This window comes from Papaver somniferum, chromosome 7 (genome assembly GCF_003573695.1).
Source record: "Papaver somniferum cultivar HN1 chromosome 7, ASM357369v1, whole genome shotgun sequence".
NCBI lineage: Eukaryota > Viridiplantae > Streptophyta > Magnoliopsida > Ranunculales > Papaveraceae > Papaver > Papaver somniferum.
The window spans coordinates 134,267,437-134,339,525 of record NC_039364.1 but is presented as its reverse complement, the minus strand read 5'-3'; the positions used below and the strand labels follow the sequence as shown (position 1 = coordinate 134,339,525).

The 72,089-nt window shown below is 35.9% G+C and overlaps 3 protein-coding genes and 1 pseudogene across 5 annotated transcripts; 3 read left to right on the top strand and 1 right to left on the bottom strand.

Annotated features, from left to right (window-relative positions):
• Window positions 1-8,199: 8,199 nt before the first annotated feature.
• LOC113292985 lies at window positions 8,200-10,858 on the top strand. Of its 2 annotated transcripts, none has more exons than XM_026541776.1 (2): window positions 8,200-8,861; window positions 9,291-10,858. In XM_026541776.1, exon 2 carries the CDS (start codon window positions 9,424-9,426, stop codon window positions 10,723-10,725), a length of 1,302 nt encoding a protein of 433 aa, XP_026397561.1. In that variant the 5' UTR covers window positions 8,200-8,861; window positions 9,291-9,423; the 3' UTR covers window positions 10,726-10,858. The 2 variants fall into 2 exon arrangements, with proteins under 2 accessions (XP_026397561.1, XP_026397562.1); XM_026541777.1 differs by having other exon boundaries at window positions 8,850-9,703; window positions 9,842-10,858.
• Window positions 10,859-42,525: 31,667 nt separating this feature from the next.
• Window positions 42,526-46,846, top strand: LOC113298489 (plant cysteine oxidase 3-like). 2 transcript variants are annotated; one of them, XM_026547253.1, is made up of 5 exons: window positions 42,526-42,724; window positions 44,121-44,272; window positions 45,050-45,203; window positions 46,061-46,261; window positions 46,387-46,846. In XM_026547253.1, exons 1-5 carry the CDS (start codon window positions 42,604-42,606, stop codon window positions 46,506-46,508), a joined length of 750 nt encoding a protein of 249 aa, XP_026403038.1. In that variant the 5' UTR covers window positions 42,526-42,603; the 3' UTR covers window positions 46,509-46,846. The 2 variants fall into 2 exon arrangements, with proteins under 2 accessions (XP_026403038.1, XP_026403037.1); XM_026547252.1 differs by having other exon boundaries at window positions 42,527-42,724; window positions 46,381-46,846.
• Window positions 46,847-50,234: 3,388 nt separating this feature from the next.
• Window positions 50,235-53,967, top strand: LOC113298487 (annotated as a pseudogene).
• Window positions 53,968-54,391: 424 nt separating this feature from the next.
• Window positions 54,392-57,062, bottom strand: LOC113298488. The gene is made up of 8 exons (XM_026547251.1): window positions 56,451-57,062; window positions 56,191-56,271; window positions 55,935-55,994; window positions 55,495-55,538; window positions 55,336-55,378; window positions 55,156-55,227; window positions 54,971-55,072; window positions 54,392-54,869 (listed from the first exon to the last, which is right to left on the bottom strand). The coding sequence occupies exons 1-8, from the start codon at window positions 56,874-56,876 to the stop codon at window positions 54,753-54,755; spliced, it is 945 nt and encodes a 314-aa protein (XP_026403036.1). The 5' UTR covers window positions 56,877-57,062; the 3' UTR covers window positions 54,392-54,752.
• Window positions 57,063-72,089: the final 15,027 nt, after the last annotated feature.

Sequence of the window (72,089 nt, the reverse complement as noted above, 5' to 3'; positions counted from 1 at the left end):
TTTTTAATCTAATATACATTCAGAACATAACAAACTAAAATAAATCATGATCTCACCCTTAGGAAGTACCCAAATAATTTTTCTACTTTTCAACTAATTACCTAGGTTGGTTGGGGTGGCCCGAACGACTGGAGCATAGGTGTAATGCAAAAAGAGGAAAAAACCAAAGGTTGTATAGTTAAACAATGACCCAAACTAAATTGTACATTTCAACATAGAAAATAATCCAAACACCAAAAAAAAAACTATAAGAAAAAAAGAAAAGCTACACAGATAACCCAAGGAATAAATTGTACATTTCAACATAGAAAAAAAATCCAAATACAAAAAAAAATAACTACAAGAAAAAAAGCTACATCGATAACCCAAGGAATGTGTTAGTGGCATGGACATCATGAGTACACGTTTCCGATTGTCCACCAAAATTCTTCAACGAGACAGCTTCTCATGTGAGGAATAATTGCCCATGTTTCCCACGGTAGTGTCCTCTGAATTTCCGTCCAAGTTCTGGTGAATGTATTGTAACGCAATAAACGCCTATTCTGCCACAATAGGAGGTCCTTGTTATTTCCAAAGGCTATCGGGTCATAAGTCGGCCATTCATCCCCATCCTTTTCCAAGAAAATTCTCATATCATGATTCCAATTCCATTCCCCACCAGGTGCTTATGTATGAATATTTTTTTCAGAAATGGGAGCCCAGAAATCTATGCAGGGCTGACCAACCCCATCATGGATGTAATAATATAAAAGGCGGGCTCCAAACATAACCATCCCAAGTGATGGAAATTCACTCCCAGGAATATGATGCGGGGGTGGAGAATGTATATGAAACGTATCAGTGTCCAAATTGAAAAATACCATGCCAATATCCCGCTGATAACAATCCTTCCAAAAAATACAACCATGTGCGTACACACCTGAACTCCGAAAAGTATAAGGAATCTCCCCCATGTACCTTCATCCCCTCTTGTCTCCTATAGTGTGTATTTGAACTTTACCATCCATGTGAATTCTAACTACCTTGTACTCATTGGTACGTTGACAGTAGCCGAAACCCCCAATTATGTTCTATCGTGGATACCACGAAAGTACTTGATCTGGTGTAATTGGGATGAATATTTGTGGCAGATGGAGGTGCTCACCAGTTTCTGGATTCATAATATATGCAGGATATTGTATGCCGTGGTGTGAAACATAAACACATACCAGACCATTGCAAGACCCAACTATTGGGTGCAACTTAGTCCAATCATCATAGGTTCAATCATTAGGGGCGTCATGATTGTTGGTTGTTGCGATCGGGCTGAAATCTTCCTCTCTATAAAAGAGTTGAGTAACTTTACCTTTCCCCATTCTTGGTGTGTCACCAAAAAGGAGTCAAATTCTTTTACCCTCAAGGACAGTATTCCACTCTTTGCAAACACATTTGCTTGCTAAAACGCTTTCTGCGGTATGGAGGCGTTGTAGTATCTCGGTAGTTAATTCCGGCAACATATCCATCACTATTATACTTATGAAAGATTATCAAAAAAAAAAATTTATAACCATTTAGGATTTCTCATTGTAGAATGCTACAACCATATACGAGTAAAGCTTATATAGACATCCAATACACCTGTTGGCGAATGGTGGCGTCCTTGATGAGCAGGCATTATTTGAATGGTCACATCCTTAATGAGCAGGCAAATAACGTGTATTTGCACGTTTTATCTTATAAGCGGTTATAGCTTAAACCTAGAACTGGATTTTTATTTAAAAGGAAACAAAATCTAAAGGATAACCATTACATCATGAAGTATGTCTGAAAGGACATGACATTTTAGTAGGGTGTTATTATTTCTTTGAATTCAACCCCTGCATGTGTCTCTTGGGAATAGGTCTCAGAAGAAAAAAAATAAAAGATAAAAAAAAAGATAATAAATGTAAAAGAGGAATTAGGGATTATATTCATTTTCCAGAGAGAAAATTAATCCAAGAGAAGAGAATAAGAAAAAAAGTTTTAGAGATAACAATGGCTTCAAATAACCCAGAAAAAGGGAGTGGTTCTAAACCATCAAAAATCAAGACCCCAATGACAGAGGAAGAAGTTGATAAGGAGGATTGCTTGAAGAGAAAAGAAGTGATGATGAGGATGAAATTAGCAGTACCTGAAATGGATTTGGAGCAACTAGATACAACTAAGTACTATATATCGAAACATATAGCAAGATTGAATAAAAAGAAAAAGAAAGAAGATGAAAGGAAGATGAGAGAAGAGGAAGAAGTAGGTGTGCAGAACAATAACCAATATGATGATACGGATATGTTGTGGAATGAGTTTCATCATGCAAATTCAGTATATGATGCAGAAAATGAAGAGACAAAGAAGAGAAGCATGGAGAAAGTAAAAGATGAAGAATACCCAGAAGAGTTTTTGTTGTTGTTGGAGAAAAGGGAAAGGAGAGAAGCAGGCAACATGTAAGACTCGACCAATTCCAATTTTCTTATAGCTGGTGGATTTTTTGGGTTAAGTTTCTTTAATGGAAATGATGATACAGAGTTTGCAAATGGTTACACAAGTTACTATTTTGAAGAAATAGGTATCATCAAAGTACAGAGAAAATTTGGAATTAAGAGGGGTCTAACAGGAACTTGTGAACGACTAAATCTTGTTTTGTTTTTTGGAATCTATATTTCGCATTTAGGATTAATTTTCATCTTTTTTCTAATACTAATGACTGAATGGTGTTGGACTTGCTTAATGACTGTCGAATGGATTAATTTTCTTGTTTAATGACATTTTTCTTGTGTATGATTGAATAGTGTTGGAGTTGTTGGTTGCATTGTCAAACTCAATATATGATTAAAGAACTGGATATATAGAAAGCACAAGTGTTGAAAACAAATGGCTACTTTGAAAAATCACGCATAATAGCATCTCATTACTGAATAGGTAATACATTGCATATACACACCTAATTTTATTACACAAATTTGACATTGTATCGAAATCACAAAGGATTGCTGAAATTACATGGATTCTATAATACTAGAGTCCATCAAGGGGAAGGGGTCTTCATGGATTTCATTTGAATTGCAAAAACTAGTTGCGATTCTCATTACAACTACTTATGCACCAATTCGGTAATGCTTACCTCCTGGAATTAAAATACCCATCACAACAACATCTTAATATTTACAACGACATTGGTTGATAAAAGAAAACAGGAACTATCCCTAAAATACAAAAGTGTATTTACAATGGTACCTTAATTTATGTATCTCTTTTAGCCCCTACATTTTTAGGTTAAGCGAGTTAGGTGTTTGGTATTCCTTACCTCCTTACAAGTACATCAAATATTTCAGTTTCTGTATCACTATAAATATGGCAGAAAATAGATAATGAGATATATATGGAATGAATATTTGATCTTTATCTAATTTTCTTTTAATCGTATGTAGTTCTGAACACACAAAACTTAATAAATAAATAAAAAATCGGCCACCATATCTAATTGTCAACACAAGGAATTTTTCTTCTCCTGCGAATCGCTCTTCCTTTTCGATCAGAATGAACTGCACATCCTATTGCTACCAATTTGTTGATATGGTTCCTAAAACTGTTAGATACAATTTATTAAGAAGAACCCTAGAAGACGATTTTAAGATCTCAGATTACGATGTACGATTTTTTCAGCCTAGACTCGGCGTGTTCATAATCTGCATGAGGAAGCATGCAAATTATTGGTGTTTGAGATTAATGCATTTGCTGTCGATGAGCATTGTGTGGAATTGGTGCATGGGGAAAGTAGATGTTGTTGTCCCTTTGATCGTGATTTTTTTTGTCTCCAACAACAGGTGAATATACTTCAAGAACGAGTTGATCGGCTTCAAGAATAATTTCTTCGTGATATTAACGACTAGGACGTGGCATTTATAGTTCATGATTCGAAAAGAGACTAGATTGACAAAATAGGTTTCTTATTGATCAATATTTTTTTAGTTATTTATTAATAAAAAAGACGTAATAACACAATTCTGGAAATTAAATGATATGTTACACGTCTCTAATTTGTTTTGCCCATTTATGTTCTGGTTTTGTGTTTTGGTGTCAAACACCAGTTTCAAATCTATAATTCGGCTACAAAAAAAATCCCGATTAGTCACGTAATCAATTTTTTTTCGACTTCTCAAATCCCCATTAGTTACAAATTTTTTTCATTCGTGTGCATTCTCAAGAATATCATCATTGATTTATATATCAATCACTTGTACCTTTTGCATCTCAAATTCTCACTTCTTTCTACATTTTTCTTTTTCTCTCTCGGATTTACTTTTATGAACACATAAAAGTCTCCCTATAGCAAAATTTATAACCATAAATACAACTGGGATACATAAATGCCTCCCTCTATACCAAATTGACCACCATACATAAAAGAATGCCCCCCTCTAAATTCGTCGGGAATATGTTTAAAAGCATTAACTCCATTGAATAAAAGACCAACCATTATTAGCCAAAATAAGACCAAGTCCGATTCTTCAAATTTCAAAAACAACTTTTAGTCCAGACAAGATACGAAAAAAATCAAAGATGAGAAATAGTACTATAAATATATATATATATATATAGAACACCAAACTACATTACTATGATAAAAAAAAAACACTACACACGAAATATGTTAGTGGCATGGACATCGTCAGTACATGTTTCTGATTGTCCAGCAAAATTTCTCAACGAGACGGCGCTCCTCATGTGAGGAATAAATCTAACCTTTACCCACCTTGTCTCCACAAAATCTGTCAAAGTTCTGGTGAGTTCATTATAACGCGCTAAAAAACGGTTGTTTTGCAATAGGATGTCGTTGTTATTTCCCAAGGCTATCAGCTTATAAGGCGACCATAATATATTCGAAGACCCATCCAAGACAATGATCCTCTTAGGTTCCCAATTCAATTCTACATCGGGTGCCCGTGCATGAATATCATTATCGGAAATGGGTGCCCAAAAATCAATCCGGAGATCATAAATATCGTGAATGTTGTCAAATAAAAGGAAAACTCCAGACACCATTTCAATTCTTGGAGTACTGAAACCATCATTCTCATAAATATGATGCATGGGTGGCGAATGTGACTGGAATGTATCATTTTCCAAATTGAAAGATATTATTTGGATATTTTGATAAAAATAATGATTTATCCAAAAAATACAACCATGTGCGTACACACCTGAATCACGAAAAGTAAAAGGAAATTCCCCGATGTTCCTTCATCCCCTGTTGTCTCCTAGTGTGTGTACTTCCACTTTACCGTCCACTTGAATTCAAACTACGTTGTATTCACCGGTATGTTCACAGTAACCGAAACCCCCTACGACATATCGTGGATCCCAACTAATTTGTGGCGTTGGTGTTGGATCGCATATTTGTGGCAGATGGAGGTGCTCACCCGTTGTTGGATTCATAATATAAATAAGATCTTGTATGTCGTGGTGTGAAACATAAAAACATACCAGACCATTGAAAGATCCAACGATTGGGTGTGACATGTTTTCATTATAGGATTCGATAATATTCCAGGTACCATTGTTTCCAAATAACATCTGATAGAAATCTTCCATCATCATGTAGTAATCTTCCTCCTCAACTTTTTCTCCATAGAAGAGTTGCGTAACTTTTTCTTCTCTCACTTTTTGAGTGAAGCCGAAAAGGAGTCCAATTCTTTTGTCTGCAAGGACAAAATTCCACTTTTTGCATACACATTTGCTTGCCAAAATACTTTCTGTACTTGGGAGGCGGTGTAGTATCTCGGGAGTTAAATCCGACAACATTTCAATTACTATTACTAGTGAAATATTATTTTTTTTAAATGTAGAAGCATTTAGGATTTCGTTTTTGTAGAATGCTATTAGCAGATACGACTAAAGCTTATATAGACATCAAATGGATGCAATATGTGTCCCACACAACACACCTGTTGGAATTTTCACGTCTTTTAGTGTTTCAAAATATGTTCGGTTAATGTACCCTGTAATACGAAGGGTGCGAACCATTACACCGTTAGGTGTTCCATAAAGTTTTGTTGGACCCTCTTTGTATTTTTTTTCTAAGAATCAACAAAACTCTTCCTCTTTCCTTTCTAAAAAAAAAACAAAACTTAGAGCCGTCTTGCTCAGATTTGGTCCAAAAGGACCAGTTATGAGCAAGGATTTGTTTTCTTTTAAATTTTTTAGTAGTACGTAATTGAATAAGATGTTTTTACATCGTTTTTGTGTCTTTTGACATATTTATTCGTCATTTTGGGACGATTTTTCTTCGTCGTTGTGGGGCGAGTTCTTCAAATTTTAATGGATGGTTCGTAGCTTGCTATTCTTGATTCAAAAACATCAACGATTCATCACGACATCGCTTTGAATCGGCATCTGTGTTCGTGTAGATCAACAAATTTATGGGAAAAGTACTCATTTGTGTTAGGAGCATCTGTTATCGAAGAAGAAGAATACAATCAGATTAAATGGTCGGATTTTATTTCCGGATATACCATCATCTCTCCCTTATACATAAAATTCTTTTGGATATCTTTGTTGTTTATCGCCCTTTCTCTTTGCGATCTACTTGTAATTGATGTCCTTATTTGTATTAGGGTTTTGATTATTTTGTATTTTGATGTTTTTGTTATTCTTGTAAGCGAATATGTAATCACGATTTAGATTTGAATGAATTGGAATATGTTGATTGTCCAATATTAATTAATTAAATAATATTGTACTATTATCAGAGAGCGACATGGAGAGAGTTAGGGATTGACGAATTAGGGATTGAAGAATAGTATTTCGTCTCAGAGAGCGACAGTGAGAGAGTTAGGGATTGCCAAATTAGGTATTGAAGAATTGTTTTTCGTCTCAGAGAGTGAAAGGGATAGAATTAGGGATTGAAGAATCGTATTTCGTCTCAGAGAGCGACAGGGAGAGAGTTAGGGATTGACGAATTGTGTTTTTGTAGATGTTCGGGATTGATATTAGCATATCTTCTCAGTGAAGAAGAAGTTGTGTCCAAATTTTCAATTGGGGTTTCGTTTATAGGTGGTGGTGTTTATTTGTGATTGGAAAGGGTTTTGTTGATTGAAGAGGATTTTAGGGGTTGGGGTCTTTGGTTTCACAGTTTCAAGTTGGGGGTTTTGGTTCCTGTGGAGGAGTTGTTTGAAGATCGATTTCGATTTTGTAAGTGGATTTCTCTGTTTTTATAGGTTTTTGTTTGTCTTCTTTGTGTCTACAGCATTCTCTGAGAAGTATTTTAAATTTACAAGGTCTTCTGCTCATCTTTGTTATTTTAATTAGTGGTTTGATGAATGGTACTTTGAGGTTTCATTCTTTGAAATCTTAATTTCCCATCTTTCAAATTCTAATTGTTGTCCCTGTTCGATTATTGTGTGTAATTGAAGCTGCTTTAGTGAAGGGTTTTGTCAATTGTGGTTTATTTGCAAGTGTGTAGTTTAGACAACTAGCTCTTACTTCTCAGTGGTGCAAGAATTTGTTCAGGGGTTTGTGCTGCTGAGGATTTGTTCTTCTTTTGCTCTGTGAAGATTCCATCAGGGTACCCCAAGCTATCGTCCATGCCTTACACCAGGTCTAGACCTTCACCTTCTTCATCGTGACATAAAGCATCATCATCTAGGCCTTCTTCATCCAGATCTCAGTGTCATATATCACCCTCATCTTCTTCTCAAATTTCCTTTGTGTCATCGCAGGGAGATAAGTTTCAATGCCCCTTCAAGGGTTTTGATGAATGTGGTGGTGGTGTTAGGGGGAAGAGGCCGGTATGCCAAGAGTTCAATTTACAGGCACTTAACAGACATGCACTTCCCCACTATTGAAGCCAAGGATATTTGTAGAGCACAAATACAGAATGATGCAAATTATTTTGATGCGTGGGAGAGTATTTTAGCAGGTATGCAGATGTGGCTTTGCATCAAATGTCTGCAGGTCCATGCTTGGAAAAAGCCATGCACATCCAAATCACATGTTTTTTTATATCATTGCAGGGCCGCTTAATGATAGCAATGGTGCTGATTTTCTTATATATGGCACACAGAAACCACAATCTTCTGAAGCATGTAACCCTGCACCTCAGAATTTCTACTGAGCCTGTTGATGCAAGCCTCACAGTAGAGATGCTCCACCTGATTTTTCAGAAACAAGTTACCACAACTGCGAGCATCCCCCATCACTGCAGATTGCATTTTTCTCGTGCCTTAAAAACTGCTTTGGATAAGGTACTTGCAAAACCTTCAGATCTGTATGTTTGGTTGTATCTCCTGTTTCTTCCAATTTGTACCTTAAATCATTATGTGCCAAAATGTTCCACCGAGGAACGATCTGGTAATAGGAAAAAACTCCAAGTTGCTGCTATCAATCAGGCTTTACAAAGATGGAGTTAACCAAATGGGTGTGTGCACATGATTCAAAAGATGCTTTCTCAACCACAACAAACATACAGGCAGTCAAGCACGAAGAAGATAAAGAAGGATACTAGCCTGCAGGAAGAAACTTAGTTATGGTCACTTTTTTGCCGCCATACGCATCCTCTCCTCAGATGGTATTGCACCACCTACCCCCTGATACCCTATATGACTTTCAGCAGAAACACCCATCAACTCCACCCCCATCTATCCCCACAGAGAATGTATCCGCACCGGCATTAACTGTAGATGCAAGTAATGTTCTTGCTGCCTTGAAAAGCTTTCCTAAAGGGACTGGTTGTGGAAGAGATGGAATCCGCGCACAACACTTACTAGATGCTATGAGTGATGCCGCTGCAGCCGTGGCTGAGGACCTACTGCAATCTATAACATGAGTGGTTAATTTATGGTTGTCAGGTAAGTGCCCCCCTGCCCTTGGTGAATTTGTTTCTAGTGCCCCTTTAACTCCTTTGCTTAATCCAGTAGGAGAGATACGACCAATAGCCGTAGGAACTGTTTGGAGGCGTCTGTGTTTTAAGCTTGCAGCCACTGCTGTCTCCAAAGATATGACGGCTTATTTAGGGAATTTACAATTTGGTGTAGGGATATGTTGTGGAGGGGAAGGGATAATCCACTCAGCTAATAGGCTGTTGGAGATGAAGGGACATGATAACTCCATGACAATGTTGCTCGTAGATTTTTCTAATGCACTTAATTTAGTTGATAGATCAACACTTATTAGAGAAGCTAGAGCTCATTGTCCGAGTATTGCCAGTTGGATTGAGTTTTGTTATTCTAGTCCGGCTAGACTCTATTATAACGATGTTGTTCTTTCATCTGCCCAAGGAGTTCAACAGGGTGACCCACTGGGTCCGCTGTTATTTTCCCTAGGCACCCAATTGCAGAAAAGATTGTCACTCAGTGCTCATTAGATCTTCATGCTTGGTACTTAGACGATGGTACTATCGTAGGCGACACTATGGAGGTATCTAAGGCTCTTAAAATCATTCAGACAGATGGTCCTGCTCGAGGTTTACATGTGAACGTTACCAAGACTGAAGTTTTTTGGCCCTCATTGGATCCCAGAAGAGACCTTGAAGGTGTATTCCCTGTCAATATAGGTAAACCCTCACGTGGTGTGAAGCTATTATGGGGACCTGTCAGTCTTGATATGCAGTATTGTAGTGAGATTGTTCAGGGAAGAGTTGATAAAACTTTGCACCTTTGGGAGAAAGTTCAGAAGCTGCATGACCCTCAAAGTGAGTTGTTACTCTTGCGCAGTTGTAGTGGTGTTTCCAAGCTTTACTTTATGCTTCGAACCACCGCCCCCTTGGATATACAGTCTGCTGCTATTCACTATGATTCACAACTCATGTTATACTTGCGTCATCTTGTAGTGGGGTATGGTGATGGTTTTGGCTTGATTCAACAACGTCTAGCAACGCTGCCAATAAAAGATGGAGGTTTTGGAATATATACTTTTAATGACACAGGTCAGTACTGTTTCCTAGCCTCTTGTGCCCAGACCCAGCATCTACAACAATCTATCTTGAAACAACCATCAGTCCTAGACCCTAGTTTCAGATTTCAACATGCTCTGCAGCCTTTTACCCAAGTTTGTGGTCTATCTGTCTCCGATTTCAGCATCAATGACGCTGCCCCTCAATGCATGAAGACCCTGGCAGTCATCTACTTTGGTGCCGTTAAAGAGAGGATACCAACCAACTTTTCTCTTACAGAATGGGATCTGACCTTATGGCATTGCAACCGCACTCCTCATGCAATGGACTTTCTAAAAGCCATTCCTATACATGGGATAAATCAAGCTATTGCTCCTAGACAGTTTCGATCAGTTCTAATATATCGACTTGGGATACCTCTCTTCAGTAAAGATAGTATGTGTTCTAGCTGCAACAAACTTATGGATGTGTTTGGTGACCATGCAGTTCATTGTGCTGGGGAGGTGGGGCAAAAATTTAGACATGATCTGCTGAAGGATGTCTTGGCAGACATGTGTTACAAAGCTGGAGTTGTTGCAAGGAAGGAAGTTTCTTTAGATCTCTCCTCCAATAATGCAAATTCTCTACGGCCCGCTGATATTCTCGTCTACAATTGGGAAGATGGGAAGGATGTTTGTATGGACGTTACCGGGGTTTCCCCCTTTACAAGTGCTAGAACTCCCAATTTCACACTTGGTCATGCTATTTCTGCGGCAATCACTCGGAAACGTGATAAATATCTTGAGACTGTACAGCTCAAGCTTATGGCTTTGCTGTTTTAGCCTTACTTTGGGTGAGCTAGGTAGTGAGATGATTTCTTTCTTGCAAAGGCTGATAAATTGCCTTGTGAGCCATGATGCAAATCATAAGATAGGCGATTCTCTCTTCTTTAGACTAGGTGTTGTGATTCAGAAAGGCATATGAGCCAAGCTTGTTGCTCGGCTACCTGCACCTAATGTATGATTTTTCTTTTGATTTTAAATAAATAAAATTTATCGATAAAAAAAAATTAATTAATTAATTAAATAAATTAGTAATATTTATCTAGAAAAATAAAAAAAGAAAATGAATTAAAATTAATGTACAAAGTGGCCAATGGTCGCATCCTTAATCAGCATGCCTTCTTTAAAAATTCATGATCCAAACAAGAAACATATATTTTCACGTGTTTGTGTGAGATTTATAGTGCCAATAATAGAACCAAAAATGGTTTTATTCCAGTTTATCAACATTCTATTTATGTGTCCATTGCAAATTTAAAAATTAAGGTAATGACCATAGTATATTAATATTTTGAAGAAAAAAAATGATCCCAATATATATTGCTATTGCTAATCATAGCTGTAATTTATGGTGTTGACCAATATACGAAAGCCAAAAGAGAATTTGGGCATGGTTATAGCGCTTGGCTGGAGGGAATTGTTGTGCATGGCTTTGAGTAGGTGTGAATTACCGAGGGAATTACACCAAAAATAGAAATTTTTCAGAGAAGATTATGCATGGCGAATCATGGAGAGAGAGATACTTCAGATACCTACAGATTTGGCAAGAGTGTATCCAAGGCATGCACATTAACGAAGCGTACATGATTATGATCTACTGTAAGATAAAGCATATACTCCATGTACTCAATCAACATAGTTGTGTTTACGCAATTTTTTCATGCTATTTTTCCGTATATATATATATATACTAAAATCAATGTGGTGTTGTACGCGTAACCCATATATGAGCATATATTTATCGATATGGAAATTGTTATATTTTGTTTACTTGAGAGTGATATGCGGAATACAACTAAATTAGGTAATTGGAGATAATGCTCCTAACCTAAATTTTTTTTAGGGTTTTTCTAATATATATATATATATATATATATATAAAAGAGGTCATACAAACCACACCAGCATAAAAGATAGATTGATATATTAGATGAAGAAAATGAGTTCCAATAAGAACAATACCGAGAGGATTAAAACAATTCCAAAGATAGTATTAGCTGTACCAAGAAAGCTAAGGATCACCATAACTATTGATGGCGTGTGTAAGGTTCCTGGCATGCCCCTGTTAGCTGAAGTTCAGTCTCATGTTGACAATCTTACTCTTCCTTCTTCTGCTTCTGTTGAAATGGATGGTGTCCATGCTCTCATTCCTTCGAATGAGCCTGTTGGTGAAACTGTGTCTGGCACAGCCTGCAAATGCTGCAACACGAGTACCAGATGTGATGGTTTTAATTGAGCAGATTATCAAAATACTTTCGAATAATGTGGATTTTGTTTTTAGAAATTATTTATTTTGATTAATTTTTTAAAAAAAATATTGAGGATTTTGGTATTATTTTGCTTCGTTTAGTTTTAGAATGAATAATATAAAATATTGGATCTTTAATATATGCTCATTGTGTTCAAATTCTTTGCTTGATATTTTTTTGTTAATCAATCAATTTTAATTAACTCGTCGAGTCAACACAATTCAGTTTTCCGTAATATACCTTATATAACATAACATAAGCCCTTATGATAGTTATCAGATTTTAATTTTAATTTAGACACAACTAAAATGGAAGAAATATAGCAATAATTTATGGAAATACTGGACCATAAGGGATCTTGGCACCAATGCCAAATTTGGATCAAGCCAACCCAATGTGACAGACATTTTAGAAACAAAAAATAATCTTCTCTATATTATTTGGCAAATCAGAAGAAGAAGAGTACTGAAGAGATCTATCTTTTCTTTTGCATGTACCCAAGAAAGCAACAAGATACTCATTATGGATACCTAGATATTCTTCTTTTGCATGCGCACAAAAAATAAGATATTCATTGTGATTGTGTAGATCAGTGAAAGTGAAATATGAGAAACTGAAGCGTAATGATGATCGACAAAAGCAGTAGCATGGTGATTGACAAAATACTGCTTTTGAATGAGAGAATATACTCCACAAGGTCTGATAACACCCATAACCTTATTAGTAACCCTGTTAAGAGCAATTACTCCATACAATCAACCACTTTTATCTAAGGTAATATATATATTTCCAAATAATATGGTCCCAAATTTTACCAAAAATAAAATGTTAATAAATTCAAAAAAAAAACGAAAAATGTTTTACTAAACAATTATAAATTCAAAAAAACATTGCTCTGATCAAAGATACTGCTACATTTAAGAATAGTACTTGTTTAGGTAGTCAAAAGTGTGAGAAGCATATAGTTAGGTTGCTTTCCTTGTCTGCTTTATATATTGTTACCAAAAAAAGTAAATTAAAAAAAAGTGTGAGAAGGCTATACCCAAGGGGGAAAATGTTTTTAAATTTTTTATTGTTTTTGATAAGACCAAAAGTTATCAGATCTTGTGGGGTATACAATGCTGTCTCTTGTTATAATACTTCTCTTTCAGTCACACATAACAAGAAGTCCCAAAGTAGAACTACCACAGGAATGTACCCCCAAAACCCAAGAATCAATTATAGAAATGTTTAAAGTAGAAATGATCAAAGATCAAAAAATACCACTGCAAACTGGAGTATTTATTATTGTACTAGCTAATTCTTTTATTACTAGTGCCTTGGATATAGTAGTATCTTTTCTTTACTATAACTGAGTCAACTACATTGCACTATTTTACTCCCAATTCACATATTCAAAGAAGCAAAATAATAAATGATTAATATAGTACTAGCTGGTGCCTTGGAAGATCATAAATGATTTTTGGTACAATTTTTTTGATTAAAATCCCAATTCATATTCTTAGCAATTCTAGCTAGCTTTTACAATTAAATTTGTATTAAAAGAACCGAGATCGGTATTTATTTTTTTAAACTAGTGGCCGATAATGTAAGATTTTATCATGTTTGTGCCTTTAATCTGGAAGAAACATGAAATATCAGCGATACATATGAATATCCGATAATATCGCATTATTGGTCGTATCAGACCTGTTAGAGCACTGCTCTGTCGAACTCACAAGCGTTGCTATCTCAAGCTTATTTGTCAAGTTTAGTTTCCAAAACTATAAGTCTTGATTTCTAATCTACTTATAGCTAAGTCTCGGACTAGGATAGTAAGTGTAGTCGAGCTCTAGACTCCACGACGTTCATCATGCGAAGATGAAGAACTACTCAAGGAACTTGTGGAACTTCATCGACAAAAAGGTATGAGGAGACTTGAACTTATCTATCACTCAAAAGTCTATCTATTTTATCTCCTATCTTGAGACAAAAGTCGTATTGCTATATAGACTTCGATTATACACGTTTGCTATTTCGAGCCGAGTTTATCTCGCTTATCTATTTCTCGAAATATGTGTTGATAAGCTTTCGATTTGGCCAAGTTCATCTTTACTCGCGACGAAAGTCATGTTGATTATTTCAATAACTTGAAAATCTCTTTGATGAAAAATAGTTTGTGAATAACAACTATATAACATCCTCTAAGAAACTTTCAATGATTGAAATGAGAGTTTAGAATATGTAACCATCTTTGGATATAAACATAGTGTGTTCTCACATTTATGTAAAAGTCCAGAACTGGAAACCCAAAGTATGCGTACCCGTACGCGTACTGGCGGTTGTTGGAAATTCGGGTAAGTATGCTTACCCGTACGCATACTAGCGGAAAGTTCGCGTCCGTGAATTTCTGCTGGAGTTTGAAAGTAAAAACAAACTCAATCTGGTTACTTAAGTACGCGTACCCGTTTGCATACTTAGGTAGGTTAGTTTCTAAAATCGGTTTGTTCATGAATTAAAACATTTATATAATAAGGAATGCAATCTTTGCAAACCGTGGCTATAATGTTCATGAATCGATTCGATTGAATCAAAACCGATTTTGCTTCAATTGTGTATTGTATACTTCTATGAGATCTAAGCAATTGAACAACTCTCTAACTAGTTCATTTGAGTCATTTGAACTAGTTATGGCGAAGATGAATAAGGTTGATATGAAAGTGCTCATATGGCTAACCATTGGTTAACTATTGTTGAACCAACTAAGTGTACATGTTTAGGTACGGTTACTCAAACCTAAATGAAGTTACATTTCATTTGTGTATAACAAGCTAAGTTCGATCTAACGGTTGAAATACATTAGCTTGAATCTAATCAGGTTTTCATCTAACAGTGAATATTGAATGCTTTGTTACCAAGGTAATTTAGATTGCAAACCCTGATTTGCCTAACCTACATAAGGAAGCATGCAAATAAAGGTAACCTTTCTACCCATAAGCTAATGCTATATACTAAACATATAGAGAGTGATTCTTTCATATAAAAAACCACCAACTAAAACTATTGTTAGAGCATTGCTCGGTCGAACTCGCATGCGTTGCTATCTCAAGCATGTTTGTCAATGTTAGTGATCAAAACTATAAGTCTTGATTTCCAGTCTACTATAGCTAAGTCTCGGACTAGGATAGAAAGTGTAGTTGAGCTCAAGGACTTCATGGAGATTCATCATACAAGAAGAAGAACTACTCAAGGAACCGGTGGAACTTCTCGACAAAAAGGTATGTGAAGACTTGAACTTATCTATCACTCAAAAGTCTATCTATTCTATCTCCTACTTCTTGATACAAAAATCGTATGCTATATATAGACTTTGATTATACACAGTTGGTATTTCGATCCGAGTATACCTCGCCTATCTATATCTCGAAATATGTGTTGGTAAGCTTTTCGCTTCGACCAAGTTTATCTTTAACTAGTGACGAAAGTCATGATATGTTTCAATCACTTTGAAAATTGCTTTGACGAAGAATGTCTCAATGATTGGAATGAGAGTTTAGAATACATAACCAATGGTGGACATAAGCATTGTTGTGGAAACACATTTATGTATAAGTCATATTCCTTGAACCAAAGTTTGCGAACTTTGTTGATCAAGAGAACCGGAAGAATGGCGTGAGCCAAGTCCGCGAACTTCCGAAGTTCTCAAACCCGAGAATTTCTGCTGGAGTTGACAAACTAGTGCGTGAAGCTAAGTCCGCGAACCTGCGAAGTTCTCATCCCGAGAATTTCTGCTGGAGTTTGTAAACTCTGTCCGGTAAGTTAAGTCCGCGAACAAGTCTGCGAACTTAAGAAGGTTATATATCTGAAGATAATTTTTGAACTTAAACTTAAAAATACTAAGGAATGCAGTTTACAAACCGTGGCTATAAAAGTTCATGAACCGATTCGAGTGAATCAAATCATCTTTGCTTCAATTGTGTCTTATGTAGTTATATAAGAATTCGTTACAATTGAACAACTCTCTAACTAGTTCATTTGAGTCATGTGAACTATTTATGGTAAAGAAGAACATGGTTTATATGAAATGCTCATATGGCTAACCTTTTGGTTAACTATTATTGAACCAACAAGTGCATACGTTTGGGTACGGTTAACAAACCTATAAGCGTGCATTTAAATTGTGTGTAACAAGCTAAGTTTTCGATCTAACAGTTGAGAAATATTAGCTTGAATCTAAATCAGGTTTTCATCTAACAATGGATATTGATTGCTTTTTTACCAAGGTAACTTAATGGCAAACCCTGATTTGAAAGACTATATAAGGGGACATCTAGCATCAATGCAAAACTAATCCCCACACCTTACGTGTGATACTAGTTTGCGTGCTAGAGTCGTTTCTCCTTTAAACTTTGGTTTTCTTCTTCTAAAACCAGGTTAATGACTTAAAGACTTCATTGGGATTGTGAAGCCAGACCGATACTACTTTATCGTAGTTGTGTGATCTGATCTTGCATCTTCAATCGTACGAGTACAATCATATTGATTGGCTTTAGATTGATATCTTCGATAGGCAAGATATAAAAAGTAATCGCAAATATCTTCGTCTCATCGTTTGTGATTCAGCAACATCTTGTTTCGCTACCATACGATTAAGATTGTTGTGAGGTGATTGATAAATCTAGGCTGTTCTTCGGGAATATAAGACCGGATTATCAATTGGTTCCTGTTCACCTTGATTACTATCAAAAGACGGAACAAAACCTTTTAGGGTTTATCTGTGGGAGACAGATTAATCCTTCGATAGACTTGTCTGTGTGAGACAGATTTGTTTGTCATCAAGTCTTCGACTTTGGGTCGTAGAAACTCTTAGTTGTGGGTGAGATCAGCTAAGGGAATCAAGTGCGCAGTATCCTGCTGGGATCAGAGGCGTAGGGAGTACAACTGTACCTTGGATCAGTGGGAGACTGATTGGGGTTCAACTACAGTCCAGTCCGAAGTTAGCTTGAAGTAGGATAGTGTCTGTAGCGGCTTAATACAGTGTGTGTTGAATCTGGACTAGGTCCCGAGATTTTTCTGCATTTGCGGTTTCCTCGTTAACAAAATTTCTGGTGTCTGTGTTATTTCAGTTTCCGCATTATATTGTTTTATCTTTGTAATTGAAATAATAGAGGTTGTGTGTTAGATCATCAATTAGAGTAATCCAATCTTTGGTTGTTGATTGTCATTGATTGATCCTCGGATATTGGTCTTTGGTACCATCCCAGTTATTCCTTGTATTTGATTATGACTCGCTGATTTCTATTAGCTTGAGTAAATCAAAACAAGAGAGAGATATTAACTCTTTGAGATACTTTTACCTAGATTGAGTCTGACTGTCTAGTTGATTCTCTATAAAGTATTTCGGAGTTAGTCCATACAGATTGCTAAGCGAAATATTGGGTGGTGTTGTTAGACCCCCGTTTTTCAATTGGTATTAGAGCAGGCAAACACTTTGAACCTAACAAGTTTGTGTTTGTTCATTCCTTAAAAGTTGTCTCATGGGAAATTTCTTTGGAAAAATTGCTCTTGGCATCTGTAACGCACGCCAGAAATCCTTAAAGATTGTCTCAAGATTATTATGGTCAAAACCTCTGGGTTCTCATGATAGTCTCTCTTCATCTAAAAGGGAAGCTTTGGATAAGTATCAATCTAAAGGAAAAAGAAAGAAGGAAAGAGTGAGTAAACGTTCGTCACGCTCATGGATATGGACCCTCACTAGATTAACTCTAGATATCTTTGAGGAATACTATCATAATGGATCAATTGACAAAGATCTATTCAGAGCATTCGAAGGCGTTTTTAATCTCTTAGAAAAACTTAATTCTGTTAAGTCTAAGAATCATTCCGAAACAGGTTCGGTACATGTACAACCTAGGAATCAGAAGAATCTTCTTTCTAACCAGATTAAACAAAGGAGAGAAAGCTATAACTGCCCTGATTATCATCATTATTCTGATTATACAACGGGGACTGTTCGCATATATCAACCAGAAATGTTGCATGAGGATTCCTCTGCGCATTATGCCTCTTGGTAACAAGCTTGGCACTACCCCATTTGTATATATCTTGGAATGGGGCAAGAAATTGTTGGAATTGTGTACAGTTTTGTTATTCTCTGTTTGATCACCCAATAAAGCTTTCTACTGCATCCATCTTCTCTCACAAAGTGTGTTGTTACGGGATGCATAACCTTTATTGTGCAAAAGAAAACCGCACTTTCGTGTGTGTGGGTCGCGGTTCACAAACGGGTCCAAACCCATTATTGGTCTTATAAAGGAGAAGTTCGCGCACCCTCTTCTTCTTCACCCGTCCGCGTACGTGAACCTCTAGGGTTTTGTGGGTTTTCTCCATTAAAGGCTCTTTGGAGAAATTAAGAGAAAGGGTGTTCAAGATTAACTCCAAGTAAGTAAATTCCTCTTGTTCCTTTCAATTTCTTATTGCTCATGATAAATTCTAAGGGCTCAAAAACCTCTAGCATGAATTCTCTTTGTGACCAAAATTCTCTTAGGATTAGGTTTGTGAATGATTCTTGAGCTAGAATTTTTGAAAAGATTTCATCTAAAGGTTTTATCCTAGAAAAGAAATTGGATTTATCTAGTGGACATAAAGAGGATTTAGCTTGCTTCAAAAAATTCAATCTTGGAAACATCTTTGATGGTTATGGTCAAGGTTTTGATTCTCTCACAAGAATTTTCTATGCCAACATTCATGATGTTGATCTTGATAAGATGGAATTCAAATCCATGGTAAATAGATAAAGATTTCTTGTTAATAGAGAATTAATTTCAAGAATTACCGACATTCCGTTGGGAAACGTGCGTCTTCCTAGACCAAATGAAGAACGACCATCTTGTGATGAAATCTCTCTAGGGATTTGTGGCAAGGAGGTAGCTTGGAATCAAGGAAAGTTTCCTACTAATGATCTTAGTATCCCGTTATTGGCGTTTGGGAAACTTGGTATCCCCAATATTTGTCCCTCCACAATTTAGAACTCTTGATGGAGTCATGAGTTTGCGGAAATAGTTTATTTCCTTGAATCGGGTGTTCAAAGTCTCGATATTTGTGGGTTCATCATCTATTAAATGACTTCGATGACTTCACCTATCAAGGTGTTAGGCTACCCTTGCTTGATTGGACAAATTTTTTAGTGATCGTGGTCTTGATTCGATTGGCAACTCTCTTGGAGTTCCCAAACTGGTTCGTCTGTGTACCTTCAGACGCATAAGGGAAAATGTGTGCAAAAGACAAAAAGATACTTCACTTAACTATTGTGACCCTACCCTTTGAGTCTCCTTCAAAAAATTCATAAGGGTGTGAGTAAGGTCGATTCAAGGGTGAAGTGTGTCCAAGAACAATTGTCTTTGGTTTCAACGAAGTTTCCCGAGCTCAAGGAAGAATTGAACACAATTCAAGTATCTTGGAGTATCTCCAATGAGGAAGAAGATGAGCAATTTGTGTTCTGTTTGCCCAGTATGTCTTATTTTTGGTTTAGTTGGAAGAATAACTAGTACTTGAATAGCAATGATTGTGACTACACATAGCTATTATTTTTCATCTTCTTATTCCTTTTTAGGTTTTTGGTTTAAAAAATTCTAAAAATATTTGGAGGATGATGTTTTTGCAGTATTTAATCTTTATGATTTGTTACATTCCAACTTGTTATGGGATATTGGTGTTTACGTCCGTGAACAATGTTTGTCCCATACTTTGTCAAAAGTAAAGTCGTTTATGATCGATATTCATGTATTGGCTAAAGAATGAATGGACTGTTGACAATCACAAAAGTTAAGCCTATATTGTCAATCTTTGACGGAAGATGGGTTAAAATCTTTTGTTTGCAAGGATTATGTCAATTGAATGTCGTTATGCGAATAGTGATGGAAGATAGAATGAATCCTTGTGTATTCCACAGTATTGATCTTTACTGATCCATATTTTATGTAATACTGTGAGGCTCTGTAATGTGTCTTATGTTGAGCACTAAACAACCAAGTTGATTATTTTTGATTGGCTTTGTTGTTGCTCCGTAAGGTACTATATGTCGAGCATTATGAACTAAATTAATCATCTTGATTGTTTATTTAGTTATTACTCCATAAGTTTTTCTTGTGTTGAGTATATGAACGGTTAAGCTAATCATTCCTTATGTTTAAACTTAGTCGTAGCTCCGTAAGTTTACTTATGTTGAGCATAATCAATTAAATTGATCACTTTTTGTGTTTAATTTGGTTGCGTATTCCGATTAAATTAATCATGGGTTTACTTGTGATTAATTTGATTGAGTTTTTGGATATAAAAATCATTCTTATGGTTTTAGTGTCCAATAAAAATCCTTCTTTTCTTTTAAAATTAAGGTCGCTCGTTGTTGTTCTCTCGGGAATGACATCAAATGGGGGAGAGTTCTTTTGAACTTGTGCTTAATGGTCATATCTTGAGGGGTGTGCGACTATGGAATTTTAGAGGGGTTATCTTGTATCTTTAAACTCCTTGATGAATGCATTTAGCTTCGGCTTTATGATTGCGTCTAAATTAGTTGGTATGTATTTTTTCTTTTAGTCATGAAATGTCTCTTACGGAAATTTCATTATGATCCTGTTCTTGTACCTTTGCTAATTTTATTGACAAAAAGGGGGAGAATTAATATGTAGTTCACACTACAAATATATATGGTTTTCGGATCACTGTGTAAGAGGGAGTGGTTTCCATGTGATATGGAGTATTGACTAAGGGGGAGTGATACATATCACCATAGTATTATTGTTGAAGTTGTGATACAATTGAACTTTGACACTGTGTAATAATACTATGACATTGTATAATAATGATCGAGAATTATGTTTTCTCATTGTTATAGCTACGGATCTTCAACAACGGTGATACTAAACTTACAACCTTTGGGATCATTGGAGTACTTGGAAATGACGAAGATTTCGAGGAACGTTGAAGATTAGACATGTGGAATAGGAGCTACTAAAGTTTTCATTATCTTTTTTGTATTCCATATGTATTGATAGTTTTGTTCCTAAAATTGACAAAGGGGGAGATTGTTAGAGCATTGCTCGGTCGAACTCGCATGCGTTGCTATCTCAAGCATGTTTGTCAATGTTAGTGATAATTCTTGATTTCTAGTCTACTATAGCTAAGTCTCGGACTAGGATAGAAAGTGTAGTTGATCTCAAGGACTTCATGGCGATTCATCATACAAGAAGAAGAACTACTCAAGGAACCGGTGGAACTTCTCGACAAAAAGGTATGTGAAGACTTGAACTTATCTATCACTCGAAATTCTATCTATTTTATCTCCTACTTCTTAAGACAAAAAGTCGTATGCTATATATAGACTTTGATTATACACAGTTGGTATTTCGAGCCGAGTATACCTCGCCTATCTATATCTCGAAATATGTATTGGTAAGCTTTTCTCTTCGACCAAGTTTATCTTTACCTAGTGACGAAAGTCATAATATGTTTCAATCACTTTGAAAATTGCTTTGACGAAGAATGTTTTAATGATTGGAATGAGAGTTTAGATTACATAACCAATGGTGGACATAAGCATTATTGTGGAAACACATTTATGTATAAGTCCTATTCCTTGAACCAAAGTCTGCGAACTTTGTTGATCGAGAGAACCGGAAGAATGGCGTGAGCCAAGTCCACGAACTCAGTCCGCAAACTGCCGAAGTTCTCAAACCCGAGAATTTCTGCTGGAGTTGAAAAACTAGTGCGTGAAGCTAAGTGCGCGAACCCAGACCGCGAACCGGTGAAGTTCTCATCCCGAGAATTTCTGCTGGAGTTTGTAAACTCTGCCCGGTAACTTAAGTCTGCGAACCAAGTCTGCGAACTAAAGAAGGTTATATATCTGAAGATGATTTCTGAACTTAAACTTAAAAAGACTAAGGAATGTAGTTTGCAAACCGTGGATATAAAAGCTCATGAACCCATTCGAGTGAATCAAATCATCTTTGCTTCAATTGTGTCTTGTGTAGTTACATAAGAATTCGTTACAATTGAACAACTCTCTAACTAGTTCATTTGAGTCATGTGAACTAGTTATGGTGAAGAAGAACATGGTTGATATGAAATGCTCATATGGCTAACCTTTTGGTTAACTATTATTGAACCAACAAGTGCATACGTTTGGGTACGGTTAACAAACCTAGAAGCGTGCATTTCAATTGTGTGTAACAAGCTAATTTTTCGATCTAACGGTTGAGAAATATTAGCTTGAATCTAAATCAGGTTTCCATCTAACGGTGGATATTGATTGCTTTGTTACCAAGGTAACTCTTAATGGCAAACCCTGATTTGAAATACTATATAAGGGGACATCGAACATCAATGCAAAGCTAATCCCCACACCTTACATGTGATACTAGTTTGCGTGCTAGAGTCGTTTCTCCTTTAACTTTTGGTTTTCTTCTTCTAAAACCAGGTTAACGACTTAAAGACTTCATTGGGATTGTGAAGCCAGACCGATACTACTTTATCATAGTTGTGTGATCTGATCTTGCATCTTCTATCGTCCGAGTACAATCATAGTTATTGGCTTGAGATTGATATCTCCGATAGGCAAGATATAAAAAGTAATCACAAACATCTTCGTCTCATCGTTTATGATTCCGCAACATCTTGTTTCGCTATCATACGATTAAGATTTTTGTGAGGTGATTGATAACTCTAGGCTGTTCTTCGGGAATATAAGACCGGATTATCAATTGGTTCATGTTCACCTTGATTACTATAAAAAGACGGAACAAAACCTTTTAGGGTTTATCCGTGGGAGACAGATTAATCCTTCGATAGACTTGTCTGTGTGAGACAGATTTGTTTGTCATCAAGTCTTCGACTTTGGGTCGTAGCAACTCTTAGTTGTGGATGTGATCATCTAAGGGAATCAAGTGCGCAGTATCCTGCTGGGATCAGAGGCGTAGGGAGTACAACTGTACCTTGGATCAGTGGGAGACTGATTGGGGTTCAACTACAGTCCAGTCCGAAGTTAGTTTGAAGTAGGCTAGTGTCTGTAGCGGCTTAATACAGTGTGTGTTCAATCTGGACTAGGTCCCATGGTTTTTCTGCATTTGCGGTTTCCTCGTTAACAAAATTTCTGGTGTCTGTGTTATTTCAGTTTCCGCATTATATTGTTTTATCTTTATAATTGAAATAATACAGGTTGTGTGTTAGATCATCAATTAGAGTAATCCAACCTTTGGTTGTTGATTGTCATTGATTGATCCTCGGATATTGGTCTTTGGTACCATCTGAGTTATTCCTTGTATTTGATTAGGACTCGCTGATTTCTATTAGCTTGAGTAAATCAAAACAAGAGAGAGATATTAACTCTTTGAGATACTTTTACCTAGATTGAGTCTGACTGTCTAGTTGATTCTCTAGAAAGTATTTCGGAGTTAGTCCATACAGATTGCTAAGTGAAATATTGGATGGTGTTGTTAGACCCCTGCTTTTTCAACTAAAATAACATCTCAAACATGATTTCTCCTTACATGTTCAATAACGATTGAGAGTTCCCAAATTGGTATCTCTCGGGGTACACTAAAAGAACATACAACGTGCCACATAATTATTCCCAAAAAAAAGTATACAAAGAAAATAAAAAATAGTAACAATGAAATTCAGAACACTGTTGACGGTAGTTACCTTCTTGGCTAACCGAAACTGTTTTTTTTTTCTTTTAAGATCACTTGATAGTTCTCAATTGAAGCTGTTTTTAAACCATGTTTTTTTGGATCCTGGGTCGTTTGGATTAGAAACATCACCCATGTCATATTCCAATTCCTTCACCTTACCCTTAAAACCTTAGGGTGTGTATCTGTAGCACGAATCACAAAATGCATGCAAGGGCACTTGAGAAAGGAAAAAACCCCGGCAGCAATCATCTTGGAAGCTAGATCAAAGATCCTTGCGTGGTCGACATCCCACGACAGTCTCTCCAACTCATTAGGTTATTCCTGCGGTTCCAATGAGACTAAAATATATACACAACCGGCGACCATATAAGGCTATTAAAAAAATCTTAGAGTTGTGCCATCACGCGCGCATCCGCATGATAGACAAAATGAACTCGCTTCTATGGGCCGTTGGATTTGTACAACAGCTATGGATTCAGATTTTGGTGAAAATTTAATATTCTCCGTATATTTTATTCTTTAAACAACCATAAATTTTATATTTATTTTGCATCAAGTCCTCCATGAATCAATCACATGGGAAAAGAAAGAATTCATTCTATTTCAAATCCAGTTCTTCGCCAAAGTTTTTGATCTTCACTATGATTCAAGCCATATCTAATTGAGTTATGAATTTGTGTTATATCAATGATAATTTAATTTTCATGCTTACCGTAAGCATCCATCATTCATTGATTGTTTTCTTAATCAATCAAGGAGGAAGATCAACAAGTATATTTCTGATGTTTCACTTGCAACTCTATGGATTAGTGAGTGAATTACAAAACATTTTTTCATGCTTCATAATCAAATATTTAAGAATTAAATCTTAAGATTTGATACTGTAAGGAGCAAACATGCAGAACCCAACCGTTTTCTCAAAAATTATAATCATTCGAACAATTTTCTCAAAGTTAACACCTCCATTCCCACAAACAAGACTTGTTCAAAATAATTTTTCGGCACTGTATCTATGGTTGCGACCTGTCAGCAAAAATACAATCAAATCATGAGAGCCAAGGAAATCTGATGCTGGTTTGTTCATGGGATCATAGGAAATTGTTTCTTTGGGAACGAGAAGGGAGAATGGGAGACTGAATAATAAATAATCCTTTAAAGTATAAGGGCTAAATACAGAAGGGGTGGGATCCGTTGACATGGTTATATTGACATAATCTTCACATGTTAGCTCCATTTTTTCTACTGAGCGCAACCGGCAATGAATTTAAATCTAATTTTTTGGTGACATGTTCATCTTATAAGTATCTATATTCCAACCAAAAATGAGAGCATTCCGAGATGTATAAAGCCACCATCTACGATTTTGAATATCAGTCGTTGAAGATTAATGGTTGAAATTAAAATTTGTGGATGGTGAAGTGTCGTATTTCGGAATACTTTAATTTTTGTTAGGAACGTACAGTTTTATATGAGGAACATGTCACCAAAATATTAGCTTCAAATTCATTGCCGGTTGGGCTCAGTATAAAAAATAGCGCTAAAATGTGAGGATTATGTCAATATAACCATGTCAACGAATCCTACCCCAATACAGAATAACATAAAGTTTATAAGTTTTCAAAGAATAAAATATATTGAAAATGATTGATTTCCTAGTTTTACGGATCAGTGGTTTGATAAAGATCTGATGGTTCTGTGATGCGAGTTCATTTGTGTTGTCGCACGCGCATCCGCGTGACAACACAATTCAAAATCTTAAGAGTTCTAATATTTACCTAATCTTGGATTCATCAAAACCATGCTACGATTTTCTAATTTTGTATATCTTAGATCTTAAATATTCACCCCTTGGATTCATCAAAACCATGCTACGATTTTCTGATTTTGTAGATCTTAGATCTTACACCAACTTGTAGAAAATAGGAGAAGGTAAAATCAAAGAAAACACAGAAAACAAAAACATCGAGATTAAAATCATCACCTTTACTATACTATCAGTATCCATGAGCTCTTACCGCCGCAACTGATTACACTTTCTACAAAACAAATAACAAAAATAGATTAGATTTCAAAATCCTAAATTGTATGAAACAAAAGAAAAGATAACGAAACCTTAGCACAACGAATGAGGCTTGGCTCTTGCTCGAATGCTTTATATAGTGAATCAACAACCCAAAAATAATATAAAAAATATATTTATATATCAACCAATACCATAAAATTTACAAAATTTCCATAATATGAAATAACTACTATATTTTAAAAATATTGAGCATCTTTTACACGTTTAATAATAGAAACTATGTAATCTTAAATTTTGGACATCCGATATATTTTTAGATAGCCTCATTACTCACGAAAATATTTGTCAACAAATATCCAATATCTTTTCACACTGTTTAGAAATTTAATTAATTTAGGTTGTTTTTTTATAAATGAATGCAATGAAAATATATATAATATTTTATTTTTGTTGTAGGGCCTATGTCCCATATATGTGCGGCCCAACTAGATATTTAGGGTCTCCCTTCAACATGTATATAAAGGACATTGTTCCATGTAACCCTGCTAATGATCAATAAGAAACTTTGCCTCTTTCTCTATCATTCTCATCTTTATCACTACAAAACATTATCATGCACGAGCTCTTCCCTGCCGCTAAAGAATATTTTTTTTGGGTTCTCATCAATCGAAAGAGACTTTTTTTTTTATATTAATCATGAAAAGCTCGCAAATGGATATTTACATCGTATATAATTAGGGATTTGGGGATCTTGATTTGTAATTAGGGATTTAGGGACCTTGTTTAGTTCGGTCGATGACAAATCCGTGGGAGAAAAATTCTTCTTCTGAATCCGAAAGAAAATGGATTTTTTTTATCATCTGTTCGTAATACCATCTCGGAGATATCCTTCACACGATTTATCCCATCGATGCATAAAGCTGTTTCCATAGGCTGTGTTTGCTATTCAAGTACCTAACTATGTCTGTTGTTCTAAATGTTTGACATTTTTTTCCATTTTTTTTATTTGCAAAATAATGTTGATATGTGAGCGACAACTGTCTGCGGAAGAAGAAAGAACCCCGAAGTAATGAAGGTTGGACGTAACGACTCATATAAAGCATGTGAAAAGGGACATATGTATCATGAGACAAAGATGTACGTTTGTCTTTGGTAGTAATAACACTAATACACAAGTATCAACCGAGTATGAGATCATCTAAAATGTAATTGTAGCTCCCATCATAAATAAAAAGAGTTGGAAATGCACCTGGTCATAGGTATTAGTATATACAATATAATGTGTGTATCATAGTAGCAACCAATTTTCACATCAACTTTAACGGCAACAAGAACTTTGCCTGACCAATTAATTATCTTATTCAGTTGAATTAGATCCAATGTCTGCACTTATGGAATGAAAACACGAGACATAAATTCTCTAAAGCACTTGAGATATATTGGGTGACACGTAATATATATTCACTCTAAAGTACTTGAGTTGAATCCCACTTTTATTATGTTATAAGGCCACACCACTTATTATAACTCTTAAGACCCAAGTGTATAACTCATAGTTGTTTTTCTTCCACTAGCTTAAGGAATTTAAACTAGTTGTTAAATTATTTCCTTATAATGTGACTACGAGGATTGGATCATCGAGTGAAGCACTGCTCAAAATTTGTTTTTCAAGATAGAACAAAGACGTCACAAAATCTCTACATGTACCGAGAGATAATCACACCTTGTTTAATTCTAAAGAAACCCATGTAATTAAATGGATATCATGTGGAACCTCACAGTGATGAGAATGTAATTGATTGCATGTTTTATAGTCTCTAATATATTTGGAAGGAAATGTATTTTAGAGAAACTAATGAGTCAATCTAGTGAAATGTAAATCACTATAGTATTTGGATTATTGAATCCATATTGACTACGACGATGAAATGTTGGAATTTGACTCGTACAAACTTCGACATAACCATAAAGGAACTTTGGTTGTGACGTGATGTTTCGTTTTGAAAGGACTCATACGTACATCTATGTGTTTGAGTGGACGAGACAACGGGAAAAAGATTGACAGAATGCGAAGTAACGACATATCTCTCAATAAGTGTTTTCTAATGTACCAGATGCACAACCCCCTCCTCCCTCCCATTATACTTTTAAGTAACATAGCATATCACTCATTTTACAAAGTCTTCAGTAAAACAGGATCGAGACAATCCTAAGATGCAAATGGTAAACAATCCATATTACAAATATAACAAGGTGAAATTTAGAAAAATATTCATGCAGAATACGGACCATTAAAGTGACTTGTGGCTCTGCACATATTTTGACATTTTGGACTAATTATAGTTCCCAAGAAATTTGCGTTTAAAAACTCCTAGCACAAATTACACAATACAAAGTGCAAAGTATCACCACCCTTATTAATGCTAGAGAATCTACATCAAAAGGACTTGATGAATATTGTATGTTTAATAGGATCAATATAGAGCATCTTATACTAGGGGTGTCAACGGGTCCGGGTCCTCCCGGGTATCACTAGACCCGGACCCTACTTATAAAGGTCGGATCCGGGTCCTAACGGTTCCGGGTCCGGTTCCTACACTTGTGGACCCAGAACCGGACCCGTTTAAATACCCGGGTACCCGCCGGTCCCGGGTACCCATTGGGTCTTAAGAAAACTATTAAAAAGAACCTCAAAAACTTAATATTTGTCTCTTTTTGGCTTGGATTTAAATTACTTTTATAAAATTTATTATTATTTCTTATTAATGTACTAAATAAAGATTAAATGTAAGAGAAAAATTTAAAACGAGTAAAATATCAAAGCTAAAACTAGCAAAAACATGAATAAAAGTATGAATAAAGGGTACCCAACGGGTATTATCCGTTTGGACCCGTTTAGATTTGGGTCCAATCGGGTAATTACCCGTTGGGTCCTAAGTTTCTAATGGGTCCAACTTTAGGACCCGGAACCGGACCCAAGTCTACGGATCCGGTTCCGGTTCCGGGTAATGGGTACCCATTGACAGCCCTATCTTATACCCAATGGTCTCGCAGAGGCTACCATCAAAGGTTACAGATGGTGCCTAAGGAATAGGTTATGCGTACCAACCTATATTTTATCGCTTTTGGGATATGCAATATTACACGCATCTTACTTAATTCGTTTTTAGAACCCAATATTAGTCAACCTTTTCTTCGTACCAGTTGGTAACTGGATTTAAGCCTGACATTCGTGTTCGTACACATTTTTGGTTGCATTATATATGTGCCATTACGACTCCTCATCGTACTATGATGGGTCTTCAAAACTGTTAAGTAATTATGTTGGAAATGAGTTCTCAACAATTATCCGCATTTTAAACCTTTTGGCAGGAGGTCTCTTACCGCTAGATTTGCGGGTTATCGCTTTAGTGAGATAGTCTTCCCGTCGTTAGGGGGAGATAAGAAAAATTATTTTTTAAGGGAATGACATGAATTGTCGTGGTGTATTCCCACTGTGTCTCATATTGATTCTTGTACTCCGAAAATGTAAATGTGAAGTGACAAAGAATAATCGATTTTCAGAATGTACATTGATGTCGCTAAAGTGATAACATCACACATACCAGCTGCAAATATTCCTGCAAGGTTATAAATCCTCAGTATGGGGTACACCATATACTAAGGTGTTGCAACTACACTTGGTGGAAGTGTAGTTGAGGTCGTGGCTCCATAAAGGAAGATGGAGAAACCACCAGGTTCGATCAATTATTTATATCATCAGAAATCATAAGATTGTCTCTGAATATGTCCATGAATCAAACTGGAGGACGCTCCAAAGTTTAATGATTCCAGAGAACAATGACATCCCAAGTGGATTATGAGAATGCGCACGAGTCACTGGAAAGATCATGCGATCATATTGATGATTAATTTCATATACATTTGCGTAAGGAAATAAAGCAAAACGAGATCGAACCAAGCTCCTTGTTGCTTAATTTCAACGAAGAGCGTATTTGGCCTATACAATCTAGGTAGAACTTGGTTCTTTGACAAATATACAGGTATTTGGTGTGGTAGTGCTAACCAACCAAGTGTTGATAGACGCATTTATGTGTCTATTTTGTTCTCAATATTCTGTATTGTTAGAATCGATTAAGTACTTATTGTGTTATTTTGTGTTTTTGTAGATGTTTTTAGAGAAATAAGCCTTTGCGGCGAAATGAGCTCGAAAAGTAGTCTTTTACACCCCAGGATAATGTACCGGAGGCACCTCAGAAATGCACCAGAAGCGTCCCAGAAATGTACCGGAGGAATCCAGAAAAATTACTATTTCCACCCCAAAATTACTATTTCCACCCCAATTGCTAAAGGGACACCCCTACAAGATTAGGGGGAGGACACTTTTCTTCTCATAATTCAAATTTTGGAAAAAGGCGGGAAATTTCTAAACAGTTCTGGCAGAATTTCGATCGTCAAAATGAAGGGGTTATGGGTCGATTCAATGGATGAAATTTGGTATAGAGATGTGATATAGGTTAAGGAACATAGTATGGGTGACATGATCGATCAAATTTGGCTGGAATTTTCGGTATGATTCACACACCCAAAACAGAGCACGTGTACTGTAACACGAGCAAAATTGAAGTTCTTGTGTGCATGGGGGAGTTCTGCTAGCGTTGAAAGAGTGTTGAGGCGTGAATAAGTCGAATGGGAGCGTGCAGGAAGCAAGTTGACGTGAGAAAATTCTTTAAATGGCAATTATTCTCTATTTTTGGCAGCGAGGAATAATCGAATTAAAGAGAGTATATACGCAATCAATGGTCGGATTTTGGCCTCAATTCACTATAAATACACGTACAATTAAAGTGAGAGGGGGGGTCGAGAGTTGGGAGGAGAAAAGAGGAAGCTGCAGAGGAAGAATCACGAATTCTCTCTGCTGCTGCTGCTGTTCGTGATGAAGATGAAGAACATGAAGAACGTACTTGCCAAGACAGTCGTTTAATAACTGTCGTAGTTTGCCTTCATTTGCAGCAGTTATTTGCAACACTTCCTTTTTATCGTTCTGTAATAGTGGAGTCTGTAACGCTTATAAACGTTGCAGTTTCCCGATTTTTTCCATTTTTCACCATTGTAAACCATTTTTGAGCCATAATTAAATATTTTGAGAGTATGTTTGCGATGATGAGCTAAAACCCAACACTGGGACGACGGAGGAGGCCGAGCTTCATACATGGGTAATTTTATTAATTCTTTTTAAGACTTTTGCATTAAAAGTTAATTGAAATATGATTTGATAAAATTGATTGTTATTTGATTAGATGGGTCATGCTTAGATTAGGTGATTTGATGTTCCATGCTAAACATTTACAATCAATTTTTTGAGAATCTACTTTGGCAAAATATGAGTCCATATAACTTATGTTTTGAGCGATTATTGTCGAGAATAATTCATTGAGCCCTATTTTATGAAGATTGGCCGAATCATTAGTCCCATTACCTCTCACCATTGTTAATATTTTATTGTATATATTTATCTTTCTTATTAAGTCTAAAAAAATTATCCTTCACAAATCCGAGAGTTTGAACCTTCATTACTACAACCCACAAAAAAACTTTAATCAAGTGTAAAGCCTATTGGACATACATGATTAATTTGTCATAAAGCATAATGAGAAGAAAGCAGTCTTAAACTATAAAGACTCTCCTTGTGGCACGAGGTTTCTCACAAAGCCCTGGAATTGTCCTCTTGTAATGAATGTTATATTGTTCCTCTACTTAGTTAGCTTGGTAATTTCAAAAGGACTTGAAATGCAGCATATTTATGTGGTTATTATGTATTTCTGAAAGAATCAAGAGATAGAAGATATTTGCAAAAGTGCATGATGGCCTTTTGCTTCCCAAGTCGAATGACTCTAAACCACGGAGTGTATTTGCAGTTATAGTGGAACACTCACTTATTGATTTAAACAACAGGCGGATGTGGTATACCTGTCTAAGTGACTATTTGATTGGGAAGGGATAAACAAGTAAGGTTTCGTGCCATGCGTATTAAATAAGTTCATGATTCAGAATTATAGATATTTATGTCGACGGTATGGACATGATAAGTACTCTTAATGGAATAAGAGATCTTACAAGCTATTTAAAATCTGAATTTGAGATGAAAATCTTGGAAAATCTCGATCTTATCTATGTTCTGAACTAGAAGACCGAGCTTGTGGTATATTATTCCACCAGTTTTCATATATCCATTGTCAGGCAATTTAACAAAGACATGCATCCTGATAGCACTCCCATGATTATTCGAGGTTAAAATGTAAGTAAGTGACCATTTCTTCTAAAGGAAGATGACGAAGATGTGTTGGGAGATGAAATTCCCATATCTAAGTACAATAGATGCATTTTTGTACTTAGTATAATAATGTACTCGATAAAATTTTGCATCCTCAGGGAACTTGTTAGATAGATATAGCTCAGCGCCAACGCAACGTCTTTGGAATGGTACAATGAATGTAATCATGTGCTTAAAAGTAACCATTGACATGAGTTTGTTTTATCCCTCCAAAGACATAAAAATGAATGTTAAAGGTACTGCAATCCAAATGTTGTTGATTATGAAGGAACAATAGTCTCTTCTCCAACGAAAGTAATCAGGGGGAGATATGTTAGACTATTTTGTAAGTCATTAACGATATTCAAATTCGAAAAGTACATGACTAAAGGAACTGTCTGGAACAACTCTGAAATTAATCAGGGGGAGATGTCGACATCAGGGAGGGATCCAAGGATATGACGTCGACATAGTTTACTTCAAAATTGAATTTGTGTTGTACTCTTTTTCCCTTCGATCGAGAATAGTTTTTCTCAAAGGGTTTTGTTACTCTACAAGGTTTTTAGCGAGACAATACTAAAAGCATCAATTATTTTGAACGTTGAAGACATAAAGATCACGTTGATATTATTGAAAATTTCTGAATCAAAGAAATGAAACACGATAGTCCGTTAAGCAACATAACTTCCAGAACCGACAACATGGTTCTATAAACATCCAAGTCACCAAAGTAAAGTGTGATAAACTCCTTTTGACTGCATTAGACTAATGAAAATTGTCTGACATCAGGGGGAGCATCTAATGGCGTGTTGAACTATTTTCCTTCACCGAGGTTACTTTTTCCCACAGGGTTTTGTTTCTCGGCAAGGTTTTTTTTAATGAAACAACAATAAATACCGGGAAGGTAATTTCCCAGCTAAGACTATTGTCTTTCCTACAAGGATTTTCTTCCTTAAAAGTTGTGAAGCAACTAGTCAACTTCGACGGAGCCAAGTGATCATCTGCAACGGATCACCTTTACGTGCATCTGTCACGTTGTACTCTTTTCCCTTCGTCAATGTTTTATCCCACTAGGTTTTCCTTGTCAAGGTTTTAATGAGGCAACATATACACATCCAATTATGTTCTAAGGTTACTTAATGTTGTACTCTTTTTCTTTAGTTCAGGTATTGTCCCTAGGGGTTAGCCTATCGAAGTTTTAACGAGACAACTAACTTAGACTCGACGATCTTTGAAGATCGTATTGCATCTGATGAACTACATGAGTACAAGACAACATGTGAAGTACTACATGTAAAGAGTTGTACCAAGGTTTTATCCCACTGGTTTTTTTCTTGACAAAGTTTTAATGAGGCGGTTGATTTCGGTACAAGTCATCGAGGAGAGGAAGACATTTGAAGAACTAAATGTGAAGCACTGCTTATGAAGTTCTATTGGACCGCACAAGGGGGAGTGTTGTAGGGCCTATGGCCCATATATGTGCGGCCCAGCTAGATATTTAGGGTCTCCCTTCAACATGTATATAAAGGACATTGTTCCATGTAACCCTGCTAATGATCAATAAGAAATTTTGCCTCTTTCTCTATCATTCTCATCCTTATCACCACAATTTTTTTTGAATAGTTTGGATAGTTTAGTAATATCAAGACATAACAAAACTAGAATTCGGGTACATTAATTTATTTTTTATTTTAGACTAATTTTATATTTAATCATGGTATGAATAAAATTAAGAAAAGTAAAAAGAAAATGAAGTTTATTATTTTTTTAATGCTTGAATTTTTGTATTGGCTCGATTTAGGTTTCAATTCTTGTTTAATTTTTTGTTTTAGATTCTAACAATTCTGTAATTTTTTACTCCCGGACAGAATCACCATTTGCAAGAAAGACAAAACGTCTGGTTCAAAGGTTAGTACCTACGATCAACTTTGTTTTTTGTAATTCTCATTGGAAGTGTAATCTTTTTTTTTTTAACTTATAGAATGAAATTGTAATTAGGAATAGAACGATTCTAGAAGCTGTAAATGGACATTGAATTTGAACATTTTTTTGAATGCGATTGATTCTGATGTGTGATTGATTTAGGTTTTTGATTTTTGCGATGAAATCGTGAATTTGTGATTGATTTTTTATTTTATATATTTTTGGCAACATAATATTTTTTCGAGATAATTGTTTCATGAAACAATAAATTTCTTTCCCATTAAAAAAATTCTTGTGGGGCTAGAAAAATATTTTCCAGCGTATTTTATTGGGCCACGTCAAATAAATCTTCTTTAAAAGTTTGGTGGGACCAGAATCAACCAGAAGCGAGAATAAATCAGAAGCTCCGGTGAATGAGAGTGCTCGAATTTTTTTTGTTATTATATAGAGAATATTCTGGATCTTTAATGAGAGTTTTTTTAAAGCTCTTACCCTTTCATGAGCTTCATGTTAATTCTCGCTTCTCATTCACCCAATTTTTTTGGACAATGAATCTCGAGCAAATGCAGATCTTTAAAGAACTGGTTCTGGATAGGGAGGACATTCGGGCTTAAAAGCTTTTTGTGATAGAAGCATCACCAAGTCATTGTACTTGGTGTTACTGGATCTTAATACTGAATCTTCATTCAAGATATCTTCTTGGTGTTAGGCAATTCACAATATCTATTTGTGTATTAGATTTATCTCTCTTTTTTTTTTTTTCCGAGCTAAATGCAATCCAATTTAAACCGATGTTGTGATTAAAGTAAGAGTATATGAATTTTAGGCTGTCAACTGGAACATGTGACTCATTTCAAGGTATATATAAATTTAAGCTCTATCTAATTGATCTTCATTCGTAATGATTTACTGTTCGTTATAATATAAATAGTATATTTCTTTTTCTCTTTCAAATGCACTTCTCTGAAATATGTAACTCAAAAAGTCGTCCAAAAACAATGAGCTGAAATATGTAACTCAAAAAGCCGTCCATAAACAATGAGGATAGACATCGAAATCGGGTGGAAAAAAATAAATGTAAATTGTTTCAGGTAATTTTCTCAACATATTAAGAATAGGTAAATAGGTAAATACTAGAGAAATGTGAAAACAAATTAATAAAAATATGAGAGAGTATAGACTGCAGAGTGGTAAAACAGAGATAAATGGCAGGACACATGTTAACTCATTACTATCCAATGAACTTCCTTGATTCTCACACAGGATAAAATCTGGTAGACTTTTTTTTTCAACGTATAATTATCCGTGATGAAAATTATCATTAATCGACGGAATTGTTTTGTACACCGCGGGTTCTTGCCAAGTTTAGTTTCATGAGACAAATTATGGGACCCACTTTAACTCATTATTATCCCAATAATGGAATCATTGAAAGACACTTATAAAACAACCCGCCTACAGCTGGGACAACAGAGGATAGTCCAAATCTTGGACATGAGGTGGCACAATCTTAATGGTTGAGAGGGGAATGATTCTAGCATTGAGATTAGTAGTGGGATGAAAAGGGGAATGATTAAAGGTCCAGATTCATTGTCCCATATCTGGAAAATAACAATTGTCCCAGTTCTAAAATTATATGCAAATATTCCTTGTCCAATATCTGGTCCTTTTTAAATATAGAATTATATGCTAAAAATATTATTATTATTTTTTCAAGATTTTCGCACCAATAATTGTCCGAAAAACATAAAAGTGTGGAATTCGTCGAAAACCTCGGATTGTAGAATTAATGCTTAAGTATTGATTCATAAATTCATTATCGGAGAAAATAAGAAAAGTAGTTTACAATTAAATTATAAAATAACCGTCTAAATTATTCCATATATAATGGACATTTTCATAATAACTATTGACTCGATGAAAAGTCGTCATAAACGTTGTTTATTACTATGGTGATTTTTCATGTATATATGGTAAAAAATTAGAAAAAAATATTTTTTCTTTTCTTTAATTTTTGGTTTTTCCTCTATGGTATTTGGGAGAGAAAGGAGGAAGGAAAGAAAGGAGATAGAAAAATGACCACAAGTCCGTGACATTTTAATATCTATTTATGGCATTGGTTTTTTATTAATTGTACTATTTGAAAATATTGGACAACAAGTCCTTTTATCACTTTGGTATTCTATTAATTTATTGATAGATACTTGAGTTTATGTTTCATGAGTGAGAAACAAACTCGTGCGTAGCACGGGTGAAAACTAGTAACAAAAAAAAGCAAAAAAAGAAAATGCAGTTAACAAAAAAAATCGCAGTTAAATAAAAAACTACGTTTTTTGTAAAAAGAAAAAGAAGTTAGGCTGTTAAATAACCTGGCTTGATTGGGGTATACCCAATTTTAAAGGGACTTTTTTAAAGATTTTAGGGGGAGTCGTAATGGGTAAGTTACAAAAATACCCTTACCCTTTATAATCCTATTACCCTAGATCAGTTTTATTATTTTCATTTCATCTTCCTTATTCTCTTCTTCTTCTCCTCCACAACCATACCGGCTATTCTCCATCAAAAATCGAAACTCGTCGATTAATTCATCGAAATCGTCGATTCGAAAACTCCGATTAATCTTCAACAATGGATCCGCCAAGATGTAAAGCTACTCGTATAAAGACGCTAATCAGAAACCTAATGAGTATAACCATGGAATTGCAAGTTTGGTTCAAAATAAAGTGAAGAAAAAAGCGGTTGAAAAATAACAAATTGAAGTCGCTCAAACGTAAAAAAATGGTGCGATTAACAAAGTAAGGGCCTACTTAAACTCACCCCAGTACTTCAATTTCATGTTTGCATGTCAAATTAGGTCAGAAAAATCGAATCTTTGAATTTGAAATTATTTTGCCGGCAAGGTATTTGTTCCGAGACCTTGCCGGCATTTCATGTTTAGGGTTTGCCGGCAAGCTATTAGGTTGAAGATCCTATTGGCTAATTAGTTTCTGTAACTGCTTTTACAGCGTCGGCAAGTCGTTTAACCTATAAGCTTATCGGCGTCAGTTTTTTTTTTCGTCGGTGGGTTATAACTCAAATACCCTTCCGTCTAGGTTTCAAATTTTTAGTATCTCATGTTGCCTAAAAAATTAAAAATTCGGAATGGTTATTAAAAACAACCCTGCCGGCATTATGTTCGCCGGCGTTGTTTTATTTATAGAGCCTGCCGACTCCTGAAGCTGAAAATCATGCATCTATTGTGTTCATAGTTGTTAAAAGCCGACAAGTTATTTAAATAGGACCCTTCCGGATATGCCTTTGCCGGCATGTAGTTATATATTGACCCTTCCGACCGTTCTTCCGCCGGAGTGGTTATATATGTCGACCCTGCTGACTTATAATTTTTTTCTTAATTTTTCTTGTTCAGGTTGCAAAAGGCAAAGAAGAAATCTCTGAAAGCTCTTAGTCCTCCTTCAAGACCTCCTCGTGTTGGTGAAAAACTCTTGACTTCAACATATCGAGGGGCATACGTTGTGCCGGGAACGCTCAAGATCCGTGTACCGAATGATTCTGAACCACCATCGGAACCCAGTGATTCAGACGAGACTCCAGATGAAGACCAGTCAATTCCATCTGGTAGAAGAGGTGATGATGATGATGTTGATGAAAGCACTCCGGCTGCTGGAGGAGGTAACAATGATGATGATGATGATGGTGATAAGGACATGCCTAATGTTAGAGGAGGTAATGATGATAATGATGATGATGATGGTAATGGAGATAAAGATAAGTATATCGAAGATGAAATTGTTGAAGAGGCAGTGGAACAAGAAGAAGAAGAAGAAGAAAAAAAAGAAGAAGAAAAAAAAGAAGAAGGAGATGGAGAACAAACTCAAGCTAATGTTCAACAAACCCAAGCTTCAACTTCAACTGAAACCGGAAGACCGAAGAGGGTTATCACTAAACCAGCTGATTCCCACATGCCTCCCGCTCACTTGAAGGTTACACTGAGACCATGTGAGCCTAAAAAAGGAACCCCGAAAGATGGTGGAGATGTTATTTTTGGATACAAAGACTCCTGGGCATGTGAAATCCAAAATACCATCGTAAGTAATCTCAATCCGTCTTTGTTTTTTATTTAAGTGAATATATCTTAAATTTGCTTCAAATGTTTGAATTTCTTTTCATTTTGTGTTTTTGGTATTTAGGATCACAAGCATGCCATCCGTCTCTTGAGGCGCCAAGCTTCATGTTCAGCGACTAAAATTGGTCACTTGACGAGGAATGTGAGGAGGTGCAAGTGATTGTCAAGAACTCCGGGTTGTGGCCTGCGGTGGAGAGTTCGAATATTGCGTATGACAGAGTTACCGTATCTGCATTCTGTGAGAGGTTCTATGGAGAGACTGATACTATGTTATTCCCATTCCGTGAGATGGCGGTGACTCCCGATGATGCTCATCAAATTCTAGGTCTCGAGGTTGAGGGAAAAACAGCCAGTAACGGGTTCGATAATAAAATTTCTTGGGAGAAGATCTTTGAATTGTCTAGAGATTTGTTTGGTTGGAATCAAATTCAGATGGAGTCTATACTTGAGCTGAAGAGTGGTCATCTAGCCAAGAAGTTTAATCTGAGTAAGTTGAAGAAAACATTATATGGGACCAAGAAAATCTTTGATGAGGAAGGAAGGGTGGACTTGATGCAAATCAACGCTACCGCAGCAGGTTATTTGCTATATGTCATGGGAAAACGTATCTTCCCCGACAGTTCCGGAAGCTCGGTCGACGCCAGGTATATTCAACTATTGCATCCCTTAAACGAGGTGCATGAGTATTCTTGGGGTACTGCGGTGGTCGCCTTCTTGAACAATGAGTTGATAAAGGCTTCAAGGGCACTCACTGCGCAAGTCAGCGGAAATATATGTCTCTTCCAGGTAATTTTATTGTGTAAATCGTTTATATTCGGAAAATGATTGTAAGATAAGATCCTTACTAAAATTTGTGTTTGCATAGGTTTGGATATATGAGCACTTCCCTTCTTTGGTGAAAGGCAACTCCTACATCAAAGTGAATGAAAACATAGCGATTAATAGGCCAAGAGGACAGAGATACAATTTTAAGGGTGGTCAAGATAAGGAAATGCCGCAACAACTTATCAAACTACGAATCGCCATTGACCAATTAACTGCGGATCAGGTAACATTTGACCCGTATCGAGATGCTAGAAATCAAGGCTTAATCCAAAGGAGAGATGATGTTGCATTTTACTATGGTCCCTTGATGCTCCCCCATGGATATTCTATGTACGATCCACATCGGGTAATGCGACAGTTGGGTTACGTCCAAGAAGAACCCCATTTCGATGCTGAGCCATTCTTTAGAGTGGAGAGGGCTAACTGCACCACGTCCCAGAAAAGTATTGTCGTCGCTTACACTCCAGCACCAGTTACAGATGATTGGAACAGTAGAAGTGGCCTTAAAGTCGATACGAGTCTTTTGGACGAGGTGACCGTAGGTCATGAAGCTCATGAGAGATACATGTATTGGTACTTGGGTTGGGCTCGTCCTACTGTGATTAGGGAAATGACTGCGGAAGATTTGGTTCGTAAGAGGAAGTTGGCAGCGAAAGACCCGACAACAAGTCTTAAGTTCTTTGTAAGTATTTTAGAGTTTCTTTTAATGTTTTAAGATTAAATTATCGAATCATTCTATTAATTGTTTGTTGTTTAATTGAAATAGAAGGAGCATTTGAAGAGCCTTGTGAAGGTGATGTGTTGCGCGAGAGAAAGAGGAGAGCCTTTGTCCATTGAAGAACAAAGCAAACACATTGAATTTGCTAGCAATGTTGACAATGAGGACGCCATAGAAATGTTCAAGTAAGCTGATGCTGAAGTAAAGAGGGAAGAAAAAGCCAGGAGGGAAGCACAAGCCAAGATGAATGCTGACAAAAAAAGGGGTCGCTCCCTTGGTGGTGAAAGTAGTAGTACTGGTGGTGGTGTTCCTAAACGGGGACGTGGTCGTGGTCGTGAATGAATGCACTCCTAGTTTATTTCTTTATGTTGTGGTAGACAAATGTTAAGGTTAACTGTTGGACAAACGTTTTTTTAAGGTTTATGGGACATGTTTTCGTATTTTGGACAAAAAATGTTGGATTTCTAATTGTTGAACGAATGGTTTGTTTAGCCACGTAAAGTTTCAATACTTATGCCGGCATGTTTTTTTTTAAGTTACATTGCCAACCAAACCAAGGCCGGCAAGGTTTTGAACTGTCGGACTGCCGGCCCTGACAGCAGAAAATATTTGCATACCAGGGTCGGCAAGGTAATCAGACCAATACCCTGCCGGCTATGTGTTGCAGAAAATACCTTCTCCTGATGCCTAAAATCATCATAAGGTCGGCATGGTTATAAATTACGATCTTGCCGACTATATACTAGCCGGCATGCTAGGAACCAAATACCTTTCCGGCGATTACACAGAAGAAATTGAACTCTTGATGTCTAAAATCAGTATAAGGTCGGCATGGTTCTAAAATATGACCTTGCCGTCTTTACCGTAGCCGGTGCCTTAATAACTAAATACCTTTTCGGCGATTACACAGAAGAAATTGAATTCCTGATGCCTAAAATCAATATAAGGTCGGCATGGTAAAAAAATTCGACCTTGCCGACAAAGGTATAGTCGGCATATTGTGGAAACAAAAACCGCGCCGGCGAATTCTGAATTCAAATTTTTGCAAGTATAATTGCATTGATTGACTTGTACTTGGGCACTATAACGACCAAATTTGGGCACCATCCTATAAATACACTACTTCTCTCTACAAAACACCACACACCTATTTGCATGTACTCTCAAAAGCTCATATCATCATGCACTCCATCTAACTCTCCATCTAACTCTCCCAATACCTCTACATACAACAATGGCATCATTTGATTCAAATGAAGATTTGGCAATCACCAAAGCGCGGTACGCGGAAACTAGAGTTAGACATGCGTCTTTCGTAAAGGTGGATGCCGTAACCTTTTGGGCTAGGGTACACAATAAATTTAGGCAAGACTTTGGGAATCCTAATGGAAGAAGTGTTCAAAAATTCCATGATAGGCACCTAGTCATCGAAAATGCGATACTTGCTTATATAGCTCTCCAACCCCGGATTTTCAACGCTACCAACTTCAACTTGTCCATTGAACAATTTGTAAGTTTTTTTTGTGGTTTATTTTACGTGATCCATGTTGTTTGATCTTCCTACTAAATACCACTAACAAATTAAGTTTGTGTTTTGTTTTTATAGCATGAAGTTGTCAAAGTGCGCTACTTGAAGGTAAAGGGGGAAGCATTCGCATTCGATGCAAGCTATGAATTCATGGTCTCCAAAATCCCGGAGTATCCCCCGGACTTCATGCATGACGGAGATGACTGGGATTCCTCCAACGAAGATTGATGGTTTTAGTGTAGGTTTTGTGGGTAGATCTCTATGTAAACCCTCACGAGACTATAACTCCTCTACTAGGGTCGCCTAGTGGTTCAAAGGCTTGATGCACATGCTAAGTGCATTCGTTTTTCTGTCGACAAGGAGTTATATTTTATGTTATAATCAATGTAGTAACCATAATTGCATGAATAAAGTGAATTACATCATCCCATATTATGTTTTATGGTGGGTATAACTACAGGTCGACAAGGTTAGAAATCATTAGCATGCCGACTTTTCAGTAGCCGGCAATGTGAGAAATTATTAGCATGCCGACAGTTCAACAACCGACAATGTTATAAATTATGTGCATGCCGACTATATGATAGCCGGCATTGTAGGAAATATTTACATGCCGACCGTAAGATTGCTGGCCCAAGATAGTCGGCATATTCTTCATTCAAAGACCATTCCGGCGTAAAAATAGTCAGCGTATTATTCATCCGAGGACCACGCCGGCCAGATATAGTCGGCATGTTCTTCATTCGTCGACCCTGTTGACTTTTCATAGTTTCAGAACTGAAAGTGTTGATTTCTTCTTTAATTTTGAGTATGATTTCACACATCAGCTTTGCAATCCCCTTTTTATAAGTGTTTGGGTAATATGTTTTCATTTCCGTTGCAAAAAAAATTCTCCAAACAAATTTTTTTCTTCAAAAATCTTCCCACGTGAGTTCAATCAAAAACAAAATTTGTTAACTTAAGTTCATAAGTTTTAATCTACTTAATTAATTCATCTAAATTCAATTAATTAATCTAATCAGAATTTTTAGTGTTAATTAAACAAGGGCATATTAGCCATTTAGAAAATACAAGGTTAAGTGGTGGCTTCTTGTACTTCAAAATGTCTTGGATTTTGTCTCATTAGGTATACCCCAATTAATCTGGGTATACCCCAATAAGCTTGGAGAAAAAAAAAATCGACGTTTCCTAACAAACGTCAGGAAAACTCTTCCAGAACACTGTACCCTCTTTTAGGACTGAACACTATTTACCTTCGGTCTAGCTCAGCCACTCACTGCCAAAGCGCAGATGACGAAGAACTCTTCTTGCATTCAGGCTCTCTATGGCCTATGCAGAAAGACCTTTACTACGCCTTCAGGAACTCCTTTTGCTTCTTCTCAAGCAATCCAGAAGCTTTGCTCTCTTTTAGGTAATCAACAGTCACCTTTGATGATGTTAGTCAATCTATTTAATTCATTCGTTTATTTTTATCAATCTTTAGTTTTTAAATTTTGCGGTTTCGGTTATAGTGAATTATGTGAAATTGAATCATGGTTTTGTCATGTGAAGAGGGATTGGGAATGTGTCATTCTGATTTTAGGGTTTAATCCTTTACTTTATGTTGCCAGTTCTTTTCTCATCCCCTTCGAAATATCGACAACAAGTACATTTTTTATTTTAACGTTTAATGCAGGTACACTGAATTATTACCTTTTTCTTTGAGGTTTTTCTTCTCATATGATCATTCAATATGAGCGAGATCATGTTGGCTTGTTACACCTAGAATCGGGATAGCAGTTAATTGAGTGGAGAAGAATGTTTGCCACTGAGGGGCTAGGATTTTGAAGTTAGTGGTGGGGTATTATTTGAAGGAATTTTTGCTTCTTGAAAACACATAATTGTTGGTCATAATAAAAATTAAACCAAAGATAGAGGATAAATACTGCTACGATAATCTTTTTCGTAATCTGAAAAGAAGTGTGTCGAAATTGATAACTATACTTTGAATTTAGCTAAATTTAACTGCCTGGGTGCTCTCAGTATATACAAATTTAGCTAGTTTTCACAATAATTTGAACCCATATATTATGGGGTTTACAATAGTTTTCACATACTAGATGCGATGTTTGACTACAGTTTCCTTCTCCTTAACATTTCATTTGCACTATTCGCAACCTGTACCAGATGCATGAAAGTCTGTTATTTTATGATTGTGATAAGTTGTTTGCCTTGCTTGCATTGTCCAAAATATTGTCTGCATATATTGATGGTAAGATTCAGCACCACTTCCCTCGCTTTGAGCATATGCTCTTGCAAGTTATCTGTAGTTTGTGAATTGTGAATAAAGTCATGAATTAACTCCTCTCGTATTTACCAGCTATATGGTCTTAACATATTTAGAGCTACTGATTTATTAATAAAACCTGTTTGATTAACTGCTGATGTGATCTTGAAACTTACCAGAGAAAAGTATCTAAGAGTATGAAGTGAAACACTGGTGTTTGAGCATTTCTATTTGGGGAAGTTTTTTGGATTGCTTGATATTGTATGCAGAAAGAAAGTTTTAAACTAGAGCAGACACCAAAAGGTCCAACAGAAAGCAGACATAGTCTAGGAAATTGCTGTTTTTACTAAAATATTCAGCATCATATCCTGGTTGTATAGTGGGATGGGTTGTCGTAGAGGCTAATATGGTCGATATGGTGGTAATTTCAGTTAAACAAGTGAGCTTTAAAATAAAAAAAATAGCCGTGAACTTCTTGGATACCATACTCCCTCTCATTACTTGTTTTTACCTAATATTCTGAATGGCTCTTTCTCTGTAGATACTATTACTCCTTCTGATGTCGGGCTCAAAGAGAATAATGCAGATGATGACCGGGGACATGGTTTTTTTGGTGAGAACTTGTTCGACAGGGTAGGTCGATGGGCTCAACCTATTACGTTTGTGGACATACATGAATGTGATAATTTTACAGTAAGTTAACATAACTCTTCTTGCATCATCACTTCCAAAGTTGAAGGTTGAGAGCATATGACATTTTTGTTCATCTCTTGTTTATCGCAACAGTTTCTGGTTTACGTTCTTTGTCCACATCTTAATTTTTTTTAATAAAGGAATATGTTACCTTATGGAAGTGTCCGCTCAAAATACAGTCTATCATGCACTCTTACCAAAATGTATCTTTCCGAGGTCATGGAGGTATATTACTACTGTGCAATTGCATTAGGTGAAAATTGGTTATGAACACTTGTTAGAATATGAGATGCTTCTGGGTTCGTGTACCTTTGTTTTCTAAATAGCGGTGCCGATATTTTTCCATCTGTTGATAGAATCTATATAACTTAGATTGAGATATTTTGAGGCAACACGTTGATTTAAATACTCGATGGAATGTTATAGTTGTCTGCGTACAATAAACTGATCAGGTGATTGGGTCATATATTTATATGAACAACCCCAATAATATATTTATATGAACTACCCCAATAATATGTGAATTGCAAAGTGATTTCCAGAACCAAGAAAAGAGGTGGCCTAGAGTTTTTCTTTTGATAGAAGTATGAAATGTAGAACTGATCTCAGCCAACCACCTTTTTATAGAATATTGAAGTTCCATCTTGTCAATGTTAAACTGTTGTACAAAAAGAAACATAAAAGATTGGGTTTGATGGAATTGTAGCCTTTTATTGACAGTCTTCGAAGTTATGAGAACAGTTTTGGGTACTTAGTGATGCACATAATATACTGCAGATGTGTATATTCTGCCTGCCAACTTCATCAGCAATTCCACTTCATGACCATCCTGGAATGACTGTCTTAAGCAAAATACTTTATGGCTCCATGCACGTGAAAGGATATGACTGGGTTGAGCCTGCCTGCGTACGGGAAATCGGCAGTTCTCCTGGTGTGTTTCTAACTTTGGTATGGTATACTCTTCCATGGCATTTTTCTTTTAGTTTATTGTAGGTCACTTAAACCTGGGTCCAGCTGACTAAGTAAGAGACTTATCCTAGTCTTTTTTGGCCTGTAATTTTGTCCAACATAGTCATCAGCCTGTCACTTTCCAACTTATGCATGTAATGTTAATAGCGATTAGGCACTTCTTGGTCCTTGGAAGCACTTTTTATTGCTGCTGTGTGTTCCTTGGTACTTCTTTCTATGACTCTTGAATTAAATTGACAAAATCTTCGCCTTGTTTTTAATGATCAAAATCTTGCAGTCTAGTGTATTTTGGGTAGCAAAAGAAATAAGCTCTGATTGATGAAAATGATTGGGAGGCATGTCTTCTTCTTTTCACTTGTCTTGGCTCATATGGATTCGCTGTATGCTGTTTGGTATTAGTTAACACCGATGTGCGGTAGTTCCACACATATAACAACAGCTTAAACAGAATGGTTCAATCTTCATCTTGCTTCTAATTTCTTGAGCTAATGATGAATAATGTGATGCTGGTACTGCTTCTATTTTTTTCATGCACTGTATACTGAATACAAAAAATAATACCCTTTGTCCAATTATGCATTGTATATGGGTATTTAACAAACCCATCGCTCAAAAATATTCGCTGTTATTGACGAAAGAATGGAATCATGGCATTGTTAGATTCACCCATATCAATGATCAGAATTCAGATAAAGGAAAATATAAATTAAAAGATGGTAAAGAGGTCTTGAGTCGTCTAAGATAGAACATTGATTGTTAGCAGTGATGTACTAAGAATTCTTGTTTATCTGCCTGATATGGAATTTGTTTTGTTGGCAGTTAGATTGGCGAAGTTAGCTGTTGATAAAGTTTTAACAGCACCATGTGTAGCGTCAGCCTTGTACCCTAAAAGTGGGGGTAATCTTCATTGTTTCACTGCAGTCACTCCCTGTGCTGTGCTTGACGTACTTGCTCCTCCCTACAAAGAAACTGCCGGCAGGAAATGTACTTATTACCATGACTACCCTTACACCAGTTTCCGTAAGTATCATCTCTCCATACTCGAAAACACTTGGAAAATAATTTGACAAACCCTGCTAATAAATATAAGAAGTTGCTGACTAGTTGGATGGGTTTCATCAATGAAAACCTTTTTGTAGCGACAGAGAGTTTGGATGGGATATGTGAGGGGAAAGAAGAGGAATATGCATGGCTGAAGGAGATTGATACACCGAATGATCTATATATGCGTCCAGGAAGATATACTGGTCCACAAATCCAAGCTTAAGATTTCATCAGTTGTGATCGGTGCTTGAAGATCCACTCTTTTGATGTTTGGCTTGATTTCTTATGACCGCAGATTTGCAGGAAGATCCAAAGAAGTTTGTAGTCGTGTTATATATCAAAGTCTAGTTACCTCACATGGATTGCATACCAAGTCTGGAAGCTAATCAGCTAATGCCCTGAAGTAGTGTTTTATAAAGTTCCAAGTCTCATGTCCCTTTTCTCTATTTGATCCTGCTGTAGAATATATGAGATATTACGGAATTCGTAAGTTTTACAGTTGTTTATTTCCCAAGCTGTGTTACTCCTTTGCTTGTCTAATATTATGTGCTGAAGCCAATACATTGCTGGACTAGTTATTATCCTTCGTTCGGCCAGTAACAGCTGAATTTGAAAATTTTAGTTTTTAGAAGTAGAGCAAGAAAAATCAGATAAACAAATAGACCCATTCTTCTCCCCTCTTTCAGTTTTCACAGCGTTTCCTAGGAAGAAGAATAAGTTTGAAGGGATGGGTTCTTATTTAGAAAGTTTTAGGGTGCCTAGTGGACTAGTGGCGCGCAAGTGTCTGTCGGGTTCTCTGCATATGATTTATTCTTCCCAGAAAAGCTTATTCCATTTCTGCGTTTTGGTTCACTACTCAAAATCAACATAATCAAATGGATCCATCCAAAGCAGATTAGAAGAAACAAATAGAAATCATTTCAGGTAATGACTGTTCTTTAATTATTGTTTATAAGAACGATAAAGTAAACTCTTTTTTTTTTTTTTTTGTAGGAATTACCAATAGGTACTATTATGATAGTCTTAGTTAGTAGCAGGTCCACCCACTAAAGCCCAGTAACCAGAGGTCCATAATAAAAAGAAAAAGAGGAAATTGGACTAAATTTTTTATCCCCTGGTCCGGTACACGTGCGGGATGTCATAATCCACTTTTAAAAATACCCAAACTACCCATTCCCAGATAATACATATACGTTTCTTAAAAAAAAATCACCATTTTTTTCGCTCTCCTCCTCTCTTTCTTCATCTTCTCAAATTTTGCTCCTGCTTTTGGATTACGAGCTAGAGTTTTTATGAAGATCTCTTTGAAGATTTACAGGTATGTTATGTAATATCTCTTTCTGCTGTTGTTGTTTTTTTTTCAACTGAATCTGTGAAGATCAGATCGTTTTGATTACGTTTTCACCTTCTTCTTTCGGTTTTTGTTTGTTTTTTGCATTTATTTTTGTTTTGGTTTGTTTTTTATGAATTTTGATCGTAATTATTTAATTGTTTGGCTAGATTATGATGTTTTTAACATATTTGAAATTTCGATTTGATAATCTTGTTATTTTCGCTTCTTGATTTTATCAAAATCATGCTTGTTTGTTGTTTCAGGGGTATTATCCAACAGTACATATGTTGAATACTGATACAAATTGCTTTTGATTCTGTTTTTTTCTTAGTTTTATCACTTGTTGTTGTTTGATTCATAAGTACATATCTTCGATACTGAAATAAGACTCTCTCGATTTATGGTCTTCTTCAATATCTCTCGCTTCTACAAAATCAGATGAAAATTTCTTTGTTGCAATGTTTATATTAGGGTTTTCACGATCTAATCGTGGTTGTATTTGATTTCGTCTTTTATCTCCGTGTCTAATTTGTTGATTATTTTACTAGATCTAGATGGATAATCAGATTGTTTGATCATTTCGTTATTAGATCTGATTATACCAGTTCCATTTTTGTTGGTTTTAGATTTATTTCAGTTTGTTGTTGTGTATGAACCAGCAGTACGTATATCCCGTACTGACAGAAACCTATTTTACTTTTAAGAAGAAGAAGAACAAGATGGTGCATCATTATGATTTACGAGGAGAATATTTTTTTCTGTTTCCAGGTATGCTTTCTAATCATCTTGTTTGATTATTTTGTTCGGTTTTTCTTCTTTTGATTTGTTTTTTTTATTGTATTATGATAATCAAATCGATTTGATTGACGCTTTTATGGTTTTTAGGTTTTTTACAGTTGTTTTTCGTGTATGAATTGACAGTACATATATGGCGTACTGATACAAAACTCTTCTAATTTTGTTTTATTTGAAGTTTTTCCAATTTTTTTGGTTCGATCCATGAGTATGTATGTATAATACTGATAGGAAACTGAGCTAGTTGATTGTAAACAGTTGTGATTCTTAGTGATCAGAGAATCAGACTAGTTAACCCATTACGCACACCTAATTCCCTTTCCTGCTATGTTTCTTGAAGATTGCAGATTCTGCTGGGGCTTTTCTCATGATGGATATGGATCACATAAGTGGTCTCGTTGCTGCATCTGTACTTGCCGACCCATTTGAATACTGTGATGTTGTAACAACCACCACTCACAAGGTACACCTAGTCCCATTCATGAAGTCTGCAAGACTGCAACTACTGACACCAACACAAGCAGCATTTGTTTTTATTGGTTTAGGTTCAAGGGTCATGTTGTTTACTATGTCTTCTGTTTCAATTTGCAGTCATTACGAGGTCCCAGAGGTGGCATGATTTTCTTCAAGAAAGATCTTGTTCTTTGGGTTGATATGGAATCTGCGATTAACAATGCTGTTTTCCCAGGGTTACAGGTAACTAAAACTGTAGCGGTTATTTGTGATTTATCATTGGTTCAACATTATAACATTTTTTAGGTTTGTTACAGTTGTTTTTCGTGTATGAATTGACAGTACATATATGGCGTACTCATACAAAACTCTTCTAATTTTGTTTTATTTGAAGTTTTTCCAATTTTTTTGGTTCGATCCATGAGTATGTATGTATAATACTGATAGGAAGTGCTATTTGCTGTGTATTTGCTCCTTTTTTAGTCTTACCCTTCAGTACTTATGTGAAATACTGTAATATGTCTTTCGATTCTCTTATTTTTCATAGATCTGTCACCTGTTGTTGTCATACTGTTGATTTATAGTTCATGAATCTTCAGTACATATATCGCATACTCATAGGAAGTGCTCCTTGTTATGTTTGATTCAGTACGTATATGAAATACTGAAATAGATGCTCTTTGTTACGTTTGATTCAGTACTGGAATTGGATATGGAGATGATCTGGAGCTGCAGTTCAGAAATTATTGCAAGAAATGACAGATTTTGAATGATAGGAACATGAGTTGTTGTTGGTTCAGATTTGCAATCTTGTGAAATCGGTGGTGGTCTTGATGAAGTTACAAATTGGTTGTGACGTGTGTTTGAAAGAAGGTGTGCTGCAAATGGATTTGGAGGAACATAGAAGGTTGGGTTGCTACATTGTATGATCCTACAATGTATGTGATGTAATACATTTTCTAATTTATTTATCATTGATTCTTACAGATTTGTACTCTACCTGGAAGCAGTGCAGCAAATATGTACTCGAATTTGTAAGCATTCAGATATATAATCGGATTTGTAAGCAGTACGACAGATATGTACTCAAATTTGTAAGCAGTGTAGTAAATATGTACTCGAATTTTTAAGCAGTATACCAGATATGTACTCAAATTTGTAAGCAGTGTAGACACACACGTTTGGTAGTAATGGGCATTATGGACATTTCCATGTTTTAATTAATTTTGGACCTCCGCATAAAAAAAAATTCCGGTTGGATCCTACTATAAATAACTATATGGGCCTAGGACCAAACAAGAAATTTTCCTTTTTTCTTTAATTGTATGTTACGTTTATTATTCATAAACCTATTCAATTACTCAATCTGCTAGTTGAATTGATCATCAGTTTCATATTTGCTTTGAAAAACCCAAGAGAGATTTAAAGCTTCAGATTTTTCCTTCCATATTGGAAAAGAAGTACTCTTTAATCATAGTCTCACTGAAATTTCACTGAAAAAAAGTTTTTTATTCAATTTCCACATTTCATTTAGGGTTCCATAAGATAACTAAGAAGTGTGTACTTATTTATTTGCTTGCAAGGAAGAAATAAATATGGGGGCTGCTGACCTCCCAAAACAAAGAGTAGCATTTGTGCTAATAGATGGATTAGGTGATGTCTCGCTGCCAAGATTTGGAAATCGAACTCCTCTTCAAGTAGCCAAAATTCCCAACTTGGATGCAATTGCTTCGGCTGGAATTAATGGCCTTATGGATCCTGTAGAAGCAGGATTGGGTTGTGGAAGTGATACAGCTCATCTCTCTTTGTTAGGTTATGATCCAAGAGTCTACTATCGAGGCCGTGGAGCGTTTGAGACTATGGGTGCTGGATTAGCAATGCAGCCTGGAGATATTGCATTCAAGGTTTGTCTTTTCTTGTCCTTCTCATCTACTGTCTTCATTTTCTGCAAGTAGATAAATTGTATGGTAGTAGAATCTGCAGCGGAGGCTGGGGATACAGCACCCAGTTTGTTGGTCTGTTGAGAGCCCATGTTTTATCTGGTGATATGGTTATTTAAGAACTGGCAATGAAATGTAAAACCTTTTTCAAAGCAAAAGTTCTGGTTGTACAAATGTATGTTTCTGTATTATAAAATAGCACTATCTATACGTGTGTTAGCCTGTTAGGTCATACAACATGGGGGCTTCATTGCGTGCTTTGTTTTTCATTCATACTGTGTTAAGTTCTTGTTTCTGTTTTGAGATGACTTGAATTTTGCCATAAGATGTTGCTGAACAACATGTTGGTCATGCTCATTCATTATACATACATATGGAATACATAACTAAAAACCCCAATCATCTGATATATACAAATACAAAGAATAATCTTGTGCTGATCCTTCAAAGTTCAAACTCAACTGCTTGTTTCTTACCTTATTATGTTGGACGGTCACTAATTGAGTGTAAGAATGGATAGTTTGGTTTTAGGAAGACCGTTTAAAATCAACCTACTGTGAGGTTTCTCTTAGCAAAAGGTGAACTAGTCAAACTCAAACGGATCAAAGGTGTAGGTTTGTGAATTCTACCATATATAGTATGACATAATGGGTACTTCAAGGACCAATTTCCTGGATCTCTACGCAGCGTGATAAGTTTCTAAAAGCTTATATGTAAAGGATTTAATGTATGAGAGAAATACTTTCTGACTGGATGTGAATTACTACACCTCATCCATTTGTATCAACTATATTATGTAGCCTGTTTTAGGTATTTAAAAGCTTTTCTAGCTCCGAATTCACTTTAGTTACGATTGAAGATCACCACTTAATTCTGGAATTCCCAATTTTTTTACTGTAATTTGATTTTACCTTTTGAAGTTCTTATTTTTCTGACATTTTTTATACACTGTTGTCACATGCAGTCAAACTTTGCAACATTAGATGAGAAATCTGAAGTTGTTACCAGTAGAAGAGCTGACAGGCATTTTGAGGAAGAGGGGCCTATCCTCTGTGCTGCATTGGATAAACTGAAGCTACCATCTTTCCCTGAATATGAAGTCAGAGTCAGGTGAGTGTTCTTATTATAAAGGTTTTGGATATATGTTGATTTGAGCATGAACTAACCTTTCGCGGGCCTACCATCAGTTAACGATCACAAAAAAGTCAGCGAGGAATTTACCACAATAATTATTGCTGAAGTATTATTTTTAAACACTAAAATATATCTAGATTAATAGAGTGCTAATCCACTTGCAGAAGTTTTGGATATACTTTGGTATACTTTGGATCTAATGGAGTCACATTTATTGTTAGAATTTCTGAAGGTTCAAAACCATTTAGGAAAGGCTAGGACCACGATGGGTTCTGTGCTGTTGCTGTATCTAAATCTGTAACGATCACACCCTTTTTGGTTTATAGTTGGATCTTAGTTCTTAATTTGCTGATTACCTTCAGGGCATAGAAGATTTTCAGTTATGTTTGGTGTTTTCCTTTTTGACCTCCTTCCTAAATTGGAAGGAAACTTAAAAGGACAAACTGAGAACTGAAATGCAGTATCCTTCAACAGATATGCGACAGAACACAGGTGTGGAGTAGTTGTTAAGGGACCAAAACTGAGTGGAAATATATCTGGAAACAGACCCTTTAAAAGACAACCGCTTGCTTTTGAAAGCTGAACCTTTGGATGATACTGATGAAGCAAAGCATACAGCTGCAGTTGTCAATGAACTCTCAAAGGAGATGTCAAGAATTCTGATAGCTCACCCATTGAATGCAAAACGTTTGGTTGAAGGGAAGAATATTGCCAACATTGTCCTTTTACGAGGCTGTGGTATTCGAATTGAGGTCTGTATTGTCACCCTTCACTGACACTGGACCAGTTTGAAACATCTGCTCTGTTCGATTTAAATGGTCAAATACTAATTCCTTTTGTTTGCTGTGTCCTGCAGGTTCCACCTTTTGAAAAGAAGCATGGATTGTGATCATGCATGGTAGCCCCCACCAAAATTATTGCTGGGCTGGGCCTATCTCTTGGTATTGACATCCTAGAAGCTCCTGGAGCAACAGGAGATTACCGCACTCTCTTAACTTCTAAAGCGACTGCTATAGCAAAAGCTCTATCCTCCCCAATTGAGAAATGTCCAAACGTTTTTGTACCAGGAGAGGCTGAACCTGAGCCAGGCCGAGCCAATGGCTATGATTTTGGCTTCCTCCACATCAAGGTTAGTTATTAATCGCGTAAAGACATTAAATTTCACATTTTCCAACAACTAAGAAAGAACAACTGTGTTCAACAATAAATTTCACAAGCCAAGCTCAAAAACCTCTGAGGTAAGATGGCAAACAAGGACATCCTTACCTGTTTGAGTTGTTGAAGGTGACTCAGCTAATAGGGTGCTAAAATTCGACTTTAAAATGATGGACTGAGAATTCCAATCTGCCTCAAATGACGTATCTTTTTCATTTATTTATTCCATATTTTAACACTTTAAGGTATATATGACAGGCAATAGATGACGCTGGTCATGATAAGGCAAGTGTTTTCAAGGTCAAGGCATTGGAAGCAGTTGATGTAGCAATTAGTCAACTAGCGAGGCTCCTCTGGCAGCCAGAATCTACTGGAGATTTCCAATACTCTATTTGCGTCACTGGTGACCACTCAATTCCTGTTGAATATGGAGATCACAGTTTTGAACCCATTCCATTCACTATATGCCTATTAAAAGATTATGTAGGTGCAGTGGGAGGGGAGTCTGTTATAATGGGAACTTCCCTTGATCCCTTTCCTCTTCCAAAAGTAGATCCTCCCGCGGACCTGAGAGAGATTGGTTTTGAAGAGGATAAAATTGATCCACATGAAGCTTTCTGCGGTGATTCAGTAAGCAGATTTCACGAGTTAGCAGCAGCTAGAGGCTGCCTTGGACGATTTCCTGGCGGCGAGATGATGGGAATCATAAAGACATTCTTGCTCTCAAAATCTGAAACACTCTGAAGTGATCTCTTCTGGGTGGCTAAATTCTGTTACGTGAAACAGTGATTTTGTCTAACGGAGCTACAAATTTGCATGAGAATGAGAACTGAATGGTGTTTGGAATGAGAAATGAATAATTTCAGAGCTCAGTGGTTCGGATTCCCTCACACTTTTTTGCTAGGCAGAGAAATTACACTACAGTTGAGGAAAGAAGTACAATAACGTGTTAGTAGTTGAACAAAGACCCAATGCCTGGAATGCCAACAGGATCCTCCCTTATTTTGTGGCATCAACAGGATGTTAGAGATGCCCAAGTGCAATTTTTATTGTCAACCTGGAAGTAGTATACATTGATGGTCGTAGTTTATTTTGGAGCGAGATCTCCTTCGTCCTATCCATAGTCTGGTGTGAACCTTAAAGGTTGTGTTTGACGTAATAAATCCACACAATTTTGGGCATGGGTTCATTCTCAAATAATACCAAGATGTTGCTCATCCAGCTAAAATACTTCCCGTTTTGCCATATTTTAAACAATGATGTCACACATGGAAATCGTACACCATCGATTTAGGCTTGCTACAATTCAAATGATTCATTCTAAATTAATTATGTTTCCTGCATGAACGGTCCCCTAGGCAAAATTATGAAGTGATGCACAAATTCACCATGAGTAAAATTCACCGTTACATAAATCATAACCATCAAAATTTATTCTAATATTGGGTGGATGTCTCTGTTCTTGGTTCCTCATCCATATCTTTGGTCAGGATTGGTGTCTTCAGGTTGCTGGCTGAGGAGTTGTAAAGTTAAGGAAAAGGGTGATAAAATTGATGGGAAAGGCCATCAAATGTGGCGTCTTGAAACAGCATAAGAAGAATAAGTACAGACACAAGTTTAAACAACAACAGTTGAGTTATTGAGAATCCGATGATCTTCAAATTGCTTTTGCCCATTTAGGCAGTGACAAAGAAGCCTTCATCCCAAGCCTGGACAGGAACACAGCATAAAGAATGTGTAGCAAGAATACAAAGAATACGCAGTTGAGTAAAAGCTGTTTCAAGTAAAGGATAAACATATTTTAGCGTCTTTTCTGAGAAAGTGTATTAGAATCATCAAATGAGAAAACCAGATACAGATGTGTCGAAGAAATACCACGGTGCCAAATATGGCATATATTGTATACATCGATGGGATTGTATTTACACCTATGGCGGTAAGAATGTAAGTGAGAGAAGCGTGAATGTTTATGGTGATCTGCACCCAAGTGTAAGGATTTAGAATTCAAGTTACCACGACCACAGATCAGCGTATTGAAATTAGAAAGAAGCATTAATTACCAGAGATAGTATGTTTTCTCTTATCAAGAATGAGGATATTAGAACATACCCCATTGCACCCATAGCTCTAACCTGGATTTAAGAAAAAACCATGTCATCAGAAAAAGACTTGTACAAAATCAAGGGAATAGGACTAACCAAATATATCCGAGGAGCTTAGATGGAGTGGGCAAACAATACAAATGTGCACAGAGCAATGGAGAGACCCCAATTAGCCCTCAACCTGTGAAAATGAGAGAAAAAATAACCCGATTAGCATTTGAGTGGTAGTATAAGAAAAATATCTTATAACTCGGCCAAGAATTAGGATAAGGATATAAGTAGCTTTTCACTCAGTACCTCCACAAAGAACCCATGGCAAGGCCAACCAATCCATGCATGAGCTGCAATGAGGTAAGATAAAAGGTAAGACTAAGGAGATACCCAGATATTAAAAGGATAACTCCCCGCAGCTGAAAAATCTTCCATACGTGAACTAGCAAACATACTGATAGAAAAGCAATATAAAAAATGAATGATATAAAAGCATTATTTCTTTATAATATATAAGGACTACGGATAGAATACGTGTCTCAAATTATGTATTCTGATACTGTTTCCCTGAGTTATAGAAAAAGATGTTCCGCTTGTTCATAATATTTAGTTTATAAATCGAGTCCCTTCACATAACTGCCCAAGCCTAAGCAGCAGGAAGAGAGATTAACTCATTCACAATAACACAAGTATTAAAACAGCAAAAAAAGAAAAGCAAACAAGTATGGATTTCGATGAGTGCTCACCAAATAGGTTAAAGCCTTTACTGGACCTGACAAGGTAAGTAATAGCATGGCAGTTGCCACCTGAAATAAGAACGGAAAATACCAAACATGTCAAACCTCTCAAGCGTGAGTACTGAGTATATATGGTGGCCAATGTTTATCTATCTTCATGTGAACCAACAGATTCAGGTCTTACCCAAGTTCAATCACCATGAACACATATATATTTGTAAACTCTAAAAGGGGAGGTAAGTATAGCTGTGGAATAAGTACTAACCATAGTTTTCCTACCAGCTGCAAGATCCCATCTTATAGAAGAGATTACAATTGGCAAAGAGAAGAAACAACCAAAATAGTTCTGCACAGCGTTAGAAAATTTCAACTTTTACCAATTAAGAACTGAGAATATCTAAAATGAGCAGCAGCAGAATGGTAACCACTAACGGGCATCATTCTGTTTCATCAGCCATTTCTATTAGTTATGTCATCAAAATCATCTTATTACTGTAACACAGTACTGCATTATTATGTACTTACCTCAATTGCAAGAGAATTGCTCAAGAAATAAGCTAATCCAGCAACAGCAGCAAACATAGAAGACTCGACAAGTCTCAAAGTTTTTTTATAAACAACTCCATCAATTGCTAAATCATCAAGTTTTCTAGAAACTTCAAAACTATCTAATTCACCATTACCACCCCAAATTGGAGTATCCCGATTTGATGAAACCTTACTAGGTTTTCTTCTTCTTCTTCCTTCAAATACACATTTAGGTAGTAAATTAATTGAATAAGAAGATGATGAATATGAAGATGAGGCAGAAGTTGTTGTTGTTGTAGAGAAGACATTGTTTAGAGGGTGAAAAGATTTGGGTATTTTAGATAGATAAAGAGTAGTTGTAGTTGAAAATAAAGATATTTGGGAATTAGGGAAATACTGAGAGTGAACATTAAGAAAGCTCATATTAACTGGAAGAAGAGAAGGAAGAGAGAATTGATAAACAACCGGGAAAATTAAGTAACGTATACAGAGTTTCAGATGGTCGTTAATTTAGAGGACGATGAAGAAGTGTCAGTGAGCTCTTCGCGAAGGTTTGAAGAAAACCCGCCGAGGACTAAAGGCAAATCTTTTGATCCCACAGTGGGTTGAACAAACAGCAAATATGGGGGGCCAATGTAACAAATTTGATGGTTTGTACATAGTACCTGTCGCGTGATGGATATTGGGTCGCCAGAGAGATGTGCGCGTCCTAAGTTTTGCGGCTGGGAGCCTATGTTCAGCCGCTCAACCATACTTATGCCGGTCAATGGCTAGAGATCAAGCAACTCTCTTTGAATTACTCTATAAATACTTTTATTGATTTCCAAGGAGTTTAACGGATTTGCAAAGTATTGTTGTATACTTTTAAAATCTCTTTCAAAGTTTATGTTACTGGTTGTAGATTGTCAAAAGGTCTTCTAAGTTTGTGTTACTCGTTATAAACTTGAAAATTCAAAAACTTTGCATACTTACTTATTTTCAAGATTTTGAGTGACTTTTATGTATATATTTACCTTGATAAAAGTCTTGCAAAATATGTAAGATTTTGGAAGACTTCCAAAATTTTCATAAAAATATTTTTTATTCTCTTTTATTTTATTAATTCATAAATATACAATATATAAAACCCTTAATATAGGTCAGTATAAATTAATGCTATGATTAAACGTTTTAATATTAATTGTGAAACCTATTATAGGGGCTCCAAGAAAAGAGTTCTGACTTCTGAGGGCTCCTAAGGATTCAAATATCCTACAATGAAGATAAGGGGACCTAATTCATAAAAAAAATACTAAAATACCCTTAACCTATTAAATATTGAAACCTAAAACTAATTTATTTTCATTCCTCTCCTTTTAACTCTTCCATTTTCTTCTTCCCCATCACCTTCATCGCCCATTTCTTCGATTAATCATCAATTCTCAAAATAATTCATCATCGGTTAACACCACTTAATCCACCCGCAATGACTTTAATAAGGTAAAAATAAAAAAAACTCATCTTATTTCATTAGTTTTAATGCATGGATAGGCGGAATCGATCGAATTAGGTTTTTTAAAAAATAGTTTCAGAACTGTCTACGGTTAGGAAACCAAACCGTACGCACTGTCTACGGTTGGGAAACCCGACCGTATGTCATCTACGGTTGGAGTTCTTAACTCCAAACCGTATATTCTGGGTTCAAAAATCCTACGGTTTGAAAAAATCATACTTCCATACCGTAACTTGTACGTACGGTTGGGAAGTATAAATTTTCTCAACCGTAGGTTAGCTTATAGTTCAAAGTTGGGGGTTTTCAAAAGCAAAAATAAGTGATGGGTTTTCTTGGTTTTTTCTTTTTGTTATCGTCTTCTTCATCGCGACGGAAAATAAGAAGAGAGAAAGAAGAATAATAGGGTATTTTTATGATCCTCATCTTCATCATGATTTATGAATGAAAAGATAAGGAGAAGATAATAGATTTAGTATTTTGTACATGATCATCATCTTCATCATGATGAAATTATAATCATCGTCTTTGTCATGATTTATGAATTAAAAGAGAAGGAGAATGTAATAAATTTAATTTTATAATTCATGGAGGGTAATTTAGCCACTACAAAAAATAGTTGGATATGGGGTTTTGTTGATTACTTTTTCATAACCCGATTTTGTCATCTTGTGAGCCCTCAAAACCCAATGTTTAAAGCCCCTATAATAAGTTTCTAAAATTATTATGTAAACATTGAAATAATAATTATTTTAATTTATCATTACATATAAAAAAATTAATTATTGCATATACTTAAAAAATTAAAATAATTAAAAAATTAAAAAATTAATTATTACATATATTGTATTTTATTGAACAAAAGAAAGAAGTTATGTATATAAATAATAATTATTTATTTAATTTAGTTGAAGTTAGTATAATTAATAAGCTTCAATAAATTTTGTATATATGTCTATATGCATATTTCCATATAAAGTTTGTTTTCACAACTCTTCAAGACTCTACAAATCTCTGCAAGACATCAGACAACTCTGCATAACTCCGCAAAACTTTGCTCAATTCTGTATAATTCTCGGGAAGTTATTAATTTTCCTGACTCTTTTCAAATCTCTAGAAATCTACAAATGTATTTATTGAGTAAACCTTTGTAAGGAAAGGTGGTGCATACGATAGATAAAGGACGATTAAGATTTGGACAACATAGATTATGACGTAGCCCGACTAACTCAAAAAGTGGAGAACTGAATTTCTTAGCTTAACCTAACATGAGATTTCAATGGATTTTTATAGGAGAAATGGGTTATAACATGAATTTGCCATGGATTTAAATTGGACAGAGTTACACTATTTCTCGTAATAGCTCTCACTCTATTATTCATAGCATTATAGATGTTTATGGTCTTATTGAGATTCCTTTTTATGGAAGTCCATTTACTTGGTCTAACCATAGGCAACAAATCCAAGAAGTTAGAACTAGGCTTGACAGATCTCTTTGTAACAATGACTGGTTCTGTTAGAGCATAACTCGGTTGAACCCACCAAGCGTTGATATGTCAAGTTTGGTTGTCATATTTTAGTGAATCAAAACTCATTTTAAGAGTCGCTTGATTATGTACTAGAGTCAACTTCGTATAGGTTAGCTTGAAAGTATTAGGATATGAGACATTACAAGTATTACGAAGACTTGAAGAAGTGAAGAAGTAAGAAGCTACAACGACAACATCATCCTTCCACTCGAGGTTAGTGATATTTGACTTGAACTGTTTCATTCCCTAACGTATCGTTCAAATCGTGCATATTGAAAACAAAACTGCAAAGCATGAACACTCTAGATAGACATAGTATTAAGGAATACAATATGAAGTTTATTGCTTAACCATTAAACTTTGTAGATAAGACATTGACATAATCGTTTAAATGCTATTATGATTATGTATGGGTATGAGGTGAGGATTTCATCCTAGGAAACAATGTTCTACATGTGTTTTAAGGAAGTAAGTTCATAAACATGTTTATGAATCGAAAAGGAAATCGCCAGGCGTTATTGGTATTGTTATTCATTGTATATCTTGTGAACAACCAATATGTGTGATTTAGTATAACCTTTCATGCCTTGTGTTACGTTCTTGGTAAAACTATTCACAAAGGTCTGACTTATGCATTGGTATGACTTTTATTAGTGAAACCGATCTCAAGTAATCACCTGAGATGGTATGTCGAATTTGTGATTTTGTGTATGACCGACTCTGGGTAAAGGGGAACCGATCCTAGTAAGAGGTGCAACACATCACAAAGGGGAATCGATCCTTGTATGAGGTGCAACAAGTTTTTAGCAGAAAGGGGAAACGATCATATGGACATGTGCAACACGTTTTTAGGAAAAGGGGAACCGATCCTATGGAATGTACAACACATATAAGTTAGATACCATATATATGTGGGGAACCGATTCTAGTACCTAGTCAACCGAATTTTGGAAAGATGGTGTGACTATGCACAGTACTCACATGGAGGTAGAACCGAAACTTGTTTTGGTAGAACCGTTAAACCCATGATTTGTGATTGAGTATTCTTGATCAATCACATAGTTCTTGAAAGTCATATGAACCAATTCTAAACTTGTTTGGAAGTGTGGCAAATCGGTTTCAAGGTTGTAAGTATGAAAGAGGACTTATAAAGTAAGGATGTCGACATACTTTGAACACGTACAGTAATGTTTATCTTTTATTGTTCAAAATTATTCCTTAATAGCTAAAGGAAGAAAATCCTAGGATCGAAAGATAAATAAGTTAAGAATCTTTTATTTAAGGTTTTTAATTTTATTTTAGGAAAATGAGAATTAGTAATGTGCATTTACTAGTTGAAGATTTTCCAAAGAGATTTTCGGTCAATATTTTGGACAGAGCATTTCCAGGAATTATGGAAACCGAATTTGGAATATATTGCATATCTTGAGAATATTTTCGGTTTTGGAAATTCCTTGGTGTCCAAACTTCCTTTTCTATAAATGCTTGAAGTTTGCATTTCTAGCAAACTAATCCTTCGTGACAGCAAACTTCCTCGGTGGTGTTGTTACTAGTGAAGCCGCCTATTCGGAGAGGAGAGTAACCTAATTAGGCGAAATCTCTTACGACCGCTCAGTTTCAAGTCTTCTTTGGGATTGAGAAGCTCTATTAGTACCGTTGGTGGGAAACTAGATAATTGCAGTTTATCTTTTGTTTTAGATTGATTTGATTGACTAACGGTGGTTGAACTTTGATTGCACCTAGTTTGTTTATGCTTGAGAATCTTCTCTTCTGATATAAGATTCACTCAAACTAGATCGAAGTTTCGACAGGGATCTTTAGACTGTTTGTAGTTCTAATCCATTGTTAACAGACTCCGTTATGTGCGTGATTGATCACAAGAGATTCAAGTTGTTGTGTGCAAGTGTTTATTGAAGATCTAAGAAGATTTGAAGACAAAAAAAGATATTGAAGATTTCTGATTTGGGGTTCATAATCTTTGGTGTGCACAATACTTGATTCGGTATAGAGGATCCTACTATAATCGCTTTATCCTTGTGGTAGATTGGATTGATTAGTTGTGTAGATCGGCATCAATACAATTCTTTGTGATTAAAAGTATTGATTGCAAAATCTTAACAATTACTTCAGTAGTTGAGAATAAGATAGATCTAAGAACCTGACGAAGGAGTTTATTTGAGATAAACAGAAGAGCCTTTGTCGAACTCATATCACTTGGTTGAAGAGAGTTGCTACCAAACAGATTTGTTGTTCCTTTACTGTTTGGAATACGAAACAAAGGAATTGTTCTAAGTACGTGACTTATTCATAAGTTGGAGGCGTGGGAATACAGACGGAACTAGGTGAACTATAAGTTTAGTTGCTTGGTCTCAACTATACGAAATTGGTTTAATTTTTTGTATCGGCTTAATCCTGAGAGTATTCAATTCCAGACAAGGTCCCAGGGTTTTTCTGCATTTGCGGTTTCCTCGTTAACAAAATCTTGCTGTGTCATTTACTTTTATTTTCCGCAATTATAATTGTTTATTATTATAATTTAAAGTAAATTACACAAACGTTAATTCCTATTTATTTGATAACAAACCTATTGTGTTTGGTTAAGTCTGAACCTTTTATCAAGTAAACATACTTCGTTGTTTTATTGTCTCGATCTCGTATCCATAGACTAACACACGAAGTGTGAACCGATTTGTTGCATTGTCTCGACTCAGTCCACAGACAATCACTTTCGGAGAAAAGACTTATAGGTAGGAAAAGTTTTAGCTTGAGGTATATTTCGGTACCCTCTCCTTTTCAGGTTCAATCTTTTCCCCGAAGCTCTCGTTACTAATATGATTCCTTCGAATCTGATCATGCACCAATAATGTTTCAAATTGACTCTAGTTTTGCTAATTTAAGCAAGTCTTATAGATTTTATGATCATTGGTTGTCTAATGATTCCTGTAAGGAGACTATAAGAAAATGTTGGAAGACAAGGCAAGATGGTATTGCTGCTCATCAAATTACTTCAAATCTATAGGATACAAAACAAGGTCTTAGACTCTAGAAAAAGCTGGTCTTTGGAAATGAAGATGAAAGAATTGAAGAAGTTCAAGGTCAGATTTCCCAACTACAACATAATCAAAATTATGAGGAATCCAATATGCAAGCTCTTCAACAGCAGTTACATTATTGGTATGATGTTAAAAGTAGAATTGTTTATCAACAATCGAGAGAACGCCTCCTAAAACACCATGACATAAACAATAAATATTTTCACTCAAGAGCAAACTATAGAAGAACAAGAAATCATATTGACTCTCTTCAAGATAAGAACGGTGTTTGACAAAATTCAAGACAAGAAATTTCTCAACTCCTATATCAGCACTTCAAAGATCTATATACTTTTTCAAATCCCCCAGAGAGCACTGAAATTTTGAATCTCATTACAACTTGTATTACCGAAGAGGAGAATCAGAATTTAATGGCATTCCTTCAGCTCAAGAAGTCAAAGATATTGTGTTTCAGATTAATGCTTGAGATGTTCCAGGGCCTGATAGATTTCAAGCAGGATTTTATCAGCAGTGTTATATTGTGGGTGATCAAGATATTAGTATGGTTCAAGAAATTTTTTAGAATGAAAGACTCCTCAAAACAAATGAATAATATTTTTCAGACTCTCATTCCAAAGCACAATTGTGTGGAGACTCCAACTGACTTCAGACCAATCAACTTGTGTAACATTTCTTACAAAATAATTTCTAAAGTTATGACTGCAAGATTAAAACCTCTCCTGGTTAAAGTTATTTCTCCATGGCAGGCTGCTTGTGTTCCAGGAAGAAATATCCTTGGCAACACTATAATATCTCATGAAGTAATACATTACATGAAGACCTCTAAAGCTTACAGTGGAAACATTATAGTAAAACTAGATATGGCAAAATAATTTGGTATAATGGACATCATTAAGGTCTTGGAAAAATTAGAATTTTGTAATAAGTGGTGCAACATGGTGTTTCAGTGCATCTCAACTCTAAAAATATCAATCTTTCTGAATGGATATCCAATAGACCAAGGTATTGAAAGCGTGAAGCGAAGCGTGAAGCGTTTTTTATTTTTACGAAGCGTTGCGTATGTTGAAGTGTGAAGCGTCGCTTCATGATTTTTGTTTGAAGCGTGTTTTTTCCTATAAATAATAGTAGTTTGTTATTAGTAATTTAATATTTAGGAAGATAATAATTCTATAAATTTAATATAAGTCCAGTTAATTTACAAAAACAGTAGCGTGGCATGGTGGTTCACTTTAGTTTAAGTCGGAGGTTCGAAACCCCCTAAAAATGACTTGACTAAGTCAAAAAGCGCATCAATTAAAGGAATATTCCGCTTCATGGTATATTCGCTTCGGAGCGAATTGGAAAAATCTGAAGCGAAGCGTACGAAACGTAGCGTGAAGCGGCGCTTCATGGTAGATTAGTTTCATAACTACGCTTCAGAGAAAATTGAAAAAGTCTAGAGCGAAGCGTAGCGTGAAGCGGCGCTTTTAAAAACCATGCAATAGACACCATTTATCCTACAAGAGGATTAAGACAAGATGATGATATTTCTCCTTACTTATTCATTTTGTGCATGGAGAGTTTCAACAGAGTTTTTACTTCAGCAGTTAAAGACAAGAAAATTATTCCTATAGTCCTGCAAGAGGTGGTCCTGCCATATCCCATATATTTTTATTTTATTTTTGCAGATGATTGCATTCTCTTCAGTGCTGCAAAGGGTGAATCTTTACACAATTTTCTTCATATAATCCAAGATTTCTGCAAAATCTCAGGTCAAATGGTTAACTTCATGAAGTTCGGTGTTCACTTCAGTTAGAGGCTCTGTATGGATGCTAAAGAAGATATCATAAAAATGTTAAATATGAAAGTTATTCCACTAGATGAAAAATATTTGGGGATTGATTTGTTTATATCCAGAGACAAAAATAAATGTTTCCAAAGAATTACTGAAAAGATTGATGGTAATTTGCAACAGTGGAGGGGTAAATTGATCAGTCAGGCAAGAAGGAATACTCAAATTCTATCTGCTACTGGTACAATGGATCAGTTCCAGTGGGAGTTTCTGAAATGCCTAAAAAAAAGATAGATTATATGCAGAAAAGTGATAGACACTGTTAGAGCATAGCTCGGTTGATCTCACCAAGCGTTGGTATGTCGAGTTTGGTTGTCATATTTTAGTATCAAAACTCATCTAGAGTCGCTTGATTATATACTAGAGTCAACTTCGTTTAGGTTAGACTAGAAAGTTTAGGAATGTTGAGACATACAAGTATTACTCCGAAGACCTGGAGAGTGTGAAGAAGTAACGAACTGCAACGACGACATCATCCTTCCACTTGAGGTTAGTAATATTGACTTGAACTGTTTCATTCCTAACGTATCTTTCAAGTCGTGATAGATTGAAAACATAACTGTGAAGCTGAATATACTGTACATATTGTATATACTACTCTACTGATATGACATGATCATAATAGTATGATCATATTATTAAGGAATTAGACTACGAAGTATAACGCGTATCTTTTGAACTTCGTAAATATGACACCGACATAATCTTGTATATAGTGCTATGATTATGTGAATGGGTTACGGTAAAGATTTCATCCTAGGAAACAATGTTTTATATTTGTTTAAAGGAACTACATTCATGAACTTGTTTCGTGAATCGAAAGGGAAATCAATAGGCTTATTGGTCAAGCTATTCATTACATATCTTCGGATGACCATGTGAGTTGGTAGAACCGATCTTAACTCAGGTTATGTATCTTGGTATAACTGATCAAAATGCCATGAGATGGTATGATCGATCCTTGTAATTGGTGTGTCGGATCCTAGTAATTGGTGTGACCGATCATAAGTGTTGTGTGACCGATCCTTGTAATTGGTGTAACCGATCCTGGTGACTAGTGTGAACGATCACAAGTAGATACCATATTTAGGTATAACCGATCCTAGTGATTGGTATAACCGATCTGAACCCATGTATGTGTCTTAGTAAGACCAATCACAACTAACCATTGTGATTTGGTATGACCAATCACATAGTAGTCTTGGAATACTGGCAAACCAATTCTAAACTTGTTTGGAAGTGTGGTATAACCGATTCCAAGAAGCAAATCCATGTAAATATGAAATAAGGATTTGCAGTGAAAAGATGTCAACATACTTTGAACACGATAAATTAATAATCTAAACTTGTTCAAAGATATTCCTTGGTACTCAAGGTGATTCTGTGCTGAAATAATTAAGAATCTTTTAGTTAAGGTTTTTGATTTTATATGCCTTAATTACCAAAAATTAATGCATAGCTCTAGAAAATAAAAATTAATAACGTGCATTTACTTATTGGAGATTTTCTATTGAGAGATCTTGGAAATATTGGATCAACGTTTATTGGAATACTGAAAACCGAATTTGGGCATTTATTGCATATCTTGAGAATATTTTCGGTTTTGGAAATTCCTTGGTGTCCAAACATCCTTGGTTTATAAATTTATACCTAAGTTTGCATTTCAAGCAAACTATCCCAAGAGCCAGGCAAACTTCATTTCTTGTTGTATCTGGTGGAGCCGTCTATTCGGAGAGGAAAGTATCCTAATTAGGTGAAATCTCTTACGATCGCTCGTTTAAAGACTTTTGTGGGATCAAGAAGCTCTACGAGTACCGTTGGTGAGAAACTAGATAATTGCAGTTTTATTAGTTTTCGATTTGATTTGATTGACTAACTGTTGTTGAAACTTTGATTGCACCTAGTTTGTTTATGTTTATTATTGAAATATCACATGTTAATTGGTAGTAGGCTAGTGTCTGTAGCATCTTACTACAGTTTGGTGTTCAATCTGGACTGAGTCCCGGGGTTTTTCTGTATTTGCGGTTTGCTTGTTAACAAAATTTCTGGTGTCTGTGTTATTTCGTTTTCCGCACTATATTGTTTATCTTTATAATTGAAATATCACAGGTTGTGCGTTGATCAATCAAAGTAGATACGTCCGACCTAGTTTGTTGGATACGACTTGATTGATCCTTGGACATTGGTCTTTGGTACCGTCCAAGAACTCTCTTTGTGATTAGGTTCACGGATTCAATTCTGTAAACGTTCTAATCGCAAAAGAGATAGAGATATAACTCTAGACACTTTCCTTGGTTGATTTTTTACTCTCGGAGTTGTGTTGAGTTTGTCCATACAAATTTCCTACGAAAAAGTTGGTGGTGTATTTTGGTACCCCCAGTCTTTTCAGGATCGTTAGCCAGTTCTATCATTTGAAAATTCCAATCATGCCTTTTGTATTAGACCAGCGTACCAAACGCATCGAAAAATGGAACTGAGCAATATTTTGGGAAGGACTCGCGGCTTTGGAGAGGAACTTTTATCGTGGTCTCTTCGTCGTTATTTCGAAGACCGTCTTGGCTTCATTGACTACATTAGTTTATGTGGAAACAATAGAAGTATTTGCCTGTTTGGGCATGTCAGACACACATTAGCAAGTCAAAAATTTAAACAAAAAAACAAGTAAGTATTATTCTTCAAATTTGCGGACATGCCATGCAGTACAAATACAATGTTTTTGGAACCGTTACATATTTGGACCAGAGATTTTGCAATTCAAACAACATAAAATGGTGATACTAGAACGAGCGAGATATATATACTAGTGAATGAAATGATTGTTCAATCAGCTAAATTCTAGTCTGCAAGGTCTGGCATTATAAGCTTATGACTTATAGACGAAATCTTTCAAAAAAAGTTTGTTTGCCTTCGTTTCAATGTAGTTGTTGATCATGAACATTCAGAAACTACTGCTACTATGAGTGTATCTGCATTATGTTAAAAGACAACAAAGGGAATTGGAAATTCACAGGTCGGTGCAGAGTGAGGACCCAGACAGACCAAGACATAAGCTTTTGCTGATTTCTGCGAAACTCTAAGAGTGTTAAGGTAACTCATACATCACATATAAATATGACAAGATATTGATACAAAAAATCTAAGAGTATGTAATAACATTACCTGAATCTATCGTCATCTTTTATTGTTAATAGACGTACTGAAACTACCAATTACACAAATATGAATGAATCACAACAGAGACTTACCGGAGAAAGGTCAGCAACAACATAATCCCGTAACAATAAATTGTTCCATCAGCTTCCTTCCCAAACTCATACTTCGTATCAATTAATAACATACCATGCTCTAAAGCTACATCTTGTAATTCCAAAGAGCAAGGAAAGCTTTCAAATATCAGGTATAGTTCAAGCCAGAAGGGAAAAATTCTTGACGGGAAGCATTCATTCTGTTAATAGATACACATCTCCAACTACCAAGGAAGAGAGTATTCTTGCACCCAATAAATATGTTACAACATCTACAGACATATATTTCCATTAATACATAAAATAAAGTACCACAAAGAAGTTTCCCATCTAAGGGGGATCAATCTAACATAGCAGAATATAATCATAAATTACCAACAATATATTGAGTTCTTATTAATATTTTCTAAACTCATGGTAACACGTTGAAGGCATAACCCTCCAAAAATTCATGAGAAGTCTTACAACAAGTGCAGAACCAACCAAAAATTCATAAAATAAATACCCACTCCCGCAAAGATAAAGGAAAATAAAACACCTCCCTGGAATGAAACAATATGAGCTAATTATTACAGAAGAAAACCAAAGGTGCAAACAAAGCAAAACAGAAAGTACTTCAGGTGCAATTCACTGAAATTACCTGGCCTTGAAAAACTGATAAACGACGAAGTGCATCAACTAAAACTGCAGCTGCTAGGAGTTTAAGGCTCTCACTCTAAACATTAAATTGATACACATCAGTAGCCTTGCTGCACAATGAATACAGAAATAGAATGACTGAATCAGAATGAAAATTGATGAACAAGGAAAAAACATCATACTAGTTAATCTTGACCAAGTGCAGAAGCAATTGAATAACTAAAGCAACAAAATTTTGGAATGGTTACTGAAATGTAAACTGCCCTTAACAACAATGTCCAACATTGATAATAACAAGTAAAGAACTAACCAAATTCTCCAAACAATCTTAATGGAATCTACTAAGTTATGCCATTTCATAGGATAGCTACTCTGTCGCCATTTTTTTTTTAATATCTTCGTTGTTAGATATTTGGTTGAATAATGGAGTAGAAAACTAATAGTTTATACTCGCTCTCTTTTTGTTTTTGATTAAACTCTCTACATAATGATTTCTCTCTCTATACATGGTCAATATAAGCCCATAGAGATAAGATGACATGTGGACATCTATTGTCCATACAATTCTACTACTACTTATATTCTTACACTCCTATTATATTTGAACATTACATTAACACTCCACAATCTCCTCCTTAATGTGATGTTCTACAACTCCTAGTAATTCTCGAAAATTTTGAAACTTGCCTTTGGGAAGTGCCTTGGTGAATATGTCCGCCAATTGGTCTTCCGTCTTGCAATACTTGAGTTCTATCTCACCATCTTCAACCGCTTCTCCAATGAAGTGATACTTGAGTTTGATGTGCCTTGCTCTACAATGCTCAACCGAATTTTTGGACATAGCAATTGCGGATTTGTTGTCACAAAAAATTTCGGTGCACTCTTCTTGTTTCTCTTGAATATCTTCTGTTAGAGCATTGCTCGGTCGAACGAAAGTCATGATGACGTTTCAATCTTAAAAATAGCTTTGATGACGATAGTTGTGAATAACGACTGTTATAACATTATAGAAGAATGTTTCAATGATTCAAATATAGAGTTGAGATTACGTAACCAACTATGGATATAAGCATATATAGTGTGTTCGCACATTAGTGTATAAATCCATGTGTCGGAAACCAAGTGTGTGCATATGTGTGCATACGGTATTGGTGAAGGAGACGGGTTGGGTACGGGTACGGGCGGAAGTTTTCGAACCAAAATTTTTTGCTGAGTTTGTAAGTTTGCAAACTGTTAAACCAGTCACCTTAGGTACGCATACCCGCAGAAATTTTCGGTCTGTTGAGTTTCTAAACTCAAATCCGGTAGTTATGGTACACGTACCCGTACGCGTACCCAAGCTGGTTATATTTCTCAAATCGGAAGTTCATGAACTTAAAACAATAAATCAATAAGGAATGCAATCTTTGCAAACCATGGATATATTGTTCATGAACTGATTCAAGTGAATCAAACCGATTTTGTTTCAATTGTGTCTATTCATAAAGACCTAAGCAATTGAACAACTCGTCAACTAGTCCTTACGAGTCATTTGAACTAGTTATGTGAAGAAGATGAATATGGTTAATATGGAAGTACTCATATGGCAAACCATTGGTTAACTATTTGTGAACCAACTAAGTGTACACGTTTAGGTACAGTTACTCAAACCTAAATGAAATACATTTCATTTGTGTATGACAATCTAAGTTTCGATCTAACGGTCGAAAGATATTAGCTTGGTTAAATCAGGTTTTTCATCTAACAATGAATATTGAATGCTTTGTTACCAAGGTAACTTGGATTGCAAACCCTGATTTGAAAACTATATAAAGGAGACATCTAGCAACTGGAAAAACTAATCCCGACACCTCTTGTGTGGTACTAGTTGGTTTTGCTAGAGTCGATTCTCCTTTAACCTTAGGTTTCTTCTCGAGACCCAGTAGGTTAACGACTGAAAGACTTCATTGGGATTGTGAAGCCAGACGAAACTACTTCTCTAGTAGTTGAGCGATCTGATCTTGCCATTTTCTATCGTACGAGTTCAATTGAATAATTGACTTGAGATTATATCTCTGATAGGACAAGATAAAAAGAAATCACAAACATCTTCGTCTCATCGTTTGTGATTCCGCGATATCTAGCTTCGCTACCATACGATTTAGATTATTGTGAGGTGATTGATAATTCTAGGTTGTTCTTCAGGAATATAAGTCCGGGTTATCAATTGGTTCCTGTTCACCTTGATTTTATCAAAAGACGGAACAAAACTTTTAGGTTTATCTGTGGGAGACAGATTTATCTATCATCATAGACTTTTCTCTGTGATGCAAATTTGTTTATTAAAGTCTTCGACTTTGGATCGTAGCAACTATTGGTTGTAGGTGAGATCAGCTAAGGGAATCAAGTGCGTAGTATCCTGCTGGGATCAGAGACGTAAGGAGCGCAAGTGTACCTTGAATCAGTATGATATTGATTAGGGTTCAACTACAGTCCAGACCGAAGTTAGTTTGTAGTAGGCTAGTGTCTGTAGAGGCTTAATACAGTGTGGTGTTCAATCTGGACTAGGTCCCGGGATTTTTCTGCATTTGCGGTTTCCTCGTTAACAAAATTTCTGGTGTCTGTGTTATTTCTATTCCGCATTATATTTTGTTGTATAATTGAAATATCACAGGTTGTGCATTAAGATCAATCAATTAGAATATCCAACCTTTGGTTGTTGATTTAAATTGATTGACACTTGGATATTGGTCTTTGGTACCATCCAAGTTTATCTTTCTAGTATTTAATAAAGACTCGCAGATTTCTATTTGCTTGAGTATAGATAGAATCGAGAGATCGAGATATTAACTCCTTGATATACTTTTTATCTAGATTGAGTCTAACTGTCTAGTTGATTCTCTAGAAAGTATATTGGAGTTAGTCCATACAGATTGCTAATCGAAATATTAAGTGAGGTTGTTAGACCCCCGCTTTTTCAATTGGTATCAGAGCAGGCAAACACGTTTAAGACCTCAAAAGTCTGTGTTTGTAGCGATCTGACTCTATGGACAGGGGTGCTATCTCTATTAACGTACCACCAGTCTTCGATGGCTCAAACTACTTATGGTGGAAAATTGCTATGCGAGCTTTTCTTCAAGCACGTGATTTTCAATCATGAGTATATTTAGCTAATGGCTATGATGCTCCCGTTGTGGCAATAGGTAACGCTACCGTTCCAAAGAATATTGGCGAATACGATGCTGCTGAGATACTTGCTGCAAAGCAAAACTCCGACGATTTGAACGCCATCATACATGCCATTACCCCAAATCTTCAGCACCATGTGTCAAATTGCACTAGGTCAAAAGATGCGTGAGATATCTTAGAAACCGTATTCGAAGGAAATAACAGTGAAAAGGAATCCAGGCTTCAAAACCTAAATTCCGATTGGGAAAACCTTCATATGGCAGATGAAGATTCATTTGATGAGTTTAATCACAAAGTGTATGAAATTGTTAATTCATCTTTTGCATTGGGTAAGACTATTCCTGAAAAGGACATTGTGATGAAAATTCTCAGATCGCTGCCATCTAGATACGATTCTAAGAAACGTGCCATCGTTGAGGGAAATAACCTTCATACCCTCTCCAGAAATACCTTGGTTGGGAAGCTAAAGATCTTTGATCATGAACACTCGTCCAAATCCAAGGATGTGGCATTCAAAGCACTAAAAAACACAAAATACTTGATAAAAGTAAAAATGTGTATATCTCTGAAGATGATCACTCTGAGACAGATTCATCAGATGAAGATCTTGACAAATCAGTCTCGATCATCACAAGACAGTATAGGGATCTTCTGTTGAAGACAAGTAAACGGTTCTCCAGAG

What these genes read in the sequence shown, in the direction of transcription:
- LOC113298489 (XM_026547252.1), top strand. Translation starts at nt 42,604, where the DNA reads ATGACGAAGAACTCTTCTTGCATTCAGGCTCTCTATGGCCTATGCAGA. An exon ending in GGAAATCGGCAGTTCTCCTG is followed by an intron (nt 45,204 to 46,060) that starts GTGTGTTTCTAA and finishes TTTTGTTGGCAG; the next exon opens with TTAGATTGGCGAAGTTAGCT. An exon ending in CTACCCTTACACCAGTTTCC is followed by an intron (nt 46,262 to 46,380) that starts GTAAGTATCATC and finishes ACCTTTTTGTAG; the next exon opens with CGACAGAGAGTTTGGATGGG.
- LOC113292985 (XM_026541776.1), top strand. Translation starts at nt 9,424, where the DNA reads ATGGAGGTATCTAAGGCTCTTAAAATCATTCAGACAGATGGTCCTGCT.
- LOC113298488 (XM_026547251.1), bottom strand. Translation starts at nt 56,876, where the DNA reads ATGAGCTTTCTTAATGTTCACTCTCAGTATTTCCCTAATTCCCAAATA. An exon ending in TAAAGGCTTTAACCTATTTG is followed by an intron (nt 55,539 to 55,934) that starts GTGAGCACTCAT and finishes ACCTCATTGCAG; the next exon opens with CTCATGCATGGATTGGTTGG. An exon ending in GCCATGGGTTCTTTGTGGAG is followed by an intron (nt 55,379 to 55,494) that starts GTACTGAGTGAA and finishes TCATTTTCACAG; the next exon opens with GTTGAGGGCTAATTGGGGTC.